At 44.2% G+C, this 66,554-nt stretch overlaps 2 protein-coding genes across 3 annotated transcripts in view; one reads left to right on the plus strand and one right to left on the minus strand.

The window, feature by feature from the left end:
• Positions 1-6,698: 6,698 nt before the first annotated feature.
• Positions 6,699-38,874, minus strand: Arel1 (apoptosis resistant E3 ubiquitin protein ligase 1). 2 transcript variants are annotated; one of them, XM_036205985.1, is made up of 19 exons: positions 38,770-38,874; positions 31,945-32,005; positions 30,565-30,761; positions 28,861-29,098; positions 22,979-23,148; positions 22,605-22,785; positions 22,163-22,410; positions 20,418-20,495; positions 19,096-19,237; positions 18,876-18,997; positions 17,553-17,628; positions 16,991-17,100; positions 15,911-16,090; positions 15,343-15,468; positions 13,478-13,607; positions 13,339-13,397; positions 9,814-9,903; positions 9,279-9,454; positions 6,699-9,172 (listed from the first exon to the last, which is right to left on the minus strand). In XM_036205985.1, exons 2-19 carry the CDS (start codon positions 31,958-31,960, stop codon positions 9,070-9,072), a joined length of 2,442 nt encoding a protein of 813 aa, XP_036061878.1. In that variant the 5' UTR covers positions 31,961-32,005; positions 38,770-38,874; the 3' UTR covers positions 6,699-9,069. The 2 variants fall into 2 exon arrangements, with proteins under 2 accessions (XP_036061878.1, XP_036061877.1); XM_036205984.1 differs by having other exon boundaries at positions 30,535-30,761.
• A 20,111-nt stretch (positions 38,875-58,985) lies between these two features.
• Positions 58,986-66,554, plus strand: part of Fcf1 (FCF1 rRNA-processing protein) — a 13,937-nt gene continuing 6,368 nt past the window's right edge. Inside the window, exons 1-4 of the mRNA XM_036206137.1 lie at positions 58,986-59,042; positions 59,339-59,406; positions 60,911-60,982; positions 62,232-62,380. Coding sequence (XP_036062030.1) covers positions 59,040-59,042; positions 59,339-59,406; positions 60,911-60,982; positions 62,232-62,380 — 292 coding nt within the window. The 5' untranslated portion in view covers positions 58,986-59,039. The remainder of the gene's footprint in view (positions 59,043-59,338; positions 59,407-60,910; positions 60,983-62,231; positions 62,381-66,554) is intronic.

Below are 66,554 nucleotides of genomic sequence, written 5' to 3' on the forward strand. Positions count from 1 at the left end.
CCTCCCATGCCTCACACTTCCACTGACTGCTGTGGGGGAACCAAGCCACCCTCAGGCCACAAAGGAGGGAGGAAGGAAGGTAGGATTCAAGAGAACCAGAATTTAGACACAACTGTGCTCAGCTCCAGGGGCTCCTTGGGCCATGTCCTTTCTGGGGGAGCTGCAAATGGGATGATTCCATTAACATGTTTATCTGCATCAGAGCCAAATCATGGGAGAGAGTCTAATTGGGCCAGCTTGGGCTATGTGCCTTCTGGCAAAATAGGGAGGTATCTGGCACCCACAAGCCCAAGTGTTCCTCTTCTTTTGCATGTTTTGTTTTAGGTGACACACATACACACACACCCCACTTCCAACACTTCCTTTTTCAAAGTTTCTTCTTCTAAAATACTTCCAGGTTTATCTTTGCTGAATGGAATAGGAGGACAAGAGCAATTAGCTCTGTCTAGGACAGGCCGGGGCTGGAGCCCAAGAGAAACCAGAAGTGGGAGAGCAGTGCTAGCACCCAGAGACGCTTTTTCCGGTTCCGGAACGTTTCTCACCACCATTACTTCATTTGCATTTCAAGCTTCCTCTGCGCTGTACATTGTAGTACATGTTAGAGTCACTCTTTTCTAGGTAAGTGAGAGACTAAGCCATCCATGTAATAGTGGTTCCTTATCCTCAATTAAAATTCAACACAGTCTAAGAAAGCTGTGGGTATTGGCTTACCACTGTAAGCAATTTTTTTAAAGAGGACAGGGGCCACAGTGTAACTCACTAGTGGAACATTTGCTGGGAATTTCAAGACTCTGGGTTTGATCCTTAACACCACAAAAGGTAATACAGCCATCTGGGGAGACAGCTCAGCAGGCAGAGTGCTTGCTGCTTGAGAATAAGGACTGAATGTGGATTCCTGCCTTCCACAGAAAGTTGAATCTACCAGTGTCTGTCTATAATTCCACTGCTGGAGAGAAGGGGACAGATCTTGACCTCACTGGTCAGCCCGTCTAGCCAAAATGCTGATCTCCAGGTCCAATGAGATACCTTGTCTCAAAAATCAGATGGAGAGCAGTGGAAGAAGAGAGCTGATGTGGACCTCTGACCTCCACATGCACACACGTGTGCACCACCCACACAAGTACTGATACAAATATAATGCCTACCCCATCCCTTTTGGGTTGAGAGTCTTACCATAGAGAGGCCTCCCAGAGCACTCTCTGGCACATCTTGTCTCTTAGTGGAAAGAGTCTGCTTGAACATAAAAAAACGGCTCTGGCACAGTTCTAAGACAACTGGGAAAGGCCTGTGGCCTGTCATTGCCCACATGGTTTGTTCTCGGTGAGACGGGGAGAGGATTGCCAGGGTGAGCTGGTATGTCGTGGAGGCGCCCACATTTCCAGCCAAATGATGGACTTGGCTTCTCCCCTTAGCTTTGAAGCCGCAGCCCACAGCTTGGCCAGCCCTTGGCCTTTTGCTTTTCTTCCTTTCTCACAAGGGCCTGGAGCTGGACACTGGTCTAAGGCTCTTCCACACACATTCAGGGATTGAAGGATGGAGGGATACCTGATGCCCTGGAAGGAGCAGTAGAACGGGCAAGTACTGCCATGAATGGGCAGTAGCTGTCTCAGGGATGCAGGGTGGCAGGATTGGCTAGGGACATGCCTACCAGGTTGGCTCCCTCTAGGGACGCAGGAATCAGAGGCCCACACAGTCTGCCGCCTTGCTTGGAGGGTGAACAACAAGCACTCTGGCCGCTCCCTTGCAGGGATCCTCTGGACTTGGCTCTCCGCCCCCAAGCCACCTCATATGAGCTTGTATGAGGTGAGGTGTTGGAACCAAGCTGACACCAAGATTCATCTAATAGGCATGTAACCTTGGTCAGATTACTCCCTTCATGCCTCGGTCTCCTGTAAAACGGAAATTACTAAACACAGCTCATAAACATTGTGAAGATGAACAGAGTTAATACAGGTCAAATGTTAAGAACAGGGTCTGTGTGGAATAAACACACATTAAATGTCACCTATTATTACACCAGTTCTGAAATGATTCCTTTAGGTTATCTTCTGTTACTTAGCAATGGATTGAGAATTGGGGCAAGTGGTGGAGAAACTTAGAGCTACTGCCTCGGGAAACCTTTAAGGATGCTATGATGGACAGCTCCTCTGGCTGCTTCCCTCCTGGACACCCAGCTGCAGGCTAGTCTCACTGCGGCGACTCCCTTGTGCTGTTTAAGCTTGTAAGCTAGCCAGGCAGAGGTGTTTAATGCCCCATTAGCACCTCACTGCTTGTTGTGGGCATTAACCACCTCAGCTGCCTCCCACTGGACTGGCTGAGATGCCTTTGAAAACTAGTTCCTGCCACGGCCCAGTCTTCCCCAGCTAGCCCCGATCCCTTCCCCCACGTCACTCCCTTTACCCAAAAGTGAAACAAGTTACTGGCTAGATTCTGGAGGCATAGGTGCATCAAAACAAAACAAAAACAAAACAACCCCCCCACACAAACTTCCAATTCCGCTCTACCATCTGAAAGAGAACTCAGGGCAGCTCCATTCACCCAGAACCTTCCTTCTCTTCTCCCTTACCCAACACCTGCGGACACGCCTTCACCCTCCTCACCCCTCATGGTTTAGTAGTATGCAATCGGGCAGGGAGGCCAGGGCTCGAATTTGAAGCAGATGTTTGGGATGAGTGAAGTCGGGGTGGGGCAATAGGAAGGATGTGGACCCTTCTAGAACTGCTTGCTCTGACCTACTGCCAAGGCTGAGGGAAAATGAGTGAGTGTTCCTGGTTAAATACCCAGCTATTCCCTGTGCCAGGCTTTCCTGGGCCTCAGTCCTCAGAGGCTCTGGCTCCGCCTCCAGAGTTCTCCATGTCCTTGTGCCAACCACTATCTTGGCCCCCTGTTCTCACTCCACCAAGCCCCTGAGCCCAGCCTCACCTCAAAAGTCAGGGCTGGAGTTCTGCTTCCTTTTTTCTCCCTAGAGCTAATCCACAGTGACATTTTTTAAACCAAAACTTAAGATGTGCTCTGACAAGAGAGATTTGTGCTTGTTCCTCGTGTGAGAAGACTTAACTGAGATGCCAAGACAATAGAATTTTCAAGGTTCTGGAGCAGGAATAGATGAGAACCACTGCAGAGTCTGCAGATAGATGGCTGCTACCCGACCCCTCCCACAATGTCCCCAGAGTGGCACACGAGCCTTCCTAGATTCATCCAATATGTCCGTCACCTTGAGCAAGACAGAGTACCCTCTACAGAACACAGTTTCAAATCCATTGCTAGAACTGAGGAAACACATTGGTACTATCATGAACAAGGCTTAGAAGAAATCCTTTTTAGGACAGGGAGCACAGGGGGCTGGTATTCTTAAGTCAGAGTTCAAACAAGCAGCCGTCTAGCTATTGAGGAAATCAACCATGAGCTCTGCCCAGCCCCCAGAGAGGAACAAGATTGATCACAGCACACAGCAGGGAATTGTCTCCTGGGTTTGACTAACACTAAGGGAAAATTGGAGTGAAGTTCAATGTTTCCACCCATGGTGGCCACAAACCAATGTCATGGCTCTTTGTAGTGTTGATTCACTTCTTCATGCTTTGGGGCTCATTGGAAATGGCTCTGTCTTTCCTCTGCCATCCCAATTATTCTAAGCGAGCACAAATCTGTTTGATTGCTATTAATGTTGAAAATACTCCCTTTCCCCATTCATGCAAGATTTTGATTTCATTCACTGAGCTGCAGGCAACTGGCCAGTTCCCTGCTGCCAAAGTCAATACCCAGGTCTTCTGACTGGGAGAGCAGGTTAAGAGAGAACTGGCCCTAAGATCATGGAGTTCCCTTTCCCAGCCCGGTGCAGGATCTGTGAGGCCACAGACTACTTATGGTACAGGGAGAACTTGCCCCTTGGGTCTGTTTGAGCCCATCTTTACCAGAGTACTTTCTTCTCTGAAAGTCAGTAGGGAGAGTCATTTGCCTTTGTTAAAGGAGCTAGACAGTTCACGTGTAGCTGTTACTGTATGAGGTAGCCTCCAAACATATAGAGCAGCAGCCCCCAGCCCTGTGGAAATAAAGCAGAATGTGAAACCTGGAGACATGTGGCCCCGAGTGTGTGTACCTGCGCCTCAGGGAAAGGACACAAATCTGGGAGGTTCTCACAGGCATGGGCCACATCCTACCCAGTGTCTCAAGCTCTCTGTAGTGTCCCATCTACAAAGAAATGTTGGCTGAGATACAGATCTGCACAGAACTAGAGGGGAAGGGGGACCACGAACCCGGCGATGGGAGACACCGGATTCGAAGTGGAGAGTCTTTAACAGAAGTTAAACGGCCACTTGAGATAACTCAGCCTAGGACTCTGGAGACCCAAAAATGATGGCACGTACTCTTTACACAATAACACAACATTTTGCCTTCAAAATAGCCTAAGAGCCATCAACCTTTTCCAGCTGGCTTGCAAATCCTGATGTCCCTGACTCTGCTAATGCGCAGAGGAATGTCTTGGCATCTTTCTCTGAGGGGGAGTTCTGGAGAGAGGGAACACTGGGCCTGTAAAGCAGAGAAAGCTTCAGACTCCACCTCAGACAAACCAACAATGCAGGTGAAGATGATGTCGCCAGCCTAAAGGTCAGGCACCTCTCACAAAGACCGACTGTGCTTACAGCTTCAGTAGATTCGTGGTGCTGCTGGTGTGTCAGGGAAGGGGGTGTCTCCCTTATTCTGGTACTCTTGAAATTGTATGCTTTTCAGTGAAGCGTGCTCCAGGAATGTGGCCTTTACCAACGGGTGCTGTTTCATATAAAGTATAGACAGGAGATTTATTCAAATGAGTCTTTCTCTGCAGACAGTCGCCAGAGATAAACAGAGTACTGTGTCTGACCTCACCGTAATCATCCCATTTGCACGTGACTAAGGATTTTCCACCAATGTGGAGATAAAAATAATTTTAGGACCCGCCCCACCCCTCGGTTACATCCTCAGGGGTGTCTCGTGTTCTTTAGGCAGGACTCATTTGCAATTTGGCAGCCTCTTCTCCCACATTACTAGCTCACAGTTCTACAAAAGTTTCTCCATGCAGTTTTTAAAGCCATGACTACCACTCGCTTGCACCTCTTAAAATCTCTCCACCCTGGAGTAGGGCCTTCTCTTCATCAACCCAGATCACAGTGACTAATAGGTAAACCAAGGTATAAAGTGTTCATCTGTCCCACCCAGTACCAAGTAAGTGTGAGGCAGGCAGGAAGCCCTGGTGGGCTGATGTCTGGGTTCTCTGTCTAAACTAATCTTCAGGAGACAAACCCAAAATGCCAAGTTTGGGTTCCGAAAGGAAACATACCCATGCTCAAACAGAGTTCTGGAGCCAAGCATAGTGGCACACACCTTTATTCCTAGCATTCAGGAGGGAGAGGCAGGAGAACCTGTGAATTCTAGGACAGCCTGTCTCAAATTTAAAAAAAAAAAAAAAAAAAAAGGTTACCGAGTCAGAAATACCAGCAAAGTCGACACGTTTGGGGATAACCAACTGCTGAGTCATTAATACCACACTTATATGCTACTTGATAATGTCCCACTGACTGTCACAGAGAGTTACAGTCACATCAGATCAGGCCACAAACAGGTCATAAATGCCAAGGAGCATCCAACGTAGCGATCTCAGAACGTATGATTAGTCAGGCTCGGCACCAGGAGTCTGGGCTAGATTCTTATGGGACCAAGATGGTCTCAAAGGAGTCTTTACACCAGCTGTGAAGACGTAATGAAGAGCACAAGGAGGATGGTGGCAGCTACATACGTAATTCTATGAAAATCAGAAGGCTGTCAGTGTTAACAGTGTTCTCCTCTGGAGGGTGGGTGACTTAGCCCTGTATACTTCCTCTTGTACTACTTTGTTTGGGGCTTTGTTGTTTGACACAGAACGGGTTTTTTGTTTTATGAGGCAAGGTCTCACTGGGTTCCTCAGGCTGTTCTCAAAACTCCTGGGCTCAAGTGATCCTCCTAGCCCAGCCACCCAAGTAGCTGGGACTACAGGCATGAACTACCACATCCACCTTGCTTTAACTGTTAAGATTATTTTTTAAATGTGTGTGCCTGTGCACCATGTTTGTGCAGATGCCTGCAGACATCCTGGGTCTCTGGATCCCCAGGAACTGGAGCTACAGGTGGTTATAAGCTGCCCAGCATAGGCGCCAGGAACCAAAGCCAGGGCCTCTGTAAGAGCAGCAAGCATCCCTAACCACTGAGCCATCTCTTTACCCAGCCCCGCCTCCCCTTTTCTTTTTTCAAGACAGGGTTTCTCTGTGTAGCTTTGGTGCCTGTCCTGGATCTCAATCTGTAGAGCAGGCTGACCTTGAACTTACAGAAATCTGCCTGGCTCTGCCTCTCGAGTGCAGGGATTAAAATCATGTGCCACCGTCGCCCGGCCTAGCCCCCTCTTTTAACTACTGACTTTCTGATACAGAAAACAAGAAATTAATGTTTAAAGGTTATAATAGACTTCCTTTGCTCGTATCAAAGTAGCGTTCTCCTCAGGCCCTGAGCATAAGCCCTTTCCCACTGGGTTGCCATCTATAGCCAGGGTTCCAAGTGCACACTCTCTGCACAGCAGACTGGCCCCCGCTTCCAGGGAGTTGCCGGTAACACAGAGAAGCGTCTTAACATTTTCCTCCCCATCTTCCATTTATGTTCTGCTCCCCACCCCCACTCAAACAGCCACTCAGTGCTCACTTCCTGTAGGTGTTTTATTTATTGTACAAAATATTTACATCTCCAACTGCAGACGTCCAGACCGGGCCTGACAATGCGCAGCAGAGTTCGGTCTCTGCCAGCTTTCTAGAACCACACCCACACTCCTCTTGGTTTTCATTTCATGACTCGTCTCCTTTAAGGACACTGAAAAGCCGAAAGCCAGGGGCTCAGCTAGCTTCCCGAGTGCCTATGTCCCAGAGCACTAACAGCAGAACTGGCTAAATAAGGACTAGGGATAGAAAATTGCCCAAGAAATAACACATCTTTTTTGATCTCTCCAACATTCTGTGTGTCTTCCCCACACCGGCTAGTGCCAAAGCAGTATTAGAAAGAAAAAAAAGAAAGAAAAAGAAACCGCAAAAGAAAGCACAACTGCTTCTGAATAGTCAGGGAGCACACACTGGAGTCGAGAACCACACAGCACTAAAGGGTTTGTTGTTGTTAGAGACGCTGGTGCCTAAAGGCCACCCTGGGATAGCTGCTCCAGCTGGGCTGCCAGTGCCTAGGAGACTGAAAAAGTGCTGTAACTAGAGCCTAAAATGATAGGTCTGGCCAAGAACATAAACTCAACCCCCTGGGATTCTCTAGAGGGGTGCTGGAGCCAGGATTACAGAATCCAGGACAGGAACAATTGCCCCAAACAGCCGAGCCAGCCCATGTACCCGAGTTGGAAGCCCCACCTACCCCCCCACCCCCCACCCCCGGAGGCCTGAGAGGCAGCAGGGGGATGGCTAAACTAGCTTGGACACGTTCCATGGGGAAAGTGTGGACAAGCAGCAGCACCTTGTCCTGGTCCCTGAGGAGAGCAGTGACCATGTGGCATGGAGGATCCTGGGGTGTAGAGGCCCTGATGCCAGGTCCTAAACCCCAAGAAGTGAGGTCAGCGCCCACGCCAACAAAGAACAAATAATGACTGCAAAGGAGGTCAGGTAGGAACGGATTCCAGCAGCTCAGGAGGGCTTGTTTCTCATGACCCCCGGAACACGAGGGCTCAGACATACTTCCGGGAGGCCAAGATGTAAGAACTGCCTTGCCTCAGGATTCTGTGTACCTGCTGGTTTTGGCAATAAAGATGGCTTGTAATATATTCTGACTGAGCACCCCCTCAGAAACGGGAGCTTGTAGCAAAGCCTTATTAAAGACAGAAACTGGGAAGTCCATGTGATCTTGAGCCTTATGTTGTTTTCATTCAAACACTAATGAAAAGAGATGTTATCATCTTCCAAGAGACTGACAAGTTCTCTTCGATCACACGTAACGGTGAACCCAATATAGCTTCCTCCCTCCTGATTCCCCTTCCTGAAACTGAAGAAACCAAGTACCTGGGATTGCTAGGTATTGACTGCTGCTGGATCGCTACCATGTCTACCCCGTGGCCTGACCCAGGATGTGATGACAGTTCTTCTGCCTCAGTGCTACCAGAGGCCACCACCAAAGAATTGGCAAGCTATGTTTACTGTCCCGGTCCTTTGCTCCCAAAATTCTTCCAGCGGAGTGTTAAAGACAGCTCTTAAGAGACCACATAAACTGGAGATCAGTGGCCATGCCACGCCATCCTTCAGTGCAAACAGCAAGCTCAGAGAAAAGCATCAGTAGTCTTCAAGCCGTCCACATGGCCGGGCACGGCCCTTCCCCGAGAGAAGCGCGGCCAGCACTGGAGGCCACAGCACAGCCGTCCTTTACATTCTTCTCTCCAGCTCAGGCTCAGGAGAAAGCTTAGCACAGTCTTTATGGAGTGATGATCATCTTCAAAAATGCCCCCAAGGAGTGTCTTCTCCAGTTGTCACCAGAGATGCGTAGTACTATCAGTCCCCATCAGCGCTATGGCCCGTGCCTGCCACTTTCTATCTGTGCTTCTGGTTACTGATGAGAAGAGGTGATGGGTTGTCCAGGAGAAGGGATCATGTACCAGTCTGGTCAAGTAGTGAGGTCAAGAAGGGTATTTCCAAAGAGCAGAGGGTGCTGGAACAAGGCATTGCTCCAGGGTCTCGGCATGCCAGCTTTCCAACAGAACTGAGTCCTCCACGTCATCTCCCAGCCACTGAGGCAGATCCAGCTACAGAGATCTTCAAAGGACCCAATGAAATGACAGCAGCATGGTCCTTTTCTCATGACTGAGTGGCGTTCCGATAGGTATCAACGTGCCCAAATGGTCTGTGGTAAATGTGGACACAGAGTGGGTGAGGTAAGAACAGTGCTTGTAGATGACAGAATACTCCAGACACGAGGGAGCATGCAGTCTGTCCTGGCTAATGGGTATGTGTGTTAAGGTCAGTGGTTATGCTTGGTAACATGTGTCCAGATGCTCTGGAGAGTATGAGCGCCAAGCAGGTGACAGAGGAGCGGTCAGAGCATGCCAAAGCCCTCACACCCCTCGCTGATGGCCAGCTGCAGCATCCTGTGCACCTCTTCATAGGAGTCATATGTAGGGAGGCACAGTTGGTTAAAACTGGAAAAACCAGGAGGAAGATGATTAATTCACATGACAAGAAACATGAGCGAGGGCTAGAAAGAGACTCTCCCACCAGGGATGCTTTGGGCAGCCAGACACCTACCATGTGTGTGCAGTAGGAAGAGTGCTGTGGGTCGGAGCAGCGATAATCTGAAATGAGGGACAGAGGGCAGCAAAGCCTCCAGGCGGAAGCTGAGAGGAGCCTGTTGTGAACTGAAGGAGTCGAGCCAGTTCCTCCTGGGTCAGACTGGAAACCACGGTCCAAAACCACCTCATGACCTGGCAGGAGATACAAGGGTATAGTCACACACAGTGTGCAGCCTTTGATCCTGAGGATTTGATCCTTACGGGAGGAACAGGATACTCTGGGTAGGCCATTGTCACAGGGTCAGATGAGCAATCACCGATTGACTGCCTGGCTCTGTTTGCTTGCATTTCCCATCGACTACCCCAGTGGCAGTCAATCTAACAGTCTAGGACCCCAGCTCCTTTCAGCCGGGTAACCAACCACCTGTTTTCCCCACACGGGTCTCCTTTGTGGGGAACATGTCAACTTCTTTGACTCCTCTAGTTTTTTCTTCTAAAACCTTTCCCCACAAGATGATACCAATCCAACTGTAGAAAGTTTAGCCCATTACCTTTTCTCTGAAATGCCAGGAGCCATCAACCACCACTGCATGGGCTTTGAAGTCAGCTACACTGATGTCTCCAGTCCCACACATCAGCAGCTAAAAAGACAGACAGAAGGACAAAGACACACTCTTCAGTTATCTATTGACATGGAAATGCAGAATAAAAGAAATGCCAGGAGAAAGACAGAAGGTGAGATCACAGTGCCAGAATAAACTGCAATAGGCCAATGATTCCTCAGCAGTGTGCTATTTAAAAAAATAAATAAGGCCTAGATATGGGGCCCAGGGGTATGCAGTCTAGGGTTGTCGGACAGGCTTAAAGGGGTTTAGCAGGTGGTGGGCAGTGTCTTCCCTGGGGTCCCTAGGGCCGCTCTGGCCTCTGGTACAGCTGCTAGGGGCTGCAGGCCCTAGATGTACTTGTATTGCAGACTCAATTAAAAAGAAAGGCAGACAGATAACGCTTGTGGCTGGGCCCCAGGTCTACTGCATCCATACCTCTAGAGCTGGATTATAAGCTTATGTAACTGAAAAGGCGTTTCTGGTGAGCATGCCTAGTTAAGAATTGCTATGGATTCTTTGTAATTAAAAGAAAAAATTAAAGAAATAAAAGAACTAAGTATATGCTCTAGCAAAGAAATGCCAAGGAAAAAAGGCAAGCCCTTTCTCTCCCTTTGATGAAAATCCCCAGCCCCATTTATGAGTGTTTTCTCTCAGGATCTATCTATTCTCCTTTGGTGGATTGAACTTTCACTACTTCCCTCTAGCTCTGCTTCCACTTGAACAGATAAATTAAAAGGTATGCAGAGAGAGAGAGGGAGAGGGAGAACATTAATGACATCAGAGCCCTAAACATCTTGTTGATGTCCTAATTTGGTTCAAGATCCAGCACGTTACTTAGCAGACTCTGAGTACCCTTCCAATAGCTATAAGGAATGAAATCTCTTAATAAAAAGACAGAAGACAGCCAACGAAGGCCTGGAAGCTTTGTTTGGAGACCATGCCAAGCTAATGAGTAACTAGGATCAGGCTAAGGAGCAACCGGAAGACTGCAGTTTTCCTTTCTATGCTGTTACCAGTGCTCATGAAAACAAAACACTCCAGTGCCCCAAATACCAGCACTGGGTAAGAGGTCTATTAGAAACTTGAGACTGAGAAGTCATTGTCTGGATTTTATATCTCAAAGCACAAAAAGTGATAAAAATAATGGAAGGCTTTGACTGTTCTCTGACAGTTCAGCTAACAAGAAAAAGAATTACACATCATCACCTGACACCCACACTAATTTTTTTCCTTACAATTTTAAAAGAATTTTATTTTTGTTGTTTAGTTTCTCAAGGCAGGGTTTCTCTGAAGCCCTGGCTGTCCAGGAACTCCCTCTGTAGACTAGGCTGTCCTGGAACGGATCCTCATGCCTCTCTGCCTCCTAAGTGCTGGGAAAAGATTTCTAACAGGAAACAGTTTGCAGAAAGGAACTCCTCATAAAAGCTATGGGAAGTTAAAAACTGTAACTTTACTGTATGTATCATCTGTGAGGAGCAACAGTAGGAAAAGACAAACTGACTTTGTTTTCTGCTGCTGTTGCTGCTTTTTAACATTCATTCATTCATTCATTCATTCATTTTTCCTGGAGCTGAGGACCGAACCCAGGGCCTTGCGTTTGCTAGGCAAGCACTCTACCACTGAGCTAAATCTCCAACCCCTCTTTATTTATTTTTATGTCATGTGCATTAGTGTTTTGCCTGCATGTAGGTCTGTGTGAGGGTGTTGGATCCCCTGGAACTAGAGTTACAGACAATTGTGAGCTACCATGTGGGTGTTGGGAATTGAACCCAGGTCCTCTGGAAAAATGGCCAGTGCTCTTAACTGCTGAGCCATCTCTCCAGCTCCCCGCTTCCCGCCACTTTGTTTTGTTCTTGACTCATAAGGACTTTAATTAAGCTAAATATAAAAATGGTATTTACAGGAGTTGGGGATTTAGCTCAGTGGTAGAGTGCTTGCCTAGCAAGAGCAAGGCCCTGGGTTCGATCCTCAGCTACACACACACACACACACACACACACACACACACACACACAATGGTATTTACTTTTTTAAAAATATTTATTTATTATGCATATAGTGTTCTGCCTGCATCCCTGCATGCCAGAAGAGGGCACCAGATTTCATTACAGATGGTTGTGACCATCATGTGGTTGCTGAGAATTGAACTCAGGACCTCTGGAAGAACAGCCAGTGCTCTTAACCTTTGAGCCATCTCTCCAGCCCCAGTATCTACTATCTTATAGATAACGTTTAATTCATACAAAATGTGAAATAGTAACACAGTTACTACAGATATGTAAGCACATACGCGCGCGCGCGCGCACACACACACACACACACACACACACACACACACACACAGAGTGGTTATGGTCAAAACTTTAAATGTAATCCCATCTTGTGGGATGTCTCTTTTACTAGCATATAGCCCATAAGAGACTGTCTTCACCTCTATTTCTCTGGTATCTCAGTACACAATTCATAGTTCACATATACCTGAACAAATACATTCTATAATCCCCTTAAATGTCATAAGACATTATGAAGACTGCACATGATGTTAATACTCCTTACTAGTCGATTAATATCAAGAATAGTTAATAGATAAATATTAACTACCATTCTTCATAAACACTTGACACTTTCTGACTTTTGACATTCTAATTTTTTTAAAGATTTATTTATTTATTAATTATGTATACAGAAGAGGGCGCCAGATCTCATTACAGATGGTTGTGAGCCACCATATGGTTGCTGGGAATTGAACTCAGGACCTCTGGAAGAGCAGTCAGTGCTCTTAACCTCTGAGCCATCTTTCCAGCCTGACATTCTAATTTTTAAAAGCTGAAGAACAGGTCAATGAACAGAAGATTAACAAAAGTGGACACAGGATGGAGAGATGGCTCCATAGTGAAGAGCACTGGCTGCTCTTCCAGAGGACCTGGTTCAATTCCCAGCATCCACATGGCACCTCACAACTGTCTGTAACTCAAGTTCCAAGGGATCCAACACCCTCTTCTGGCTTCTGCAGGAACCAGGCACACATGTGGTACACAGACATACATGCAGGCAAAAGACTCATACACATATAATAAAAAAATTTAAAAGGTGAATCCAACTTCTGCATAATAAAAAAGACTTTCTGGCTACATAGTGAGACACTGTCATACCCTTTAACCCCCCAAAAAGAAAGAAAGGACTTTCCTGTCACACCTCTAACAGAAGACACAGCCAGCAGGAGCCCAGGAGGCATGTTCTCAAGAACAGCAGTCGTGGGGCTGGTGAGATGGCTCGGAAGGTAAAGGCACTTGCTACCAATCAAGCCTGACTACTTATGTCCAATCCAGAGACTCACGTGGTGGAAGGAGAGAAGTCAGCCTACAAGTGGCTCTCTGATCTTCACAGGTGTGCCATGGCACCTGTGTACCCCTCACACAAGTAAATGAAAAATAACACAGGACAAAGTAGGTTCAAATCCTAAGCACTTACCTCAAGCTCATTCTCATCAAAAATAGCCAAGAGGTTCTCAGGAACCAACTCATTCAAGCCTGAAACAAAAGTATCCAAGTTAAAGCCATGCCTGCAACTACGATGCAGACATCTTCAGCAAAAGGAGACAGGGTCCCACCTTTTAGGAAATGCTCCACCTCATCTTTCACTTGACTGGCCAGCCGATACTGGGCGAGCAAGTTCAAGTAGAAGATTTTATTTGCATTGGTGACTGGGGTTTGAGCTCCACCTGTCATGAGTTCTACAACCTGAAACAGGAAGCAAAAGACAAGGAGAGGTTGTGGCGAGGAAACTGTAAGATGCTTCAGCCTGGAGTGTCCTACAAGCAGCAGAACGGGACTCCCTCAGTGCCGGCCTCAAGCTCCTGATCTGCATTTGGCTTTTTAACACACTTGCTTCTACCTTTTGTACTAACCTTCAGGACTTACACCACTTCTTCCACACTCTACTAGCTGATTTCTAAAGTGGGTGTTAAACGAGGTCTGCTCCCATGCAGTGGAGCAGTGGTGATTCCACAGGAAGATGTTATGTTTGTTTGTTAGCAATAGTTTAATCCATCTCCTACAACTAACCCACTGATGACCTTTTTTCAAAGAAGCTCTTTCATAGCTCTGAAATTCTGGGATGGAAACAGTTGTTCCCACACATTCTTCTATCTCCCAAGCACACAAATAGAAAGAACAATGGCTGCGGACGGGGAAATCCGGCTTCCAAAACTCCAGCCACAGTACTAACTTGCTACAGAACTTCAGTCCATGAACTATTTGTTCCTCCATTTGTCTTTCTGCAAAGAAAAGCTAACCAAGCTTCTTGAGTCACTGACAGAATTAGTAAGCACGCGCGTGCGCGCGCGCGCGCGCGCGCACACACACACACACACACACACACACACACACACACACACACACACACACACCCCAATAAACAACAATGGAGGGGCACTCGAGGAAGACCCAAGCAGTGAAAACAATGACCTGGAGATCCTGTGTATGGAAACCAGAGTTGTTTCCATAAGGGAATGAACGCCTCCATTTTAACTGCATTGATGTGAACAATAAATCTTCATAACATTTTTTAGGTCACAGCTAGAAATGCTTACTCACAAAAACCACACCAAATTATAGCAGTAATAGAGTATCTGTAATTACAGAAAAAAAAGTTCTACTGTCTTAATCTACTGAAAATCCCGCTGGTGAACAACCTGTTGCTGTCCCTAGGGCCAAGGACTGTGACCTAAGGTTCTGTTCACTTGCAGCTTTGTTATACCAGCTCAGGAAGCTAGGTACAGACCTCACTAGGACAAAGACAGAAAACTGGCATGTTCCAATCATTTTCAGTGTTTAGTTCTGGGTTGTTTTTGTTGTTGTTTGTTTGTTTGTTTGTTTTTGAGACAGGGTCTCTCTGTGTAGACCAAGCTGGCCTCAAACTCAGAGATCTGCCTGCCTGCATGTGTCTCCCAACTGCTGGATTGAAGGTGTGCACCCCCACACCTTTCAGTCATTGCTACTTTCCTTTTCATTGCATATTGTTAACTAGTTTTGCAGTGGTGGTATCATACCTAATGAAGGTTAGTAATATATTATTATTATTATGACCAGCTTCATTATTATCATTTGATAGCGCATAACTCCACAATGTAACAAGAGCACATTTGCCAAAAAAATATATCTGGCCAGTAATCTCAGCACTCAGGAGGCCAGCCTGAGCTACAAGGTGAGACCCTGTCTCAAAAAGCCAAATCAACCAAACAAAAACCCAACAAGAACAACATGAGGATTTTACAATGTGCAGACACTGTGTTAAATGAAGCATCAGCAACTACATCCCAACTGCTAAACACAGACACAGTCGTCCTCCCCAGCAGGCCTGTGCAGTGACACTTCTGTTGCTCTGCAGTCCTTCCTGCCCTGCACAGAGTCTACTGGTCCTGCTTTAGAGGGGCCAGAGGCGTGGGGACCCTTAACTCCGCGTGGTCTTTATCACCTTATCCAGTTGACCTGATTTGTTGTATTTTTCTTCTGCAAAGACCAGCTCCATCTCACTCATGTCATTGTTGAGGATAAAGCAAACTTTGGACTTGTAGAATTCTGGGTCGTCCGTTTCAAAGTACTGAGGAGAGAGGCAGACACAGAAGGAGCACATGAACTCTTTTACAACGAATGAAATTGTAACTGCTTGACATCACTTACATCTTCAGTCTTAAAAATAATCAGCTCAGGGGGCTGGAGAGAGGGCTCAGAGGTTAAGAGCACTGGCTGCTCTTCCAAAGGATCTGAGTTCGGTTCCAAGCACCCACATAGAGGCTCACAATCATTTGTTATTCCAGCTCCAGAGGATCCAACACCTTCTTCTGACTCTGTGGGCACCAGAGATGCATCTGGTGTATGTACATACATGCAGGCAAAACACACATACAGACAGAATAAAAATAAACAAATATTGTAAGAAAATAAGTAAAAGGGAAAAATACTTTAGAAAATCAGTTTATAAGGAAAGATTCCAGAGGCAATGGCCAGACTGTCTTAGTGGAAATGCACACCTAGGATGTTACCTTGTAATGCATACGGAGTCCAATGATTTGGGCCAGGAAAGACCGAGTGAAACGGGCACGGACCAACTGCTTGTAAGCTCCTCCTAGAGAGGACTCATACAAACACTTGCCCACCAGCCGCCCTGCAAACTCATACATCTTCAAGCGCAGGTGAGCTGGGCGATTAGGGTTAGGATGCACCTGTTAAAGAAAGAAATGGAAAGGCCTGGGACCATTTTTCATCCATCCTAGTTCTGGAAAGACCCACCCTCCCAATGCAATGTACTACAATGTGGACCTGGAATGTCCCAAAGGTGCCCAGAGTGCCATCAATAGGGCTCAGGTTACCGGAGTATGCCCTGGAAGAGAGCTGCCTGGGGCCTCCTCTCCTTTCACGCCCTAGCCCCGAGGTGAAGGATCTTGTCATTCTCTTCCACTATGATATGCTGCCTCACCACAGACCCAAAGCAACGAGGCAGACCAACCATGAACTGAAACTTCTAAAAATCTGCAGTGAGATGATATTTTCTCTTCATATGCTGATTGTCTCAGGCATTTATTACAACAATGGAAATCTGGCTCATACCCTACACCAAGGGAATAAAATTTCAGTTTAAGGATCACAGAGGAGACAACTGAGTAATTAATTTAAAGTGACTGGAGGATGGCTACTGAGGAACCTTAGTTTGTGGTCCCAGGATGATTTGCATACAGGGGACATGATGCCTGTCCCTAAATGAGAACTTGATTTAACCACAGTCAGGTGCTCTACTTCTGACACCTCTAGTCAAAGTATCTAATACAGAAACCAACTGCCTTAGGTATTTTTCTTTAGAAAATAGCTTCATAATTATAAATGAGTAAAGTAGCCATTACAATATAATGCTCTTAGCCAAATGCTCAACTATTCATTTTTTTCCTATTTACAGATGAAATAATGGAGCCAAATAAAAGGGAGGCAACTTGATTAGCTCATTAGTAACAACAAATTAAGAGCAAAACACGAGTTGTCAGGACTCCCAGGTTAGGCGTGAAGCTCTGTGTACGCGGTTTGGTCCCGTGCCCCCCCCCCACACACACACACGGGGAAAGCACACTCACTAGCGCTTGGTTGTTGTCGCTGAAGCGGGTGAAGAGCTGGCTGCTGGTGTCAAACAGGGCTTTGCAGATTAGCTCAAACCACTCCCGGCGAGGCCCTCCCCAATCCAACGCTGAAAAGCATAATGAAGATTAAAAGTGAAGCCGCTTCCACCACCTCCTGCTACTTCCCTTCCTTTAGTGACCACTTAACAAGCCCACACCCCTCCTGTCCCACCCCCTGCTCCTCACTGCAGCTCCCTGTGTGGTGGACACTTTCTGGAACCCTACTTCCTTCTGTAGAAAGCAAGGTATTCTGATCACTAAGCTAACAGGAACACAGAAGGTCAGAGATCCCAGGAAATGGACACTCTGGGAGCTGCAGTGGTTAGTCTGTCCTTTTGGTGTGAACTGTAAGAGCTCACCCACATGTCTGTTCTCCACGCTCCACCACGCCACGCAGCTAGGCTTCTTCCCTGCCTCACAGAAGCAGGGTCTTGGGGGAGTGGAGGGGCTGTTCGGGATTTAGCGAAGAGTATGGGAGTAGGAAGGGAATTAAAATGGTAAAATGAAATCTCAAAACCACCTTCTTCATCCTGGAAAACCACTTCAAAGTTCTTGCTCCAATCTGAGATGGAAAAGTTCCGAGTGGCCTTCAAAGACTACGAGAGAGGAAGGAAGCTGTCAGAACACTGGCTAGCATCCCTCAGCTGCTAAAGACCAACCCCCAAGAGCACCACCACTGCTCCCTAAGCCAGCCACTCCGTGCAGGTGATATATGACTCATAAGTAAGCTTTAGTAACACTATCTTTTTCTTTTCTTCCCCAGACAGGGTTTCTCTGTGCAGCTTTGCGCCTTTCCTGGAACTCACTCTGTAGCCCATGTTGGCCTCGAACTCACAGAGATCCGCCTGATTCTGCCACCTGAGTGCTGGGATTAAAGGCGTGTGCCACCACCGCCCTGGCTCTAGTGACATCATCTTATATGTAAATACACAAATCTCCAGGAGAAATTCAAAAACAAATATTAAAAAACAAAATCTAAATATAGAAACAATGATGATCCCAGCAAACAGGAGGTTGAAGCAGGAGGACTACAACTACAAGTTCAAGGCCAGCCTGGTCTACACTGTGTGAACTTCTCACCCGAGAAAACACACACACACACACACACACACACACACACACACACACACACACACAATTTAATTTGGAAATTGATAGTCAAATATTTTTCTGTTTCTTCTTTTTTTTATAAACTTCACTTTATTAATGAAAAACCCCTTACAGAAAAGTTTTCTTTAAAAAGATTCAAGTTAGTGCTAAGCTGTAAACAAAAGAGCTTGAGGAGTCTTGGTTTTCAGTAAAGTACACTAGATATATTCACTAGATATCTTTATCCACCACAAGGCAAGGCCCACACAGGGAGCCGTCCCCATGGAGTGTGGCTGAGAAAGGGGGTTTCCAGGCACACCCACCAGAGCCAAACACCACAGACACTTTCGGGACAGGCACCAAGCCTTCTCACTCTTAGGGAATGTCAGACCATGCCCATGTCTGTGTGGTGGAGACAAAGACTCATCAGGTGTTCCACGTCCAGCAGACCTGAGTGACGACAAGAATGACTTCCCTCTACCCCAGGGATGACTAACAGGCTTCTCTAACCACCACTTCCATCAGCACAGACCAGAAAACTTCTGTGTCATGAGTCTCCCCTCCGCTGCATGCTCTGAACACAGTGGCCCCAGCCCAAGATAATAAAGCAATACAATGAAAGAACAAGTAAGTCTCTAATATGTTTAAAGGGAGAAATTTATGTTTCATTAATAGGATGCACTGTGGAATACAGTCAAATACTGAATAGGTCCTCGGTTGGAGAACTTGCATATAAAGATGAAACGTTACATACCGATTCCAGCAAGGCGTGTCTGCTGACCTTCAGGGTGACTTTGGAATGAGGTCTCTTCACATGTACCTGCCGCAGCTCTCGTTGGAAAAAGTTCACCTTGTCTTGAAAGGTCTCAGAGCCTCCTGAGGAGCAGCAAAGTTCATTATGACTTATTAGAGACATGCGGAGGAGCACTGCTCTCCAGCTCTACGGCCTCGCGGTCCACTGCTTCCCACCTTACCAATGTTCTTGTGCAGGGAGCGGATGAAAGTAGCAGCTAGAATGTTCCTTTCCTTGCAGCTGAGCTCCACAGGAGGCTGAATACCGTCATCCACCACCAGCGTGAGGAGCTTGTGAACAGGGTCAGGGCCAAGATATGAAAACTAGCAAAGAAAATGTAGAAAGTGGTTAAGTTCATCTATAAATCTCTTAATTCCAACAAAGCCCTTCAATGCTTACTCTGCTACACAAACAACAAAAACAAGGCGCTGCTGGGTTTTGTAAATACATGCCAGGAGTCTATCTCGTTTATCTCATACATTTATTTAGTATGTGTGTATGTGTATGTGTACAGGTGCATGTGCCACAGCAGCACACAGGGTCAGAGGCCAGCCTACGGGCATCGGTCTCTTCTGCCACCACAGGGGTCTGGAGGATGAACTCTGGCCACTAAACTTGGCTTTCACGAGCCATCTCGCCAGCCCTCCTCGATGCTCTATAACGGACAGGTTTGTCTGTCTCTGTCATTTTCAGTGTGCACACATGCTGTGTAGGGGGTATGTTTTCAGGAGTTGGGTGGTTCTGCCTTGTTAAATACTCCAGGCTGCTTGGCCTTTGAGCGCCCAAGTGATTCTCCTGTCCCTGCCTCTCATCTTGCCACAGAGCACTGGGGTCATGTGCCACCACAGTCGGCTCTTTACACGGGTTCTGGAGATCAAGTCGTGTTTGGGTGACAAGGCCTTTCACCCACTGAACCACCTTACTGGTCCCTTTTCAAGTTCTCACTGAACTTATTTGAGTCATAGAAAAACTGCTTTTAAGTAAGGATCCTGGGCAACGCTGCAGATCTTCCAACATAAAGTTTGGAGCAACTACTATTCCAAAATGCCTGGAGAAAGTGATCTTCATAAACAATATACCCAAGCCTCTGGGGCAAAGCTTAGATTCAGGCCCAGAACAATTAAAAAACACAACTACAAAAATAAAGAAGAGGGATTTTTAATACATGAGAACATCCCTTCTCGCAGAACAGGCTTCTCTTCAGCAGCAGAGAGCACAGATGAGCAGAAGGACCACACCTTTGAAAGCCCGCTGAGGACGGAAGGCACTGGAGAGTACTCTGAATTGCTACTGGTACAAACTAGGCAGTACTCAGTTTCCACAGCACACTCCTTGAATATTCATGGCATTTAGTGAGGGATAACTTCTTCTTTGTTTGGAAATGAATAGAGAGAGAACTTTCAGAAACAATGAAAGCCCTCAAAAAAAGAAAGAAAAAGAAAAGTCTGACCACCCCAAAGTTGAGGCCTGCTCAGCATGAGGTAGCCCTAAAGTTCAACTTACCTTTGTCCCAGGGCACACTCGGAAGGTGTAGAGGCGCCAGGGGATGATTTTCAGGTAGAATTCCTTCACGGAGAATTGCTGGGGACCAACACAGAAAATGAAGTGGGTGACAAAGAAGAGAGCCCTGTTTGGGTGTTATAAGGCAAATACCAAGGTCGTGGCTATATTCTTCATAGAAACAAAAGGATAGTTTAGTCAGTACTAAATAAATACATCTCCAAGACAAACTAAAACCCAACAGTTCAATTCCACAGACTCGGGTCACCATCTCAACACTCAGGTCTGACTCATTTTGGGATGCTTGGAATTGGGTCCTCGCTTTCTGAGCATAAACTACTTCACCCTGGAACAAGCAGGACCCCTTTCTCTGCCTTGCCTGCTGCTGCTCAGTGACTCCCCAAGCCCACACACAGGAGCCATGCCCACGGCTCCCTCCGTTTGATGTTGGTTTGCTGTGGTTTGGTTTGAGAAGGGTTTGACTCCCTAGCCCAGGCCATATCTACTGGGACACACGAGGCAGCTCCGGCTGTCTTTGATGTCACAGTGACCTCGTTGTAGCTTCTTGAGTACTGAGATTATGGATGCGAGCCACTATGCCTGGCCCTTTCTTCCTATATGGATGGTACTAAGGACTACGCATGGATGGGGAGTCAAGAAGAAGGCTGGAGGGAAACATAGTGGGGATCTTACACAAAAGCTCATCTAAATACCTAATTATGAGGACAAGGAAGGTTCTTCTTATGCTATTCAGAAAAGGAGAAAAGGTTGGTTTGTTTTTTAAATCTGATTGTGTGTCATACATTTTTCCTTTTTTCAGTGCTTTGACTGCCTCTCCCATGCCATAGGCATGTTCTAGCACTGAACTACACCCCAGTCTCTACACTTTCCCCCATGACTTAAAGACCAATGCTCATTACAGAAAACTTCCAACCACACTAAAAGGAGGAAACAGTCGGCCGGTTTTAACAATGATTGGTTCAGTGCCGAGTCTCTGCAATTTTTCACCCCGCTCAGTTACCTCCCTGCCACCCCTCCACTACACATGAAAGCAAGATTTGTAAACAAAGGTGGCACAGAGAAGGACATTACAAAGCACAAGAGATTTGAACCCAGCTTTGATTATGAGATTAAAGGATGTAATAGGATGTTCCAACAGTCTCATTCTTGTGAGGACTGGACGAAGAAGAAAACACAGTCAAAAGAAAGCCTCAAACAAGGCGCCCTGAGCTCCAGGGCTTGGCAAGTTCACCCTTCTGTCTCTGCCAAGCTCTTTCTTACAGTCTTGAAGCCTGGTATTGACAACCATTTAATGTGGTTTCACATTATCACAGAATGAAAGATCAAATTGCTGCAATACAGCACAGGGGGCCAACAGTGATGCTGATCCCACTGAGGACTTCTTAATGATCAAAAAAAAAAAAAAAAAAAAAAAGTAGCCTTCTTTACCATCCTGAGAGCTCCACCTTAGACAATCTTGCCCAGAGCACTCAGAGGATAGAATGTTCAGGTACTCAACGGTGCTGAGACACACAGTCTGGCAGAGATCTGCCCTGGTACAAAGCAAACCCCTGCAGCAACCGAGAGAATACAACATTGGGAAGCCTCTCTTAGTGTCTCAGAAACTCTGCAAGGAGATGACTCTGGCCTACTGACACTCAGACTGCCACTTTCTGGTGTCTGTCACTGCATGTTAGTGGTATACAGACTTGGGTAGAGGATTTTAAGACAAGAAAAGGGTCACCAACCTTGGGTGACACATAGCAGTACACCTTCTTGGGTTTCTTCACCTTCTCGGGGGTGTGGCACTCTGAGGGCGAGTCTTCCTCGTCCTCCTCGAGAGCAGTGGAGGGCCGGGGCTGAGAGGAGCTCATGTGCACGGGAGGAAGATGCCACGGCGCGCTTGCGCAGCTGCTGGTGTTGTAGAGGTAAGCCTCAAAGTAGACGCTCACTCCTGAGGTGGACACATTTCGGTCAACAATGTTCCTCTCGCTCTCTGAAGTACAAAGAACAAAGTTTGAAACAGGAATCAAGAGGACAAACTAACCTACTGCTGGTCGGTCACTCAGTGTACCACAGGGCAGTAAGGCAAATATGGCTCCAATATCAAATGTCTGTGGGGTGGGTCAGAGAACAGACGTAAGGGGACGAAATGGCTGGGAAAGGACCAAGGCACAGCTTTCAACTCACCACTAAGGACTATAATGTCAAATTCGCCATTATTGATGGGTTGGTTCTGGTATGAGATGCAGGCATGGAAGCAACCCCGAGAATGCAGGGTGAGCCGCAGGAACACCTGGCATGTCTGCCGGTTGGATGTCACCGACTTCTCAAATGAGACTTCATTATTCTCTCCTTCTTGAGCGCCGAGCTACAGGAAGTAAAGAGTGACTTGACATGCTTCCCAAGGACTCTCCTATGGCTCCTTTAATCTATGCCTCATGCTTCCTACACGGACAGGTACTGTCAGCTAAAGACGGCTCAGAAGTCGGGGAGACAAGAGCTGGGGTGAGCATGACAGACCCTAGCTTTCTTGCACATGGAAAGGAGAAGAAGGCACTCACCTCATGAATGGACAAGCTGTAGTTGTGTTCATCTCTCAGGGAGGTGGAATTGTTGGTTGGGTTGTCATACTCATCTCGGGGCACTATTTGCAGAGTGTGTGGTTGACCACAGGTCAACACAAGAGTAGAAAAATGGCACACAATTTTGGTTTTGGAAGGAACCACCATTCCTGAAACAGACAATGAAAGACAATGAAACCAAGAAAGGAAACAGATTCACAGAAATGAACTGTGGGGACTTGTTTTCTGTAGTTGCTTTTGGGGATGTTTTTATTTTTCTTGTTACTTTTAACCACTTTCTACACCAAACAAAATGAGAAAAGAATCTGAAGAAGGCAGAACTAAAGACACAAATACAGTGCTACACTTTCCCAGAGAGCTTTTGAGGTGGGCCTCACAAGTGAGTGCTGAAGTCAGCTGTGGTGGCACACTCTTCAGCCCCCGCACGGGAGGCAGAGGCAGGCAGAGGGCTGAGTTCAAGGCCAGCTTGGCCTCCAGACGGAGTTCCAGGACAGCCAGGGCTAGTGAGATAGGTTAGCAGGTAAAGGTGCATGCTGTGCAAGCCTGGGGACCTAACTCTGACTCCCAGAACACACACAGAAGTGGAAGGAGAGAAAAAAATTGTTGGCAAAGTTGTTCAGAGGACAACAAAGTTGTCTTCTAATCTCTATGTTCAGACCTGTCATTTGAATGTGCCAACGCTCCTACACACAGCTATGAATAAAAAATAAGCACTGAACAATGGCAAAACTAAAACCAAAGGGCATGAAAGAGGTGCAAATCTACCAAACACATGTAAGAACTGTACACCGAGCACTACTAATGCTGCGAACAAAGAAAAACTGATTTTGAAAATACAGGATTTATTCTTTAAGAATTTCATACATGGACACAATATATTTTGTTTATATTCATCCACACCCTCCCTTAACCCATCCTACCCATCACATCACATGCCCTCCCAACTTCAGGTCTTCTTCTTTAACCCACTGAGTCCAATTAGTGTTATCCCTTGTGCATGGGTGTAAGGACATTCAAATACATAAAATATAGCATGCTTGTGAATTACAAGATTCAACACACAGGAAGTGCTAACTTGCCCAAGTTGAAATACAGATTTAACACAATCCTTACTAAATCCCTAGGAAAATACTCATAAATTAGATATTAGACCAAATTCTGGAATGGAAAGGAAAAGGAACTGGAATTAGCTAAAGCAATTTTGAAAAGAAGAATAAATGGAGAGGAGCCAGTGTAGGCGAAATAACAAGCAAGGATAGTAATCCGAGATCTGGTACCAACTGGGGGAGGGGAGGGGCAGACACATCGGCCAATGACTGTTACAGCACAGAGCCCCAAACAGACCACACATGTACCCAGCTGGTTTTTGACAAAGATGTCAAAGCTCTATCTATGAAGGAAAGACAACCCTCTTAACACATGGTCCGTGGGCAACCAGAGAGCTTCAAGAAAGAAAAAAAAAAAATTAAAAAACCTTGACAGGGGTTGGGGATTTAGCTCAGTGGTAGAGCGCTTGCCTATCAAGTCCAAGGCCCTGGGTTCGTCCTCAGCTCTGACAAACAAACAAACAAACAAACAAAAACAAAAAAACCTTGACATCAATCTTACATATAAAAATTAACTAAAAATGGAGCATGGCTTTAACATAAAATGTGAAATAATAAAACTTTTAGAAAAACCAATGGAGAAAAATCTTTAGGATCTGGAATTAGCCAGAGATCTTAGACATTAGAAGCATAGTCGTGAAAGGAAAGAAAAAAAGAAGTAAACTTGATGGCTATTTAAAATGTTTTCATATCATGGGATATCCTTTTAGGATGAAAAAAGCCAGATTTTAAATGTTTGACAAGGGACTAGTGCATAGAATTTATCTTAAAAGGCTCTTGCCGGGTGGCAGCGGTGGTGGTGGCAGGCATGCCTTTAATCTCAGCACTCGGGAGGCAGAGCCAGGCAGATCCCTGTGAGTTTGAGGCCAGCCTGGTCTACAGAGTGAGATCCAGGACACACACCAAAACTACACAGAGAAACCCTGTCTCAAAAAAACAAACCAACCAAAAAAAAAGGCTCTCAAAACACAACAGTGAAAACCCCAAAATTTCTAATTAACAAATACATAAACATCATAAAAAGATATTTCACCAAAGAGGATATACAGTTGTCAAAAGAACAAATGAAATAAGTGTATCACCACTAACCACTTGGGAAATGCAAATTAAATACACATTTATGAAAATGGCTAAAAAATAGTGACAATATTACAATGGTAAGGATGTGAAGAAATGAGATCCAAATGCCAGAGCCACTCTGGAAAAGAGTTCAACAATTTCTTTCTTCAAAAAGCTAAAGATGAGGGGCTGGAGAGATAGCTCAGCAATTGAGGGTACAGGCTGTTCTTCCAGAGGACCAGGGTTCCATTCCCAGCACCCACATGGCAGCTCAGGACGGCATGGGACTCCAGTTCACAGGATGTGGCATCCTCAAACCCTTAAACAGACATACATGCAGGCAAAACACCAATGCACGTAAGAATAAATCTTTAAACCAAAAACTCCCCTAAAGATGCAGCCCTTTAATCCTAACACTCAGGAGGCAGAGACAGGTGGATCTCTGTGAGTTCAAGGTCAGCTTGGTCTACAGAATGAGTTTCAGGACAGCCAGGGCTGCACTGAGAAACCCTGTCTTGAAAAATCAAAACGAAACCAAAACAAAACAAAAAACCCTAAAGATTTGATTATCAAATACCTTGGTTTACATTCAGGGCATTTCCTTGAGAAATGAAAACTTACATTATACAGAAAAGATGTACGTGAATGTTAACAGCAGCTGTGTTGATAACAGTTAAGCAGTTGGACCAACTAGATGAATCTCTGGAATTCAGCCAGCCTTGAGAAGTTGCTCGGTATGAGTCTAACACCCTCTCTAACACCCTTCAAATGACCTAGTGTGGAAATGTGCTTTGGCTTTGGGACTGTGATTTGAGACAGGGTCTGGCCAAGGAAGACCTAGAACTTCTGATTCCCTGCCTCTACCTCCTGAGTGCTCACATTACAGATCATTGCTGACATGGGTCACCATATCTGGTTTTTGTAAAAGAAATGGAAAATAGGCCGGGCGGCGGTGGGGAATGCCTTTAATCCCAGCACTCGGGAGGCAGAGCCAGGCAGATGGATATCTGTGAGTTCAAGGCCAGCCTGGTCTACAGAGTGAGTTCCAGGACAGGCACCGAAACTACACAGAGAAACCCTGTCTCGAAGAAGAAAAAAAAAAAACAAAGGAAAATAGATGACTGGTTTCCCAGGGTTTGGAAACAAGCCCGTGGAAGAAGATGAGTACATATAGTTACAGATGGTAATACAAGGGAGGGAGCTGTATAATGGCAGAAATGTTTTGTGCCCTTTAAAAAAAAAAAAAAAAAAACTTTAAAATTTTCACTTTTATTTTCTGTGTATGCATGCTTTGCCTGGTGCTCATGGAGGCAGAAGGGGTTGTTGGATGCCCTGGGAATTGTGAGCTGCCATGTGGTTACTGGGAATTAAAGCTGGATCCTCTGGAAGAGCAGCCAGTGCTCTTAACCACTGAGCCATCTCTCCAGCCCCATGTTCTGTACTAATTACAGTACTAACTGTATTAATGTCAGAAACATCACCAATATGCTACAATCTGAAAGATGTTACCACTGGAAAACTAGGTAGGAGTATACCCGATCTCTTATTTATCATGCATGTGAATACAGAATTCTCAGAAGTTTAATTTGGAACAGAGATGGTATGTAAGGTTATAAATCATTCTCCACTGGTGGGAAGAAGAATGTGCAATCCAGGTGGAAAGAGTCTGTGTGGGCGGCATGGAGGCAAAGGAGGCTGACCGGTGCAGAGACGGCTTGTTCCATCTTTCCTTGCTCTAGACAGAGAGAGCTGGGGATCAGTCAGGCAAGACTTGGGAATCTCCCTAAGACTTCAGTCATTAGGATGTGACCTCCAAAGCTGGCCAAGGGCCTATCTTTTTTTTTTTTTTTTTTTTTTTTCAGTTTCATGAGGATCCATTTATTAATTGTTGATTTTTTTTTAATGCCAAATACCGTTTTTTGAAGGAGGGAGGAGGTCTTAAATACAGGCTTACAGCACAATGGGAGAACCCCGGAGGGCAGAAGTTCGCTTCCGATGTTTTACCATCCTGCATCTAAGCTGTTAACACCCAATATGCAGGATACAGACAAGGAGCTTCCCTTAAGCATTCAGGAGGGTGGAATCTCTTGCAGGGAATTAGCATAAGGAGGATATCAAGGTCAAGGTCAGCAAGCAAAACAACAGTTACCCAAGACGGGGGCCAGGGCCCTACAGGTCCCCCCTTTTTACTAAAAAATGAGCTTCTGACTTAGGTTGCATGGGACCTTACCTGTCATGGAGACACCTGCCCAGGCCACACAGGCGCTCTGTCTTAGATTGGTGAGCACCCCCCAGGGCCTATCATTTTTATGGATACCAAACTAGCCAATACCTAATGACATCTCCAAAACAATGCCAGGATAGCGGAAAGCACAGAAGGACTTCAGCACACTAAACACCGGTGTTGCAGAACTAAGAGTCAAGAGTTAGAAATCGCTGGGCGGTGGTGGCGCACGCCTTTAATCCCAGCACTCGGGAGGCAGAGGCAGGGGATCTCTGTGAGTTTGAGGCCAGCCTGGGCTACAGAGTGAGTTCCAGGAAAGGTTCCAAAAGCTACACAGAGAAACTCTGTCTCAAAAAAACCAAAAAAAAAAAAAAAAAAAAAGAGTTAGAAATCAGTTTGGACCTCTCTGTCAGTGAGCATTTGTTATCTGGCATAAAGGCATGATTGTGGGCAGGTGCTCTTCAGTGTGAAGAAAAATACATATTGACAGTACCAGTGGATGTGGGCCAAAGTGCTTTTACTTGAAAAGTCTTTTTTAAAAAAAATCAAAAAATGTACCTCCTTTCTATTCTGGTATCCTTGGCCCTTAAGAGCCTGTCAGACTGATTGCTCAGCAGTTCTATTCCTAGCGAAATAAAAACACATGCCCACACAGACCCATACACAGATGCCAAAAAGACCGCAAAAGCATTACTATTTTCCTTATTTGAAAAGAAAACATTGCCTCCACGCCTGCTGACCTGAGTGTGACCCCCAGAACTCATATGGCAGAGGGAAAGAACCGACTTTACAAGTGGTCTCCGCCCTCCACATGCACACTGTGGCCTAGATACGCCCCAATAAATGGTGGGTGGGTGGGTGGGTGGGTAGATATAGATAGATGGATGGACGGACGGACAAGAACATGTATGAAAATGTTCACAGTAGTCTTACTTGTTAGTTAGTCTAGAAGCTGCATGGAAAGAAACAACGCAGATGTCCATAGCTAACAAAAAGACAAACAACACATGGCATATTCCTTGTCGGTAAAAGAAATGGAAAACTAAACATGATGGTGCATGGATAAACCTCAAAAGCATTACATTAGGTCAAACAAGTCAAAAAAGGCCTCGTATTTATGTGGGCTGACAGAACTGTCCAGAGAAGGCCACTCCATAGCAATAGACTAGCAGCGGGAGCTGGTGGTTTGGCAACAATGTTGCTAATGGGTCTGGGGTTTCTTGGTGCCATAATGAAAATGAATGCTGAGCAATCAATTTTACACCCCATTACATTTTAAATTGATGAATTTGTGGCCAGAGAACATAATCTAAACATTGTTATTTTTTAAAGGAACTGGGAGTCCTGTTCAGTGGCAGAGCCCATGCTTGACATGAGCCCTGGATCCCACCACACCCTACCAGAAAGGACAAAAAAGCACAAAGAAGGGATGGGGAGTAAAGGGAGAAACCAAGAATGAACCAAGAACCCACCAGGCTGAAAAATTTTGTAGTAAGGACTATAGGCCACATTTAATCCACCGAGCTTCACGGTGATCTCATAACGCCCAGCCTTGCGCACAGTGAAGGCCACCTTTACCACGTTGGAATTTGGCTCCTGGAGGACTTCCTGGGTCACTGGAATTTCCACTGCTAGTTCCATGTGAGAGATGTGAACTCGCAGTCCCACAGGCCGATGTGCGGGGAAAGGCTGTCCATTCTTATAGAACAACTGCACGGGAGGAGAGGGTGGGCACCCGTTAGTGAAACTGAGGCAAAGAACCACTTCCCACAAGATTAGAGTATGTGCAGGGGAAGCAGCTGGCCAAGGTCAGTCACACTGGGAAACCCCAGTGCCTGCCTGCTCCTTCCAGGTCCGCTCTTAGGAACACAGTGAGAGGCTATCATACACACAACAAGGAAACCCATTAAGTCATGGACAAGTTCTTTGCCTGTTTGGAGGACAGGGCAGCATACACCACCGAGTCAAGAACACGCCCATTTCAACCCGAGGTTTCTGAACGGTAACGGCTGCCTCCTCGGTGTGGCCAGCACTACTCTACAGCCAGCGCTAACCCAAGTGTGAGGCAGTTAGCCAACAGCACAGCATCGAGCACTGGCACCGAGGGGAAGGAAGCACGGGGAAAGGTTGAGGGATTCCGGCTCACTCGGCAAACTGAATCCTACCTAGTGGACAGGGTGCTGTACGGGTCGGGTCGTAAGGTTTCTTTAAGGTCCAGAGAGTAATGGCTCTGTGGACCACACACAACTATCCTAACTATGCAAATGAACAGCAGCTGAAGGACAAATGAGCATGTCTGTGTTCCAACTAACAGGCATTTACAATGCCAGGCGGTCAGGGTGGTGCACACCTTTAATTCCAGAATCTGGGAAGCAGAGGCAGGTGGATCACTGCGTGTTCAAAGCCAGCCTGGTCTACAGAGTGAGACCCTATCTCTAAAACCACAATAACAAAGGAGGAGGAGGAAAGAAAAAAGGAAAGGAGAAGGAAGAAGCGAGGAGGAGGAGGAACAGGAGGAGGAGGAGGAGGAAGAGGAGGAGCAGGAGGTGGCGTTTACAGAAACGGGCTTGCTTGGGCTTTCGGGCTAGATCTACTAATCCCTGATCTACAACACCTCCTTTCACACTTCCTTCTTCTCTTGTGTTTCTTCTCGCTCCCATTTGAGACAAGGTTACACAATATAGCTCTGGAACTATGTAGACCAGGCTGGCCCAGAACTCACAGAGATCTGCCCACCTCTGCTTCCTCAGTGCTGGGATTAAAGACGTTTGTTTTGGGCTTTTCATTTTTGAGCCAGAATCCCACACAGCTTCGGATGGCTTTGAAATCCCTATGTAGACAAGGATGACCTTGAACTCCTGATCCTCTTTCTCCCATGTTCTGGCACATAGTAGTGCAAATCCCACCCAGCCTCAGTACTGCTTTTCTTATTAGGCTTTACACTTCATTATAGCTATGTACCCAGGAAACCCAAAGGGTAGGAAAAGTCAAAGCTCTTCAGATGTTAGCAAGCCCCAAGTCCCTGGGAGGGACTGAAAGACTGGGGAAATGTTAGCATCAGCCTGCACCGCCAAGACAGCACCAGGCTCTGGAAAGCAAGTGACTCAGGAACCGCTATGGGTATGGAGACAGAAACATTCCCTTACATGCACTCGGAAGGCCATGCTGTGGCCCACCTCATAGGGGTCCTTCCAATCCCAGAACACTTTGCAGGACCGGGGATCCAGGTAATTTCCCCGCACGTAGTCATAAATGGTCCGGTCCCCACGGCGCTCACGGTCTTCATTCTGAAGAAAGCTGACTACACGTGCGGCAAGCTCAAGGAGGAACTTAATTGTGAAGAAGAAAGCAACCACAGACACTGTGATTCCACCTGTGTAAAAGAAAGAAAAACACATTACAGTTACACATGACAGCTTCCACAACACATGTGTAAAGAGAAACACATTACAGTTACATATGACAGCTTCCACAGCACCTGTGTAAAAGAAACACATTATAGTTACACATGACAGCTTCCACAACACATGTGTAAAGAGAAACACATTACAGTTACACATGACAGCTTCCACAGCACCTGTGTAAAAGAAACACATTACAGTTACACATGACAGCTTCCACAGCACATGTGTAAAGAGAAACACATTACAGTTACACATGACAGCTTCCACAGCACCTGTGTAAAAGAAACACATTACAGTTACACGACAGCTTCCACAGCACATGTGTAAAGAGAAACACATTACAGTTACACATGACAGCTTCCACAGCACATGTGGCCAGCCTCCAAAGCTTAAAGAAGTCGAGATGAGTCTGCAACATTGTAAGAACAAACACTATACCGGGGAAAGAGAGAAACTTCCAGATCAGGAGTAGGTAACTACAGTACTCAGGGCAAGTGGCACACACTGCCAGTTTTCTGTAAATAAAGTTATGCTGGGACATCGCCTTACCCTGTCCTAAACAAACTGTGGCTGCTTGTGCACCACCCAGACAGAGCTGAGTATTTGGAAAAATACTGTATGTTTTTCGAAACGGGAACATATTTGCTCTCCTGCGTTTTACAAAGTCTGCTGACCCTGTTCTATTCCATGACACCCATACAATGTCCCTCCACCTTCCTGCCTGTGCTGCCCCTCACAGAAGCAGTCAAATCAATGTGCCTTTTGGTACTCTCCATTTGGAAGCCTTTTGTTCTCTCATCCACTTGGCAAAAGCCTTCCACAAGCCCCATCCATCAGTTAGGGGTTCCTTCTCTTAGGCTTCCTCAAACTTCTTCCTCCTTGCCCACCACCCCCTTCTTAGTGTGAACTCCTTAAAGGCAGATTTTTGTCTTGATTTGGACTTTACAGTAAACAATGTCTGGCACAGACTGTAATTACTCAATAAATATTTCCCAAATGAATGAACTTCTCTGACAACTGTGTGAAGGTACATTCTGGCACAAGTGAAAATATTTCTAGCTCCATTTTCAAGGAAAAGGAAGAGATAAGGAGGCAAATAGGAATTAGACAACAATAGCCAAAAGACAAGAAAAAGAACTTTCTATCACATACCAATAACGTAAAACATCAGGTCTCTTCAATGCCAACAGACAGCCGAGGATCACAGCTGCAACTGCAAAAGAAAATGTGTTCAGTGTCTCCCCAGCTCTCTTGAAGCCACCTAGGGTAGGAGATAAGTAGAGCACAAGGCTTAAGCCAGCCAGCTCTAGTCCTTAGCACCCCTGTCCTCTCTGCCAACTTGACAGGGGCCCATGCCATGTGTCACACAAATATAGTGAGGTCATAGCACTCCCTGCATAGCTTAGAATCTACTGACCACTCTCGGAACGCCACAAGCAGCCTCTTGCTTTAGGCTAATGACAAAATGAAAGTAGACAGCTTTCATGTTCTCAGACTCTGGGTTCCCAAGACAGTCTCCTTCTTCTGTTCAAAGTGGCACTAATTAACGCAAGGAAAGAAGATAATGGAATGCCTTCCCTGAATGCTATTTACCCTCTAAAAGTAATTCAGCTAAGTAGAAACAGCTAGATAAATTGAAGATTTTTTTTTTTTTACAAGTAAACATGGTCACTGTGTTGAGATTATGTAACTAAAATGAACTCTGGGTCATCCCAATAATAAGCAGTGGGTACAGAGAAGTCATTCCCGACATTACCAGATCACACAAACTAACGGGCCCCGAGGAAGAAAGCTCAACAGAAGGCTGGGGAGAGGCACACGAGGAGAAGGGATGGCACCTTCATCCTAAGGGGACATTTTCACTGTCATTCAACTCGTTGTCCCCACCCCTGCCCCCTTTCTACAGCAGCACCCAGCTCTTACCACTTAGAGGCGAGACTTAGCTAAACATCTCTAGACTCAGAGCTTGGTGGCACCAAACAACTTAGAAAAGGGGACAGGAAAGCAAACGCCTGTGCACTTTCACAACTGACTGTGTTTCAAGTTTTCAAGAGTGAGAGAGGTGACTTAAGTACTTGGGAGGCTGAGACAGGAGGACTGCCAACAGTTCAAGACTCTGTCTCAAGACCAAAAGCAAAGGTGCCGAGGAGCTGCTAAGTTGGTGCAGTGCCTGCTACACATGCATGAGGACTTGAAGCCTGATGCCCCAGAACCCCTGGTAGACAGGTGTGGGAGAAGCAGACATGACAGGATTCCTTGAGCTCGTGGGCCAGCCAGTAGAGCAAAATCAACTCCAAGGATCAGTGAGAGATGCTGCTGCCTCAGAAAGAGAAAGGAAGAACAACTGAGAAAGACACCCAGTGTTAACTTCCGGCCTCCCCTGAATACATGTGCAAGGGCACCTGCACACATATGTATGGACACACTAAACATGTGTATAGACACACATGATGGAGACAGAAAAGGCCCCCTCCCAGTTCCTGTGTTAATAACATTAAATGAAACCTCCAGAGTGGGTAACTTAAGGAATGACCATCTCGACTTTCCCAGGAATTCCTGCAGATGAGTCTAAAGTGTCAGCACGTGTAGTCTCGGGTATTCCCAGAGACTCTCTATAGAGATGACGGGGCTCAAAGCCTGAGACTACAGTTACTGCGCCTCCTTCCAAACACTCGCTCCTCTCTGGGGACTCCATGTAGAAAAGCTGTCATCCAATGGTTTATAAACATCTCTCTGCACCTTCCAGGCTGTACTAGGTGGTTCCATGGCCTCAAACTGGGAGTTTAGCTGTCTGAGGTACTTCTAAAACTGGTGGCCACCCAATGTGAAGCTGGATGTGAAACTTCCAGGCCTCGAGGATGCTATGGCATCTGACAAAAGTGAAGCAAGTGTGGCTGATGACATTGTCATCTCAAGCCTCTTGATCCTTGGGAGAGACTTCCAGCTTAGACCAGAGCAGGGCAACTCCCACCCACCTCCAATGACAACACACACCCCCACCCCCACCCCCCCCCCACCCCGCCCCGGCAGCTGGCAGACAGGAAGCCAGAGCCTGAGGCAGGGTCAGAGCTGTAACTCCCTGCACCACCTCTGTGAGTGTCACATTTTTTTGCTGCTGTAACAAGTTAAGACTTAGTGTTTTCTGTGTCGTCTCCTTCATCAAGTGACTTTGGTATAACTCTCCATGGCAATGACAGGTTGACAACCAGAGAGCCTAACAAATAGTAAGATATAGAGGAACCTAGCAGGTGCCTTGATCATTGAGTTAAGACTCGCAAGTTCAAACTGTGACCTGGTCAAGCCATCTCCTCTTTCTACCAAGTGCCAGTTCTCTGTCAAGTGGGGAGAATACTCACATGTACATTTGTGTGATGTGAGAATTTAATGTTAAGCTGGAACTATGCCTGGAACAGTGAGTTTCCTTTCAGAGTCTTCCTAGTACTTATCTCCAGAGCTAGAATCACAACTGCTCTGCTTCGAGCTGACAGGAAATTCAGGGACCCTCTACTGACACCAATGCTCTTCAAGGAGAAATGTATTGACAATTTTAAAGGACATGGTTTCTCTCTGGACCATTCAAGAGAACTCTTCACACTATTCTGATGTGGAAGATTGAAAATCTTTATAAGTTAAAAACTCATTACAACAAGCCAGCCAACAAATACTGAGTGTCTAACATGTCAGATGCTGAAGATGACACCAACAATAACCACCTTTGCCTTTCTGAACCCTTGGTCATTATTTCCCCCATTCATTTACTTCTCAACCAAATTATTAGTACTGTCTTTTACATCACTTAGACCTTTTTCAGCAAGTCATTCTTCATCTCTACCACAGTCCGCTTGCAGCTTACAACCCAGTACAATGACCTTTTCCCCAAGGACTCCTCCTCCTCTTAGAACACATGAGTCAGGCACTAGCTGTCATTTCCTCACCCATTGGTCTGACCTTTATAAACCACCCCTGCTCTAACATCACAGCTCAAAACCTTCCCTAAAATACTCACCCTTCTCCAAGATTTCCCCAAGGTCACATTCTGAACGTGTAATCCTCTACATCTTCTCCTTTCTCCTTCCTCTTTAATGTTGTTACACAGCCTCCCTGGCTCTCAGGGATTCTCTCTGCCCCGTCTGTCCTGTTACACCCTACACTGCTCTCCTTAACCACATCTCACACACTCATTCATCATTTCCCCTCATTATCCATTCCATGTTGCCCAGATCAGATCCTTTATAACTCACACATACACATCCTGAAATGTCCTGTCTCCATGCCTTTCAAAGACATCTCCTGGTACAGCAAACCTGGTCAAAACCCCACGATTGAAGTCACAGACCCCAGCAGAGAAGCTACTGCATTGTTGACTAAATGGACACAGTGTGTCTGTTAAACTGCCTTCTAAAGAACTGGTTATACTCACAGGCTGCTGCTGTTGTCACCTGTGGTTATGAGAGCCTTCTACTTGGTGTGGGCAGGGGTAACTGTAGACTCACAGCTGGTCACACTGATAAGAAGAGTGATGTGAATGCTCAACAATAAATGGGACATTGGCGTCACCCTATTCAAGGCTCAAGGAGCACTGGAGAAGAGAAGGCCAAAGAATTTAAGAGCCAAGGATGGAGTGAAGTGGTGGGATGCTGTCTTCTAGACATGACGTGAATTTGCAGGAGCTGCGATTACCTGTACAAGACCTGCACAAGATGGAGCCTGTTAATATCCTATCATGGAGAAGGGATGAACTCATGAGGCCCCACCCTTTCCTGAGGGTTTACAGGTAGTCTTCAGTGACACAGCCATTGATAAAGTGCCTATGCCCCTGCAAATACAGTCATAATATATTATACACACATATTTAATTAATTTATGCCAATAACTTTCTTTTAAAGTCATGTCCACTCTCTATACATTCTCCCATTTTCAGTTTTCATCCATGGACTACTTCTGAATTTGTACTTAACTTTTTAAAATTTGTTTTATAGCATTTACATTCTTTTATTCCTGTTTCATTTTTCATTTCAAAAAAGTACCTAATATGAGACAAAAACTAACCTTTTTATTCTTTTGTTTTGTTTTGTTTTTGTTTTTCAAGACAGGGTTTCTCTGTGTAGCTCAGGCTGTCCTGGAGCTCACTTTGTAGACCAGGCTGGCCTCAAAGTCACAAAGATCTGACCGCCTCTGCCTCCTGAGTGCTGGGATTAAAACTGTGTGCCACCACACTCAGATACAATACAGTTTTAAAACCTCTTTTCATTACCAATATATTCATTTGAACCAATATATTTATTTAAGCCCTTTTAGATCCCAAATAACTAATTTAATTAGCTCAGTAAGTATACCAAATGTTCACAAGGAGGGCTGTTGGTTCTCTCTCAAGCATGCTACTTCTCTGTAACAGTCTGTATCTACAGCACTCTCCACTCTCTGCTGCTCCCACTCTCTGCAAATACACTGGACCCTTTCCACTCTAATCCGAGCACAGAGAAACATGGCAAGCATACTGCTCCACCAATTTACTTCCCTGCGTTAGCCGACATTCCTCTCTTTCAGTATCCTTGCCCTTATGTGGTGTCACAAACTATAACACTCTAAGCTCAGGAGCAACAGGAGTACTGATAAACTAGTAACTCATAGGTATGTACAACCTGCAGCTTGTGGGCCACATGCAGCCCAGGATAGCTCTGAATTTGGTCCAACACAAAACCTTTAATTTACTTAAGCATTATGAGATTTTTTTTTTCCTTATTGGTAACTCAACTGCACAGTTCTAGAGTATAACCTTTGTAAATGACCAGGTTGTGTCACAATATTGAAAGGTTGGACTTGTCCCAGTGAATGAGGGTTTCTCTTGTACTAAGTACTCAGGCTAGCCATTGGCCAATGGGCTTTACATATCTTATCCTAAGTACCCTAACTGTGATCACAAGATAAACACTATTATTCTCAATTCACAGGTAAAGCAAACAACAGAAAACCTGGGCTTAGAAAAGTACATTTGCAGCCAGGCGGTGGTGGTGCACGCCTTTATTCCCAGCACTAGGGAGGGAAAGGCAGGCGGATCTCTGTGAGTTCGAGGCCAGCCTGGGCTACAAAGCAATTTCGAGGACAGCCAAGGCTACACAGAGAAACCTTGTCTCGGAAAAACCAAAAAGAAAAAGAAAGGAAGAAAAGAAAAGTTGCTGAGATTCTTTCTCCCACAATGGTTTGAGTAACAGGCCCACGTCTAACTGAAGCCCCCAGCTTTGAACCCGTAATGCTGAATCATGAAAAAGAATGAAGTCACAGAAAGAGCCAAGTATTTGAGAAAAAAGATTTAAGAATACAAATAAACAAAAGGGGGGGGGGGAGTCACCCAATCTAACAGTAGGAATCTCACAGCAAAGCTAAAATGAGGACCACGAGCTCCTCCAGCTTTTGTCTTTTGAAGTACAACTACCGCACGGCAACTCGGAGTGGAACACAGTGCCAACTCCAACATGGACACATCACTCGCTGACTGCAGGGGCCTGGCAAGTTCCTTAACCCTAGAGCACTTGCGCTCCCAGGGAAGGGAGGAGACCCTGAAAATACCTATCTTCAGGAAATGCTGACAGACAGACAGACATATTCTAAAGTTTACAACATCCAAAACATTTTAGCCCCATCACTGACGATCAGTTGTAAAAAAAGTCATTTTTCTTTTCTTTTTTTTGGAGCTGAGGATGGAACCCCGGAAGCCTAGCAAGCGCTCTACCACTGAGCTAAATCCCCAACCCCAAAAAGGTCATTTTTCAAAAATGAAGAATTACTTTCTTTATATTAAAACCTGCTCTGCCAGTCAAACCTCACTGCCACCCATGCTTCCCCTGCATCTTTTGCTGAAGAGGCTGAGGGTCTGGTCACTGATCCATGTTTGACATCCCAGTAGCTAAGTCTCAGAACAATCGATTGCCTCAGCGTTGAGATCAGGCCGTGTCCTGTCCTATTAGTCCATGTTGTATAAAAGTGGTTTTCAGTCTGTGGCCTGCCTAAGAAACTCCCCAGTTTCACCAGCAGCAGTAAACCCCGTTTTGAGGATGGAGGATGACTGTACCTTGGTGGGTATGTAAACAACAATGTGTCTAGCACCACCCACAAGCATAGTCTGATACATAACTTATTCCTCAATGTAGAAAGATTGCCACCCTATAAATTTATTAAATTAATTAGATTATAGTACCACAATGTGTGCATCTGAGTCTTATTAGGAAACACAGGAGTTTATAAGGCACACCAGGAAAGACACTAAGGAAAGGGTGCAGCTCTCTCACCTGAACTTCATAAAGAGGAAGACGCCTAACTCTGCAACCTGTCATCTGACTCTGTGTGTGTGTGTGTGTGTGTGTGTGTGTGTGTGTGTGTGTGTACAGGGCTTACTCAAACTGCCCACCTGTCTAGCCATCGGCTCATCTCTTCGTCCATTCGTCTGGATCTGGCCCCCGCTTCACCTTTCTGGTCTGCACCTTGCTCCTGCAGCTTTCCTAGACCCTGAGGTTCAACTCAGCTCGGACCCTGCAGCCTGACTTCATGGTAGTAGCAGTTCAGTGGTGTCCAGCCTGTTCACATTTTGTCCCTCTAGAGACTCTTTCCATTCCTATCAGCTTCCCAGGTTCTTTCTCCCAGGCCTCTTGGAAACACTTGGAGTCTCTTCAGCCTCTTTAACCCTTCTATAACCTACAAGTGAATGAAAAAAAAAAGTGTGTGTATGTGTGTGTATCTATTGAGAGACAGAGTTTACTTCATGATGTATATAATGTGTGATCTGAGAGTAAACATTAGTAATTAAGACTGAAGTAAGAGAAGCTGTGTTTGTCTTGGCCAGCTATCAAGGAAAGCGGGTCTGCTTGGCAAATTGCTGCCAACCAACCACTGTACAATGTGAACTGACTGTTCTCCAATCAAATGACACTATAGAAAGGTGCTTGCCTATGTTGCTGACACAGTGCACTTAGTAATACTCACCTTGAAACGAGGGCCCATGTTCTGAGAACCAAGTCATTCACCAAAGCAGCTAACTTTTGGCTCCTTACACTTGGCTTCTAACTTGCACAAGAAAAAAAAAAAAAAAAAAAAAAGCAAACATCACCAGAAAGGACCTGTCCAGCAGATGCTCATTGAGGTTATGTGTGTCCCAGTAAGCAAAGAGTCAGGGTTTCTGCATCAAAGCAGTTGGTCCTGAGGTGCAGAAATACAACCCAAGAATGTATCATCCCTGGACTTCTCTAGTGCAAGATGAAACCAATCACAGAGGATGCATCCAGTCTGGTATACCAGGGTCCTCCTATAAAGAAAAAAGAGTCAGTGCAGTAAGTTTTTGTTTCTGAAACAGATTCCATAATCCCCCCTTCACCCTCCAAAACCAGCAACAGAGGAGCTACAACATTTAGTGAGCACAGGCAAAGTAACTGAGTGTTGGTAAATCCTGCCCAAGCTTTCCAATAGCAACTCCATAGTACTGAAGCTACTCCAACTCCACAAGGGCACCCTGGCTGCCCACGAGCATGTCACTCCCTGCAAGCTGCAGCACTTTAGATGTGGTCTTTCAGCGGGGTAAGTAGGGTACAGACTTAAAGAGACTCATCCCAGCCCCAGGCCTAGCTGCAGCTTCACAGGGCTGGGACACAGCGTGGGAAGCACGGAGAGAACCGAGCTGGAAGCACAGCAGAGGCACAGAAACCACTCACTCCTCAGCTGGCGAGAAGCAGCAGCAGAGCTTTAGAACCGGATCTATCTGCCTGTGCAGGCTACCTCCTCTGCACCCATGCCCACAGTTCCAAGATGTGGTAAAAGATGATATTATGGGGGCTGGAGAGATGGCTCAATGGTTAAGAGTACTGGCCACTGTGGCCACTCTTCCAAAGGACTCAGGTTCGATTCCCAGCACCCACATGGCAGTTCACAACTGTCTGTAACTCCAGTTCCAGGGGATGTGACCTCCTCACACAGACACACATGCAGGCAAAACCCCAATGTACATTTTCTAAAAATGACATTATCACTAAATTTTTTAAATCTAGCTAGTGTGGTAGTACATGCCTGTAATCCCAGCACTTGGGAGGCTAAGGAAGGAGGATCATGAGTTCAAGACCAAAAAGGGAGTGAGGAGCTGTAAAATCTGCTCCTGTAAGTAAGGGAAGGGAGAAATCTGTCAACTTTCATAGTAAATTACCAAGTAAAGTCAGTTCACAACTCTCAAAGACATTCAGGGACCAGATGTAGCAGAAGGGGGCTTATGGGTATACATATACAAAGAGCTGCTATAAAGCAGATGAAAACAGGCTACTAATCAGTAAATGGCAAGAAACAATCTCACCAATGGCACAAACACTATCAGCACTTCCTGACTCACAACACAGATACAGTTCTCTTTAAACACAGATACAGGACTATTCATCCTGATTTTACAATCCAGAACACAAAGGGCAAGGTATGTTCTCAGTTACTTACAAAAAGTAGCAGACAGTCTGGCCTTAGAGTCCACACTTTTAGTGACCATTTTCCTATCTTTCCACTGAGGGAAACCAAGGGAGAAAATACAAAGTGCTAAACAAACCAGAACAGAGGGACTAGAAGCCAGCAGATCAAATAAGTTGGCAGACTTCTATAATTAAAACTGAGTAAGTCTATGCATGTATTTTAACACATGGTGATGGACTTGCCAAGTACATGAGCCAAAACATGGGTCAACCAGCAATTGGAACCAGTTTAAAGGACCTATAAACAAGGGAATAGTTATGTAAACTATTAAAGATCCTCATGATAGAATGTTATAAGATAATTTTAAAATGAAACTTTTGAGAACCAGATTGGGAAATGCTCACAAATAAAGTATTAAATGAAAAAGCAAGCACAACACTGTTCATACATTACAAGCCCAATCTTAGAAACAGTATTATATAATGATACAATGATTTACAAAGGGTGGCTGGGGAGATTCCTCAGTGATTAAGAATGATTGCTGATCTTGCAGAGGACCTAACTTTGGTTCCCAGCACCCACACTGGGCAGCTCACAACCACAACTAACTCTAGATCCAAGGGATCTGACACCCTCTTCTGGTGTCCACAGGTACACACATACAGGTTGAGAACTGTTGAGACAGAATCTCATGTAGCTCAGAGTAACCCTAAATTCACTGTGTAGCCAAAGATGGCCTTGATCTGATTTTCTTGCCTTTACCTCCCAAGCTCTGAGATTTAGATGTGTGCCATTATGCATGGTTTATCAAATTCTTTTTTTAATATTTTATTTAAGTGCAGATGCCTGCAGAAGTCAGAAGAGGATGTCAGATCTTGGGGAGCTGGATTATAGGCAGCTATGAGCTGCCCAACATAGGTACTGGAGACTGAACTCAGATCCTCTGGAAAAGCAGTACAACACACTCTTAACCACTGAGACGGCTCTCCAGCCCTTTTTCTAGATTTTTAACTAAACAAAGACAAGTAAAAGCTTCTATTTCTGGAGAACATTTAATTTGGGAGACCTATTTTCTTTAACAGAGGGATAGAGAATAGGCAGATTATCTTTTTGGGTTTCTGGTTTTTGTTTGTTTTTTCTTTTGGAGATAGTCTCCTGTAGCCCAGCTTGGCCTCAAACTCACTATATAGTCAATGATTGGACTTTCCCTCCCATCCCTGCCTCCCAGTGCTGGGATTATAAGCAACACTACCTTGCTGGGTTTAAGTTACCTTTTTTTCAAATAATGAAATAGTATAAAAAGGTTACAATAAATCATAATGAAGTTTTATTTTTATTCATTATTTTAGTGGCTCTTCAATTTTGTGATCAGCTACTTGGCTATTAAATCAAGTAACTCTCTCCTAGTACTTATCTAACCTGTCCCTACTATGAACGAGCTTATTCCAATGCTTCAGCATCTCTACTTAGCCTCAAGACTCAACCGAAGCTGATGCCCTTTCTGGCCCAGCTCCCAGGCTTCACTATGGCCTCTACCCACGCCAGGCAGAATCAATCATTTCCTTCTTCATGTCATTTGTACACACTATTAGTCTGCATTATAATAATCTGTTTACATAACAGTAAAGTGGTAAGAAATGGTAGTTCCCGGGGATTCATAGTGTGTCTTAACCACCTTTGCCTTCCATTGTTAATAAGGTGTTCAGCCCTGGGCTCCCAGGGTCTGTACTTTATTACAACACTTCAACGTTTCAGAAGCATTGCCTCAACCATAGAGCAGGCAGCCCAATATTCCCCATGTTCTAACAGTGTTACAGCAGTCCTTATGCTGCCAGCCTTAGAGTCTGTGCTTTCAAGTGCAGGAGACTAAAGCAGGAGTCAATGCAATTTTCATTTGCAGACCTTTGTTTTTTAAGTACAAATGGGACAAAGACGGCTAAGTCATTCATTCACATACCAACCATACTCAGTTTCTGCACAGCAAGGCCGAGCCAAGTAGCTGCAGAAGAGATGTATGTATAGATTATCTGACCTTGGGGGGCAAAGTCAGACACCTGGCTTTCAGACAGGATCTCTCACGTAGCTGGCCTTGAACTCACAATCCTCTGCTCCCAGCTCCCAAGAGCTGTGCTTACAACCTTGTGCTACTACAACCAGCCCAAAGGTCTTATCTTAAAATTACTAGCTGTCTTTTGTAAATATGAATATGTCCCTATAATAAATCAAAGAAAGCATAAACATTCTTTTCTTCCCATCCTACTACCCACCCCTTCTAGGAAAAGAGCTGGAAAACTTACAGAACTGTGCAAAGTATTCTCATTTCTAGTCTTTCTCCCTCTTGAGGGTTGGTAATCAGGCTCTTAATATGTAGGACTGAAACTTATCATCCTCCTGTCTCCACTTCCCAACTATTCCTGGCTCTTAACTCTTATTTAAAAGTCTCATGTCTATATTCATAGGACAACTGGGAATTCTAGCCAATCATTTCCAAAGGGCCTAGCAAGAGGATTTGTTATACATGCACCTGAAGGATCAAGCACATTACTGTTCCTAAAATTATTTTCATACATACTAATGACTCAGTCTGTTTTCAAAATGCCACTGGAACATTTTTTAAACATTTATTTATTTTATGTGTTTGAGTGTATCTGCATGTATGTATATTCACCTCATGTGTGCTTGGTGAAGGTCAGAAGAGGACACTGGATTCCCTGGAACTGGAATTATGAATGGCTGTGAACCATCAGCTAAGTGCTGGGAACCAAACCCAGGTCCTCTTCAAGAGCAGCAAGTGCTCCTAACCATGGAGCCATCCTTCCAGCCCTCAAAACATATTCTATGAAGCCAAGAAAACACTCATGTGAAGGTCCACTTCAGGTAATTTAGAGATAGTGGCAGCATGCAAGAGTTCTATTATCACTAACTGGTTTCCACAAAACAAGGTAGAATGTTTTTAAAAATGTATTTCTCAGACATATTCTCCAACATTAAAGAAAAAAAAAATCAGCTGGCACAAGGTCCAAAGGGCAGAGTGGACTAAGAAGATTCCCAGAAATAAAGTATCCTACCCTATGCTTTGAACTGGTGCTTTGTAATTATGCCGCCTCAATTTTACTCTTGGATTTTTTTTCTCCCCATTCCAAACCCTCCCCAATCAAGTTTATATTCCTGAGATATTTATACAGTTGTATACTTCTGCTGTCTTGGCTCAGCCAAGTTATACGGTTTTCATTTATAGTCTTTCCTCATCAGTCAGCCTCTTCAGTCTTTTACGCATTCCTGTGGGTCTCCTGTGAACTCTCTCCAACTGGTCCCCGGCACTCTGGTAATGAGGTGCCTCCAACTGACTGCAGCCTTCCAGGAACAGCCCAGTCAATCAGAACAAGATGAGCTCACCCTCCTTGGTCCCATGACATAATACTTCGGAGTGGGCAAGCCCCCAAACACAGCAAGCTGGTGTGCTGCCATACTAGACTAAATCTCGATCTTTATCTCTCAGATCTGGGCACTGAGGCACGCAGAACACACCAAAACCAAGAGGATAAATGATATGTCTTGCAGTATTTCTCTTATTGGAGGAGAAAGTGAACAGAGAGGAAAAATTATTTTCAAGATATATATATATATATATATATATATATATATATATATATATATATATATATGAATGAACAGGCACACAAAAGTTTCATGAATTTCTAGAGCTAAATCACTGGTATGTTCAAACAGTTGTACATAGTTTATACTTAAGACCAAAAGGCTCCCTGATGCTATGCTGCCAGCTGCTGCCCCGCCAAAGTCCTTAAAGCTCTTGTGCAGGTCTGAAAAGCACACCTCTCCTGCACTCAGGTCACCACCTACTACCGCCCATCACACACATTTTAAACACCGATTGGCTGCCATTTTCCATGCCGAGAGAGCTATATTTTCCCTTTGATTAAAATTGTTTCCTAAAACTACAGAAGCACTTCAACCAACAACCTTGGTTCCTCTGCACGACTTACTCTTCAATACACATTTCTTGAGCACCCACCAGACTACCTGCTACAGAGGTCCCAGGGCACAAGAGAGATAAGACAGAATCCCCCACTTCTTCTCCCTTTCTTTCCTCTTTCCTTTTTGTGTTTTCAAAGTCAAGCTCAAGGCCTCAGACTTACTATACAAGGTCCTACCACAGAACAACCTCCCTGAAGGCTACACAAGGTCGTACCACGAAACAAATTCCCTGAATGCTATACAAGGTTCTAACAGAAAACTAACTCCCTGCCCTTGTGTTTTTTTTTGTTTTTGTTTTTGTTTTTTTTTTTTTGTTTGTTTGTTTTTTTTTGAGAGTGCCTTAACTATATAGTCAGACTAGCCTAATCCGTGCTATCTTAATTAAATTCTCTGCTAAGTGCATAAATGTATAGAATGCATTCTGGTCATTTTTCACCCTCTACTATCCTCTCGTTCCCTCCCATTCCAGCTGAATCCTTGCTTCTTCCCAGCAAGCCCTTCTTCTATTTCATGTCTTTTTGTTGCTGTTGACGTCTGTGACCCACTGAATTGAATTAAGGTTGCTTGCATGAGAATGTGTGTGTGTGGGGGGGGTGTGTGGAGGGGGGTGGGGGGGTTATCCACTGTAGTGTGGGCAAGTTCCCAGTGGCTGTACCAGTGAAGGAAATGACTCCTCCGTGGTCAGCAACCATGAACTACCAACGAAGATGGCCTTTGGTAACCTTGATGCACTTGATTCAACATGGAAGATGACAATACAGTGGTCCAAGTGCAGTGACTGAGGAATAACGAGGTGTGGAGGAAGGTGAGAGTAACCTTGCCTTCAGAGACAGAAGCTGTCTTCACAATAGAGGCAACAGAGTCGATGAACTAAGGAGGAGTGTGAGCAGCCAGCCCAGTGTCAGGAGTGCAGACTGCTCTTGCAGAGGACCTGGTCAAGCAGCTCACAGCCTGCTTAGAACTCCAATTCCAGAAATTCTAACTACCTCCTCTGGCCTCTCCGCATTTGCAAGGACACCCCCACACCCCCACACACATACCAGACACACAAATATACACATAATTAAAAAATAAAACGTTTTTTAAAAGAATGAGTAAATAAAGGGTGACGTGCATGATATCCTAGAGACAGATAAAAACACCAAGCCCACAGGAGTGATGACAAATTTCAGCATTATAAAAGCAAAGAATTTAGGAAGGCCACAGGGACAGGGTGTCTGTTTCTAAGTACAGCCTCACATGATGGCGAAGATCAGGAATCTTACCTCTGACTGGTCTTGGACTAGTCACTTTCCCTTTCTCAGGTGTGAAGTGGAAACACAGTGAGAAAAGAAGAACTCCAGAAGAACTCTAGAAGAGCAAGCCTTGGACTAGAGGGAAGAGACCGAGAAGGGACATCCCAGAGCGGGTGCTTCTTCTAAAGGCTGCCGGGCTGCCAAGTATGATGATGGTTTATGTCAGGCCACAGCAGCTCCAGGAAGTGAGGAGGATGACTACACTCTACCCAAGGGATTAACTGGCTTTCTAGAGAGATCCCATGTGGGAACAGTCATAGCAACCATCCAAAACACTGAATGCTCAGGACTCACTCAAGGGTGATGGCAACAGCAAGCAAGAGTCTACCTTTGATGAGAACTTACTGTGGGCCAGGTACTGTATGCAGCATTTCCTCTGCATGCCATCGTTCAACCCTCACATGGCCACATGTTAAGCATATGTTACATTAATATTATATACTCTATTAGATTAGGGAACAGAGGCACAGAGAGCTAAAATAATGTTGATAGCTGAAGGAGTCAGACAATTTGATTCTAAAGTCTGTAATATTAACCAGGAATTCTGATTATATAAAAGGACCCCCTACTCCCTGGCCAGGGAGAGGAGATGGATAGAATGAGAGCACAAATTAAGTATTTAATTTGAACTTTTGAAGAAATATTATTTTGTTTTAGACTGAGCAACAAGAAAACATTTTTTTTTAATTTTTTTATTTTTCAGAGCTGAGGACTGAACCCAGGGCCTTGCACTTGCTAGGCAAGCACTCTACCACTGAGCTAAATCCCCAACCAAGAAAACATTTTTAAGTTTTTGTTTTTTTAACTAGAGAAGAAAAAGGATAACAGATTTTAAGAGAAATAACTCTGGAGGTAAACAAGAATGAAAAGGACAGACTTCTGACAGAGAGAGACAGGATCAGAGGACCGACCCATGGTGGTGCTTCCTGTAACCCCAGTGTCAGGAAGCTGAGGTAGGAGGTTCTAAGTCCGAGGCCACCCTGAGCTGGATAGTAAGATCCTCTTTTCCCTAAGCCCCCAGGAAGTCAACTGAGTCTGGTAGCAGGGGACAGGGACAAAATGATCAAAAGTTCAAGGTTTCAAGGCCAGCCTGGATTTGTAAAGTCCTGTCTCAAAAAGTTTGAAAAGTGGGGTGGCTGGAGATATAGTTGAGTGGCTGAACACCCATCTCACATGCATGAGCTTCATCCCATGCAACAACAACAACAAAAATAAATAAATAAAATAACAAATGAAAAGGAGAAATGGTTAAAGAGACTAGTTAGCCTCTAGTCATGAAACAGAGGAGGGAGAGGCTAGGGCATTCTTTATGTTCTTAGAAGCAACAGGGTGAATGACCTGAGAGGTTTTACAAAGAAACAAGGGTAAAAAGCTAAAAGAAATGTTGGTTTTCCAACCTTGGGAGTCTAGAGAAATGGTGGGGATGAAGTTGGAAGGGTGAAGGGAAGGAGAGTTAACCAGTACAGAAGAGCATGCTAAACCTGTGCCCCGACAGGATATATAGCTAGACATCCCCAAAACAAATGGAAACAGATATGTGAGTGTATAGACACCCCCCACAGCACCCCAGAGACTTGGGAAATGAGGAAGACCACCATGAAAAGCAGACAACCACAGACTAAGTGAACTTTAAGAAAACTAATCTAACCAAGTGGGTGGGGCCTGAAAGTGGATAGCGGTGACATAAGGTGACACAGACTTCTAGTTCTAGCTACTGTGGAGGCTGAGCTGGAAGTGACTTAAGACTCGGAATCTGAGGCCAGTCTTGACTACAGAGACTCTATCTCAAAAAGGTGGAAGGATACTGCTGGAGACATGGCTCAGAGGTGAGCACTTGCTCTTGCAGAGAACCCGAGTTCAGTTCCCAGCAAGCCCACAGTGGCTCACAACCATCTGTAACACCAGTTCCACTAAGTTTTCGTGTTCTAACCTAACAACTTCAAATACACTTATACTCTATACTCCTTGTTTTCTGCTTGTTTAAAGACAGGGTCTCTCTACCTAGTCTTGGCTATCTTGGGAACTCACTATGTAAAACAGGCAAGCCTTGAACTCACAATGAGCCCCGTTGCCTCTGCCTCAGAGTGCTGGGTTTAAAGGTGTGCACCACCACACCCAACCTTGTTAAAAATGTTGACTATTAAGGTGGGGCTGGAGAGATAGCTCAGCATTAAGGGCACCGGCTGCTCTTCCAGAAAACCCAGGTTCATTTCCAAGTACCCATATGGCAGCTATGACTATCTGTAACTCCAGATCCAGTGCATCTGAAAGTCTTCTGATCTTCATGTGCACCAGGTACATATCTGATACACTTACATGCAGGCAAAACAGTCACACACATAATAATTTTAAATCTTAGCACTAAAAGAACCCAAACCATATTATAGGGCTGGAGAGATGGCTCAGAGGTTAAGAGCACTGACTGCTCTTCCAGAGGTCCTGAGTTCAATTCCCAGCACCCACATGGTGGCTCACAACCATCTGTAATGAGATCTGGCACCCTCTTCTGTGTACATAATAAATAAATAATTTTTTTTTAATTTTTAAAAAAACATCTAATACTATACAAATCTCAGAATCTCATCCAAACTTTAAGATTTATTTCTAAATCTTATGAGTGTTTTGCCTGCATATATGTCTGTGTACTATATGTGTGCCTGGTGCCTACGGAGGCCAAAAGAGAGCACCAGGTCCCCTGAAACTGGAGTTATAGACAGTTGTGAACTGCCATGTGGGTGCTGGGAATTGAACCCGGGTTCTCTGAAGAGCAGCCTTAACCTCTTAACCGCTGAGCTATATACCATGTTTTAGATTCAATCACGCTGTTGCTTACATCAGTAAGTAGTTCATTCTTCTTGGTTGCTGGATAGTGGTCCCTTCTAATGACAGAGTCCAGGTTGTTTATCCAGTCACCAGATGGGCATTTGGATTATTTCCAGTTTAGTCTATTATGGATAAAGCTGCAATGAATCTTCAAGCGTAAGTTTTTGTATGACACATCTTTTTATTTCCCTGAAGTAAGTACCTGGGAGTGGAACTGTTCGTTCATATGGGAAGCATATTTTCACCTAACACTGCCAAACTGCTTTCCAAGGCAGCTGTACTACTTTACATTCAGAGCAACAAAGAGAGGTCCAGCTGCTCCACCTCCACTGACACTTGGTTCTGCCCAGGGCTTTAACTTTAATCACTCTCATAGGGATTGTCATTGTCCCCTTCCCTTCCTCCCCGCATCCCCACCCCCGGCTCAATCTCTGGATTTAACTATGTATCCCTGACTGGCCTCTTAACTCACAGAGATCTGCTTGCCTCTGCCTCCTAAATGCTGGGATTAAAAGCTGTGCCACTACACCTGGATTAATTTGCATTTTTCCAAGGGCTAAGAATCCTGAGCATCTTTTCAGGTGTATATTAGTTACTGCATCGTTTCTTTGCTAAATGTCTGTTCAAATGTTATGTCTTCTTACCACTGAGCTTTAGTTCTGTGTAGACACTCCATGTAAATCCTTTATTGGATATTAGATATACACTTTGCCAAGTATTTTCTGTGGTTTGCTCTTTGCTTAATTTTTTTGTTTTGTTTTGTTTTTAGTTTGTATATAGATTTGTGTATGTGCTACGTATATGGTGCCTGTGAAAGCTGGAAGGTGTCAATTCTACGGACCTGGACTTGAGCTGTTGTGAGCTGTTCAACATGGGTCCTGGAAACTGAACTTGGGTCCTCTGGAAAAGTTAGCAAATGCTCTTAATTATGGAGCCATCTCTCTAGCTCTCCTTTTCATTTTCTTAATGGAAACCGAACTTTTTTTCTTTTCTTTTTCCTTGAGACAGGGTTTCTCTGTGTAACAGCCCAGGCTGGCCTTGAACTCACAGAGATCCGCCTGCCTCTGCCTCCAGTGCTAGGATTAAAGATGTGTGCCACCACACCTATCAAAAACTGAACTTTTTAAAAGAGTAAACATTTCCAACTCTGATGAAATCCAACTTATCAACTTTTTCTTTTATAGTTTGTTTCTTATTTTTAAATTGTGTGTGGGGTGTGTGTGTGTGTATGTGTGTGTGCATGCCCACTCGCATGTGCTCTCATTCTTGCTCCAGCCTACAACCAGAAGAGCCTGTTGGATCCCCTGGAGCTGGAGTTACAGACATGAACTGCCTGACTAGCTGGTGGGACTAGAACTCTGAAAAAAAAAGTAAGCACTCTTTTTTTATTATTATATTTGTGTTTTAATTTTACATATCGGCCATGGGTTCCCCTGTCCTCCCCTCTCCCGCCCCCAAAAGTAAGTACTCTTAACTACTAAGCCGTTTCTTTGGCTGTTTCCTGTGTTCTACATTTTTAAAGTCTTTGCCTAACTCAAGATCACAAAGACTTTTTCCTGTTTTCTTCTAAAGTTGATCTAAAAGTTTCATATGAAAAAAAATCTTTTGTCAAAAATTTTAACAAGATTTTATTAAGGCCCTGCGCTCCACTTATCTCATGATTATTGGGGCTCATCGTCTCTTTGTTTCGTTCCGTCTTCCCACACTACTAAGCACTACTCAAATTAGAGTCTGTTTCTGAATCGGGGAAAGGCTTGCCTTTGAACAGCTTTCCCCGCCCACCTAAGAAGTGGCATAGCTAAAGGAGCAGCTTTTAGCCCCTGCACTGTCTTCCGAGCAACCCCAAATCTCTGCAGCCCTGAACCTGCTTCTGGGGACGAGTTCTAGAACCCAGAACACACACCTAGGGACCAGGCCTGGAACAATCAACCACATGCCATCCTGGTGTGAAGAGAAGATTCTGGAAGGTCATTCTAAGTCACTCTCACCTGTAGGAAGCTAGAGAAAGCCATAGTCCTCGCTAGTTCCTTTAAAATTTTGTCTTATAAAGGTTAAGATGATCGGAACCAAAGCAATTCTACGTCCCTGGACTCTAGAGTCTCTTTGGGCCATTCCCTTTAAAACAAGACGGTTTCTCAGAGTCAAAAGGAAGCAAGTAGCAGATACAAAAGGACGGGTTGGATATATCCGGCTTCCGTCTGGACTGGTGGGCTAATCACCCTGAGCCCTGCTCAGACAGAGTAGGGAAACAGAGAACAAGCACTGACTGTCCTTGCTCTCTTTGTTCTGTGGGACATCTAAAGAAAAGCAAGAGAGAAGACTGCCCTATGTCCCTGCCATAGTCTGTCCCCCTCTAAGCCCAGAAAACAGTAGCTTCTAAAATTATTGGCCCATGGGGGCTCTGTGTGGATTTTTTTCTTGGAATTCATCACTTTATTCAAATAAATTATTTTGAGTTTGTTTTGAAAGGTAGCCCAGGCTGTTCTGCAACTCATGGTATGGCCCAGGCTGGATTCCAAATTCCAGTCCTCTAGCCCCTCCTCCCAAGTCTGGAGATTACAAACATGACCCCTAAGGAGAGGCTTGAAAACATAATTTTGCTTGTTTTGTGTGATGCATGTGTGTATGTTTATGTACGTGTGCCTGTGGAGGCTGGAGGTCAAATGCCAAGCATCTCCTTCATGGCTGTTTAACCTCCCCCCACCCCCACCAGGCAAGTTCTCTCACTGAACCTGGAACTCTGATTCTGCTAGAGGGCTGGCCATCAAGTCTCCCTACCTTCCACTTCCAGTCCCTGCCTCCTTGGAGCTGGAATCATAGACCTCTGCTGCCATATCCAACTTTTTACATGAGTGCTGAGGGTCTGGACTCAGGACCTAAAACTTTACCAACTGAGCATTCTACCCAGTCCATTTGATTTTTTGAGACAAGGTCTCATGTAGCTAAGACTGGCCCCTTTAGCTCCTGATTCCCCTTTGTCTACTACTCAAGGGATGGGATTACAGTAGTGGTTCTCAACCTTCCTAATGCTTCGACCCTTTAATACATTTCTTCATGTTGTGATGACCCCAACCATAAAGTTATTTCTGATATGCGAACCCTGTGAAAGGGTCATTTGACCCTCCACATCAGGTGTCGTGAACCACAGGTTGAGAAGATTATCTGGATTACAGACAACATGCCATCATGGCTGGAAATACTACCTTTTAATCTTAGCCTAACATCCTTCATCACTATGTCACTATTAAGGCAACTTCATTAGACACGGACACCTGTCGGAACAGGGCTACATTTCAAAGAGAGAAATGGAGTGCAATCATTAATATCGAGAAAGAACTGCCCAGGCAGTGCTTTCCCAAGTACAGAATGACACTACATGGTGCTGCTTTAGATGGAATTCCTATAAAAAGAGCTTCTCCCCTTTAAATCCTCCTTTGCCATATGGCAAGGGAGTTAGTGTTTGTGTCAGAAGTCAGGACATGGAAGAATCCATATTTCAGAAACTCGTATGTGGTGTGTGTTGTGTGTGTGTGTGTGGCAAAAATGCTAACAGTGATGGGGAAGTGAATGGAGTTCAGGAAACATTTACCCAAGAACATATGCTGAAAGACAGTAAAACCCCAAACTCCTATTTAACTTTAGAGATAGCTGACAAGGTGCTAAAACTTGATATGTGGGGCTGAAGAGAGGGCTCAGCAGTTACGCCAACTGCTGCTCCTGCAGAGGACCCAAGTTTGGTTCCCAGCACCTGTGCCGGTGGCTCACTGCCTCCTCTAACCTCAGTTCGAGGGGATCTGACGCCCTCTTCTGGCTTCTGTGGGCAATGGCATTCACATGTACATAGAGTTATTGACACACACACACACACACACACACACACACACACACAATTATTTATTATGTATTATTATGTATTTATATGTATGTACAGTGTTCTGCCTACATATATGCTTGCAGGTCAGAAGAGGGCATCAGTTTCTATTACAGATGGCTATGAGCCACCATGTGGTTGCTGGGAGTTGAACTCGGGCCCTCTGGAAGATCAGCCAGTGCTCTTAACCGCTGAGCCATCTTTTCAGCCCTATACATACATACAGACATACATACATACATACATATATATATATATATATATATATATACACACTTTGTATATATAATTAAAATAATAATAAATCCCTTTGTTTAAAGCTTCAAACATTTCCTAAACTGGTTTCTCTCACTCATTTTAACTTCTCCAACTGATGGTTGTTGTACTGACAAGTGGCTGAGTTCCAGGTGACCAGAAATGAATCATTTCAAAATGTAGCACGGAGAGCAACTGCCTATAACTGGAGGCTGGGTGAGTTTTAACCCACTTGCTCCTTCCATCTGTTAGGGATTTTATTTGTTGGGGTTTTATCTTTTCAAGATATGGTCTTACTCTGTAACACAGCTGCTTCTAACTCTCTACCCTCATTTTAGTCTTTCCTGAGATTATAGATATACACCACCACACCAAGTATCAGAATTTATTTCTCTTGGCTTCCTCTTTCAACATCCCATCCACTATGCTTGTTAGGACCATTTTCTGGAGTCATGTCCAGCTCAGAAAGATTAAGAACTACCCAAAATTTTAGAGCTGACAATATGTCTAAATAAACAACAAATTTGTTTTGGGTATTTTTATAAAGGAAAAAAAAAAGAAATTAGTTCAGTTTACTACTTCCTTTAACCGTGATGGTCTTCTGTCTATAAAATGAACTCTTCACTGTTGATCCACGGAATGAGGACAGATTGCCATGTTCCCATCCCATAGCAGCTTTTATGCTCAGGTAACCCTGAACTACTGAAGCTTGGCTATTGCAGGAATATCTCAAAAGTAATTCTCTGAATCTGACAAGCCGTCTCCCTCAATAAGTCTAGAAAGTTGTTATTTCATTAATTGTGCATGAAAGGGCAGGCAGACAGCCAGATACACAGCCCAGCAGGGCAGAACCGCAATTGTTACACACACATTAAAAGCTCAAATTTCTGCCTCTCTGATGATCCATTCATTACTTTCAAGTCCACTCTTTAACATTTACATATTACTATTATCCGTGTGTGTACACAGTGTGTGCCACACATTTGTGTAGAGGTCAGAGGACAATTTTCAGGAGTCGGTTCTCTCTTTCCACTATGGGTTCCAGGGGTCAAATTCAGGTTTTCAGGCCTGCATGACTTTCAGTACTTTCAACCTGCTGAGCCGGAGAGCTAGCCCACCATGTTGTTTTGTTTTGTTTTGTTTTGTGTTTCTTTAGCCTGGTGTGGTGGCACTCACTATAGAGAGGCGGAGGCAGGCAGAGCTCTGTGAGGTAAACACCAGACAGGTCTACATGAGTTCCAGGACATCCAGGATTACATAGTAAAACACTGTCTCAAAACACACAAAAAAGTATGTATATATTTTTATTTCATGTGTGTGAGTGTTTTGCCTGCCTGTATGTATTATGCCCTACCTGTATACCTCGTGCCCTTGGAGACTAGAGTAGGTACTGAATTTTCTGGAACTGCAGTTATGAGCTGCCGTGTGGGCACTGGGAACAGAACCTAGACCCTCTGTAAGAAGAGGTGCTCTTGACCACTGAGCCCTCTCTCCAGACCCCTCCAGCCTTATTTTTAAGGGAAAAAAAAAAATACAACTGAAAAGAGGAACAGTCTTTTTACTGGTTTTTGGGTTAGTTGGTTTTATTTTATTTGAGGGGGCAGGGTTTCATGTAGCCCAGGTTAGCCCTAAGCGCATTATGTAGCTAAGGATGCCCTTAAGTCTCCTAGTCCTCCTGTCTCCATCTTCCAAATTCAGGGATGATAGCCATTTGCCGTCGCTCTCAATATGAAAGAGAAGCTTAATAATTACACATTCAACCCAAAATTCCTGACAGTTTTGAAGATACAGATAGCAAGTTCCAGGCCAACAAGGGCTACATAATGAGATCCTGTTTTGTTTTGTTTTGTTTTGAATTACAGTTTAACTGCAATCTGGAATTCTGGGTTGGATTCTGCAGAGAAAAAGAAGGTGAGTTGAAATTTCTGTGATATTCACAAGTCTGTAGTTTAGGAGATAATATTCTACCAGTGTTAAATTCTTAGATGCAACAGATGTACCATGGTTATGTAAGAAGCTCACATTAGAGAAAGCTGGATGAGAAGCAGATATGAACACTCTGCATTTCTCTTCAACTTTTCTATGAATTTAAAATGATGACTCCATTTTTAACTTAAATATAGTTGGCTAATTTTATGTCCTCACTGTCCCTTACCAGTCTGATGCTGCTTTCCAAATCACTGCCCTATCTTAAGCAGTGTAAGGTTAAAACACCTTGGCTTGGGATTTAGCTCAGTGGTAGAGCACTTGCCTAGCAAGCGCAAGGCCCTGGGTTCGATCCTCAGCTCAAAACAAACAAACAAACAAACAAACAAACAAAACACCTTACTAATTAATATTTTTCTACTCCTTTCTACATACTATTTGCCCATCTGCATTGCCTTCTTTACCAAAATATGAAAAACTGCTTCACACTTGGGAGGTCTCAGTTGCTTTCTCTTCCACACAGCTTTACCATTCACACCAAAGGCTATGCTTGCATTTGAACTTCTCAAAGTGGACGAGGGTTAAAATAACATGGGCTAGAACTCTGGAGAAAACTAAGGGATCTGTATTAACTATTAAGAACTAGTTAATACTATTACCACATTACATAAAATGATGTTGCTTATTATTAAATTACAATTATCTGATCTCTGGCCAGAAAGTACAATGAACACAAAATGCAATTAACATCAGCATTTCAATAATAACAGGCAAACTGCTCTAAAACAAATGCACTAACTGTATACACACATATGAACACAGACACATACATGTACACAATGCAGAACTATATGTAAACCACCTCAAAAGTTTAGAAACATTATTATAAAAAAATGAAGGGTAAATATTCAATAACCTTTCAAAGAAAATGGCACCAAAGAACAATAACTTAAATTTAAACCTAAGATAATCAATGGCTAGAGACATTTAAAAGGGTAAAATGAGGGTTCTGGTTGTAGCTCAGTTGGTAGAGTTGCTTGCCCAGCATGAGGTTTGATCCTCAGCAATGCATGAACTGGGTATGGTGATGCACACCTGTAATCCCAGCACTGAGGAAGTTGAAGTAGGAAGATCAAGAAATTCTAGGTGTCGAGGCATGGTAGAGCACACCTTTAATCACAGCACATTGGAGGCAGGGGCAAGCAGGTCTCTTGAATTCCAGGCCAGCCAGGGCTATGTAGAGAGACCCTGTCTCAAAACAAATTCTAGGTTATCCTCAGCTGTATACCAAGTTCAAGGCCAGCTTGTGATATACCAGACTTTGTCTCAAAAAAAAAAAAAAAAAAAGTACTAGAACTAAGGTCATAAAATCTAAACTGTTATAGGATATATTGATTATAGTAAATAAGTATTACATAATACTCTAACCAGGACCCTTCTAGAAGGATGAACAGATGTAGTAATTTCTCCAAAATATTTGAATTTATATACCTCTAGTTGACCATATCCCACAATATTTAACTATTTAATTTAAAAGTCACTCTTCAAGAGAGCCTGAGTTTTTTAGAGTAACTAGCATATTGTCTGGGACAGAATGGACTCTCAGTAATTGCCTTGTAAATAAACATGTCATTCTCTAGGGCTCTTCCACTGGTCATAACTGCATTTAAAATGTATTTAGAATGAGTGAGTAGAATGAAATCCAAGCCCAATTAAGTATTCAAACTGTGGACTCAATCAATGGCTTCAGAGACTCTTTCGCTTCAGTAATGCAGAAAACACACAACGGCCCTCTGAACCACTGAGGAGGACTAAAATAATCCTGTTCCTCACAAGTGTAGAGTCAAAAGTGATTCCTTTCTGCTCCTACCCAACACAGTCAAAACCACGATACTTTCTATCCCTATCAAAGAGTGCTATATAATAGCTGAGTACTTTAACCACAGGCTTAGGAATCTCATCATGACAGAATTACAATGCAGCAGAAACACTTTGTAACTAGGTCCTCACCCCCACAGTGTTCCTATACTAATTTAGCTCCCTATCAAGTGTTAGCAATCAAGGGATCAGAAAGTTCTCAGAACAGAACCTGCAAACCACTTTAAATGAAATAAGGAAAAAAAAAAAAACCAAAAAACAGTTCATGGATTTCAAACTTAGAGGAAAGGATTTTTCTGTCAGTGCCTGCATTTAAATGCAAATTACAATTTAACCAGCTGCAATTTTCTCTTCAAGTGCTCTCAATCATGCACACACAGGCGCTCGCACACACAGGCACACACACACTTCTAATCAATCTCTAAAGGTCTTTAAAAAACTGACCATATTTATTTAAAAGGCTAAATGCCTAATCACTACATGTTTCAAATTTTTTAAAAAAAATTTAGCTGTTTCTAACTCTACCCATGAGTGATAGCTAGGCAGAAACAAACTGTTCTGAAAACATTAGGAATTTCATGGGGGTAAAGCAGGAGGTACAAACAATCTCTAAAGATGTGTTAATAATAAAATTATTTCAACACCAAAAACTTGCAACCCACAGATATGTGAACTACAAAAAGATCTGAACTTGATATGTTCCTTTAAAAAAAAAAAAAACAGAAGGAAGGACACCAGTTCTATATCCAAATCAACACAAAATGACCCGTTACACAGACCTGAAAATTTAGTAAGTTTTCTGAGTTTTACCAATATGCTCACTTCAAAATAGTAAAAATATATTAACATGCAAATGGAGTATCATTTCAAGTTGGAAAAATACAACATGAAATAACTGAAAATACTTAAGTTGCTTTTTCTTTTTCTGTTGCTCTTGTTTTGTTTTGCTTTTGAGACAGGGTTTCTCTGTGTAGCCCTGGCTGTACTGGAACTCACTCTGTAGATCAGGCTGGCCTTGAACTCCTAGAGATCCTCCGGCCTCTGCCTCCCGAGTGCTGGGATTAAAGGCCTGCACCACCCAGCTAAAAGAGTTACCTTAATTGGTAAACTTTCTAGGGACTTACTGATTCTGAGTATGAAAACACAAACCCTGATGACATCCCTGTAATACAGGAACTATGATGATTATCTCAGCTTTACAGATGAAGAAACAGAGGCACCAACTGATGGCCCAAAGTAATATATTGCAAGTAAGCAACATGAAAGAGGGTTTAAACTGCAGCCAAACTCTGAAGAGCAATAACCAATGCACTGTTTGCAGTGTTAACGTGAACATTTTTTCAAGCCAGTAACATTTTTCAAGTCAGCATCATGCACTAATAAAAACACAAGCTTTAGAACCAAACAGAACTCTGACCTTCAAGACCATAGCTTCACCATCAATAAAACAAAGGTATTTCAGGTACTGTGAACGTCCAAGTGCCAAGTAAATGAAGTTTACATAGTTTAAAAGTCTCACAAGCTGCAAGTCAAAGTGTGTGTACATGCATACACACATCCATTTTCAGGAAAACTGTCACTGGCTTTCCACAGACGTTCGAGGGGTAAAAGAAATCTCTCTAAATGGTTAAGAGTAAATAGAATACATAGCAGGTTCTAAAGCAAAAACCAGAAAACAAAAACAAACACCCCAGAAAGTGATCTTTCTCGTTCTCACAATTCCTCCCTGTCCCGTTAAGGACGGCACACCCGGCTTCATAACAAGCAAGTATCAATGGTTCCCCCACCATACTCGAAGCGTAGTAAGGAGATGCACATACAAGCTTGTGCACCCGTTTTCCTGTAATCATCTACAGAAGGCCGCCGCGACTGGGGTAGTTGGCTCAGTGAATAAGTGCTTGCAGACCAAGCAAGAACTGAGTTTGGATGCCCAGGACCTGGGTAGAAAGCAAGCCAGGCTCAGTGACAAGTGTCTGTCACCCCGGTGCTGGGAGGCAGAAACGGAAGTATCTCTGGGGCTTTCTGGCCAGGCAATCTAGCGACAAAGCAGGGAGGAAGGGGTGTTTCAGGTTCCGTAAGACAGTCTTAAAAAAAAAAAAAAAAAAAAAAGCGGAAAGCAAGATAAAGGCAACTAGCTTCTTCTGACTTCTGCTCTGAATACAGAATACACCTGCACGCTCGTGCTTGCTTACACACACACACACACACACACACACGAGATGGGGAGTGTGGGGTCCTCAAGCGCTGTTACATCCCTCTCTTTCCGAAGAATCGTCCACCCAGTCTCATGAAGTACTATGCCGGCGAAGGAAAACCAAGCAATAACCAGAGGCTCCAGGCTGAACTGCAGAGCCCTGGTGAGCCGGAGGACAAAGTGTATCTGCAAACTTCGGGGCAGCCCAGGATTCCGACCCCGCTGTCCTCGTCCCCTCTCTCCTTCTGGAACTCTGGGTGCCTGCGGGTCGGCTAGGCTCTGCCTCTGGCTGGGGTGTGAAGGGAAACGTTACCCGAACTGGGGCTGCAGCGTGGCCAAGTCTTAGCTTTGCAGTCCGGGGAGGCAGGGGCCGCATCCAGCACCAGACCTGCCCTCCACCCGCCCCCCAGAAGTCCCCAGTCTCGATCTCAACCGGCGCAAAGAGCCGGTTCGGAGGTTTTCCGTTTCCCAAAGTGGCTTCCGCCTCCGGGTTGGGCTTTGCCGGAAGCAGCGTATTGATGACGTAAAACTGTCGCGCTGTGAGTGATTCGGGAAGAAACAGGAGTGCGGCGTGAACATGGTGAGGAGAGTGGGAGAAGGGACTTTGTCAGAGCTCTTTGCGGGCGTATGAAGGGGACTCAGCGCTTGGCCAAATATAGCCTTGGAGCTTCGTGTGTGTGTGTGTGTGTGTGTGTGTGTGTGTGTGTGTGTGTGTGTGTGTTCTGGTCTTAGCTCGAAGGAACCTAAGTTTTAGGAAGTAGGGAGAGGGGCTGGGTGGTGTTTGCGGAAAAGGGAATCGGCAAGAAAAATAGAAGGGAACTCTGAAGGATGCACTCTGTTTCCAACTCTTTTTAACTCGAAAATTTCCATTTCAAGGGGAAGCAGAAGAAAACAAGGAAATATGCGACTATGAAGCGAATGCTTAGTCTCAGAGATGAGAGACTGTGAGTGGACAGAATCAACTGGGTTTTTAAAACTGACCAGAGATACAGGAATCACGATGCGCTAAGTAGTAAAATTTGTTATTTTTGTTTTGCTTATTATGTCTTAGATCTGTATTGCATGAATTATAGTCACTCATTCTGGAGGGTGGAGAGGATGTGTCATTGTTGAAAAGCCAGTAAGGTCACACCATGCTTGTCTTCAGTTTCCAATTCCTGACACCCAAGTTTGAAAGAAAGGATGGGAAAACTCCAAGATAGTTCCATTTTATAAATTATAAGGATTCAAAATGTTAGAAGAAGAAACTAGAGTGATATTTCCCATTATAAAGAAGAACCAACCAGTTTGCCTGCATCAGTAAAGACTGTGGTGAACTGTTTAAAAACTGGCCTTTGTTGTGTTGAGGAGTCTCAGAACAAGAGAATGGTCATTAAAGCCTTCAGAATTATTCTCAGCTTCTGATGTGGATTTTTATTGTATATCTTTAAGGAATGATGCCCCACTGATAATTTCTTTTGTGGTTAAGGGTTCGATTTCATATGTGTGTAATGTCCTAGACCTTTATAAAGAATGTGGGGCAACTTTTCCCCTATATTGGTGATCTGAGTCTTTTTTGTTTTGGTTTGGTTTTATGTTGCTTATTGAGACAGGGTGTCACTATGTAGCCTTGGCTGGCCTGCAACTGGCTACATAGACCAAACCTCAAACTCATAGAAGCCTGTCTGCCTCTGCCTTCATGGTGCTGGGAAGGCTACCATGTCCAGCTTGGGATATTCAGAAGTACTCAGAAGATTAATATCAACTTCTTCACAGGCTCTTTGTTTTGTTTTGGTTTTGGTTTTTGAGACAGGGTTTCTCAGTGTAGCTTTGCGCCTTTCCTAGAACTCACTTGGTAGCCCAGGCTGGCCTCGAACTCACAGAGATCCACCTGGCTCTGCCTCCTGAGTGCTGGGATTAAAGGTGTGCACCACCACTGCCCAGCTCTTCACAGGCTCTTAAAAGTGGATTTTTATTAGCATATGTTAATTACACATAATAAATTTCATAATGATGTTTTCAAACAGGTATAGAATGTCTTTTGATCGTAGTAAACCCCCATTACTCTCTTGGAATTAGATTTTAATCATTGATGAGAGAAATATTGACTAAGAAAAAAGTTAACAGTATGACTAGAATTTAATCATTAACAATTTTTTGAGTTTATTGGTCTGATTAATTTTTATATTTTCAGGCTACTTCCTACTGTAGTAACTTACTGTTGAAGTATGTGTTAATATTAACATCACAAAGTCACAAAACTGGATTGCTTTGTACCTTGAAAAAAATAAAAGGAAGAAAAGATATTAGAATGGAACTTGAGGTGATAGGGATTGAACCTAGAGCTTCATATATACTGGTCTAGTGCTCTACAACTGAGTGACATCTCCAACAAGTCGAAATTTTCAGCTTCCAATTGAAATTTTAACTATATCATTTTTCCTCTTCTCTGAATTTACTTTTTTGCAGTAAAGAAAAGGATAGATTAAAGCCTAAAAAGAAAGAAAAGAAAGATCCCAGTGCATTGAAGGAAAGAGAAGTGTGAGTATTAAAAAGGTTTAATAGTTTCCATTAAAACTAAGAGATCCTAAACCATTGGCCCTGTTAAGAACCCAAGCTTTCCATGACTTACATACTATTAAGTTTGTTATTTACTAATAAGTTCGGCACATGCACAGATGAAAGTGGTGTTAATGAGCATATACTGATGTTGATGCTTTGAAGGTTTTCAATCCCATGGAGCAGTAAATTTTCCCCTAAGGCACTGGGAATGAAATATTTTCTTTTCAGATTTCTTTGTTTGTTTGGTTGGGTTTTTTTGTTTGTTTGTTTGTTTTTCTGAGACAGAATTTCTCTATGTAGCTTTGGAGCCTGTCCTGGAACTCGCTCTGTAGACCAGACTGGCCTCAAACTCAAGTGCTGAGATTAAAGGCATGTGCCACCACCACCCGGCTTCAAGTAAAAAAATCTTTCAAAATAAATAATTGCCACACCAAAATTTCATAAAAGAGAGACTATAGTACCCAATATTGGTAAGTTTAGTATATTGTGGATGAAGGTCATTCCTTTAAAATAAGTGTATTTAACTTCACCACATTTTTCTTATTTTGCTCTGGGTTCACAGAGGCTGTACTGTCACAGGTAGATACTGGTTCACATACTAATGTTCGAACATCATGGATTTTTAGATGAGTAACGGACTCTGCTGTAATATATAATCCTAATGATAGATTATCGTGGATATTTCATACAACCATTTTAGGATTTTCAGAATGGCAAACTTGCTGTGGCATTGATTCTAATCCTGATAATTACATTCTGCCTCTTTGTGCCCTGTGACTATCCTCCTCCTGATCAAGGAAGAACTAGGTTTGGGGTAGTTGTGTTTTTAAAGTTGTGTCACAGCTTTATAGTGGACCGGAGATTAACTTTCTTTTTCAAGATTTCTTCTTTTTTTTAAGTATGTGCATGTGTGTGGGCATGTGCACATGAGTTTGGGAGTCTGTGAAAGCTAGAGGCAGAGGATCTCCTGAAGCTGGAATCACGGGCAGTTATGAACACCCAATGTCGATGCTAGGAACCAAAGCCAGGTCCTCTGCAAGAGCAGTAGAACCTCCTTTTAACTGCTGAGCCGCTTTGGCCCCTTTCCTGACTTCTGTGTGCAGTGAAGGAGGGGAAGGACAGTTGCCTGTGATGAACTCCCCAGCAGATGCTTCATTTCTGGTTTCATTAACATCAAACTTACTGATACAGACTTTAGGTTGTGATCTTATTTTCTTTCTCCTTCCAGCCCTCAGCATCCTTCCTGCTTATTCTTCCAGTATAATACACAGCTGGGTCCACCTTACCACATCCTTGTTGATACCAACTTCATCAACTTTTCCATTAAAGCCAAACTGGACTTAGTGCAGTCAATGATGGACTGTCTGTACGCCAAGTGTGAGTATCATACTTTTATGTTCCTGTGCCATATGTACAGAATGATCGTCTCTATCCAAATACATGAAAAAAAGGAAGTGAGGGTCTCATTAAATGAATTACTGGCCTTTTTATTTTCAATAAACCCAGCAATGGCAGTTTTCAGTAAATTGAGATCTAATGCATATTTGACTAGTAATAATCAAATTATCACAATTCAGAAAACAGTGCTTTGACTGTTATTAGAGATATCAATTTTGAATCTAGATTTTAAAATTCTGAACAAATGAAAATCTATTTTTGGTACATACGTTTATATTAAGCAGGATACATTGGCCATTCCACTCCACTAGAAAGCGAAATAAAACATTTTTCCATTCATAGTCACAGAACCAGAAGTCAGATAATGGGCAGTTCTCACATTTATCAGCTAGAATTCATTTGTACTCCAAAAGGTCTGAGGTGGTTTATGCCTCGGTGTACAGTTTACCCGTCACAGAGCCCCCTTGTTTATCTGGGTAGCCCTTCCTACTTGTAACCCTGAGCAGGGAAAGGAAAACTTAAAGCATGTCCAGGAGCACAGCTCCCTCATACTTAGGTCTGTTACTTTTTGGGTCAGGGAGGGAGCTCAGTGGTTCAGTGGAGCACTTCCTAGCATTTGGGAAGCTCCGAGTCCACAGCACTGCAAAATAACATTTAAAAGAAAGCCTGGTGGTGGCGCCCACCTTTTATCCCAGCACTCGGGAGGCAGAGGCAGGAGGATTTCTGTGAGTTCGAGGCCAGCCTGGGCTACAGAGTGAGTTCCAGGACAGCCAGAGCTGTTACACAGAGAAACCCTGTCTTAAAAAACAAAAAATAAATGAACAACAACAAAAAACCAAGATCTGTTGTATTTTGTGATTGATAGGTTTCTATTCATAGGGCTTCTTTGCTCTGTTAAAGGGACATACTGGTACTTTGCCATATAGAATAAATTGCTGGAATCAAAGGGAAATTTTGACCTCCTTTTCAAAAAATACTGCAGGCATACATTACTGTGATTTGTCTTATTAAGCATCACAAATGTCCTACTTTTTTTTTTTTTCTTTTTTCTTTTTTGGTTTTTCAAGACAGTTCTGTGTAGTTTTGGTGCCTGTCCTGGATCTCACTCTGTAGACTGGGCTTGCCTTGAACTCACAGAGATCTTCCTGGCTCTGTCTCCCAAGTGCTGGGATTAAAGGCGTGCACCACCACACCCGGCACTACATTCCTTTTTACAAACAGGAAGCTGCCAGTGCTGCTGTAAGCAAGTCTGTTGTTTTGGTGGTGGTAGTGGTAGTTTTAGATTTATTTATTTTGTTATTATGTGTGTGTGAATGTTTTGCCTACATGTGTGTGCCTCGTGTCTTAGTTGGGTCCCCCTACAACTAGAGTTACAGATGTTTGTGAGCCACCATGTGGGTGCTGGGAATTGAACCTGGGTCCTCTGCAGGAGCAACAAGTGACCTTACCTACTGAGCCAACTCTTCAGCTCTACCTTTTTCAACATCTTGTGTTAATTTCATGTCTTGATTGTATTTTTGTAATTCTCACAATAGTATTTGGAGGAATTTTGGAGGGGGTGTGTGTGTGATTTTTTGAAATAAGGTCTCCAGGGGGCTGGAGAGATAGCTCAGTGGTTAAGAGAATGTACTGCTCTTCCTAAGGATCTGAGTTCCCACCACCTACATCAGGCGTCTTACAACTGCCTATTCCCCAGCTCCAGGGCTATCTCACCTCAGACATCTGTGGGCACTTGCATTCATTCATGTGACATGTGCATATAGACACACACATACACATTATTAAAATAATAAAAATAATTAAAAAAAAAAAAAAAAGGTCTCCATATGGTTGTCCTGGAATTCACTATGTAGACCAGGCTGATCTCGGAACTACTCACAAAAACACCTGCCTCGGCCTCCCAAGCACTGGGATTAAAGGTATGCGCCACCATTCCAGACTCAAGTTTTTTCATTTTGTCCTTTATGTTGATCAGTATTTGTTTTTTTGTGGGGAGGGGGTGGTTTGAGACAAGGTTTCTTTGTGTAGCCCTGGCTGTCCTAGAACTCACTCTGTAGACCAGGCTGGCCTCAAACTCAAGAGATCTGCCTGCCTCTGCCTCCCAAGTGTTGGGATTAAAGAGGTGCACCACCATGCCCAGCAATCGGTGGTTTTGATGTTTACTGTTATGATTGTTTTGGGTCACTACAAACTATGTCAATGTAAGACAACAAACATAATTTGATATATAACTTTCTTTATATGTATAGATGTTTTGTGTGCATGTATTTCTGTATACTAGGCATGTGCCTGATACCCTCAGAGGCCAGAAGATGGCATTGCATCCCCTGGAACTGGAGTTATACAAAGTTATGAGCCTCTGTGTGGGTGCTGGGAATCAAACCAGGGGCATCTGAAAGAGCAGCCAACCAGTGCTCTTAACCTCTGAGCTAACTCTCCAGGTCCTATGTATAACTTCTTACTATTCCAATATTCCAGTAACCAGCTGTCTACCCATATTTCTCCCTTTCCTTAGGCCTCCCTATTCCCTGAGACATAAGAAAACTGCCATCAGGCAAGTTAGCCTATAGTGGCCTCCAGATGTCCAAGTATCAGACACTTTTCTCTGGAAGTCAGGAGACATAAAGTAAGCTGAAGACCTATAAATGATTATGGTTAGGAATATGTGATAAGCTGAGAAGAATGCCAGGAGTGATGTTCTACTCCTATACTCCCAGTATTCAGGAAACAGGAAAAGCAGGTTCAAGGTCAAAGAAAATTTTTTTTTAATTTGGAAGAAAATTGAAAGTATCACACCAGTGAACATATGAATGATTAATAAAGCAAAATATCATTATTGCTGCTAGGGATAAGTTTTAGTGATCTGGACAGAAAATAAAATCAAAGCTGCTAAATATTCCCTTAAACCGGACTCTAATAGAGAGTAAGCTCCTAACTCCAGTTCTGTGAATGTGAAGAGAGGTGAGAAAACTACAGAAAAATAAAAATAAATTGACCCAGGTGGGATGGTGGTGGCGCACACCTTTAATCCCAGCACTCGGGAGACAGAGGCAGGAAGATCTCTGTGAGTTCAAGGCCAGCCTGGTCTACAGAGTGAGATCCAGGACAGTGAGGGCGACACAAAGAAAACCTGTCTTGAAAAAACAAAACAAAAAGACTGAAGCTTGAAGAGTTTAGTTACAGGCTAAAGGAAAGACTGTCTCTGTGTGGAGCAGACGAAGCAGCCAGGGCCAACATGGAACTGTAGTGAGTTACCCAGGAGCTCACGCTAAGAAAACTGATGAGTAAGGACAGTACACAGCAGGGCTCTCAGTGTCCACAGAACATCCCTACACTGGGAGAAGATACTGAGACGCTCACACCTAGAGCAGAGTCAATGACTGGCTTCAGAGGGTGTCCTGACTCCTAGTGGTTAATGTGACTGGTGACTTTAACTAAAGCTAGTCCTTATTTACATTTTATAAAATCCAGACCAGGAATATAGCTCAGTAGTCAGGTGTTGGCCTAGCACGTGTGATGCCCTAAGACCAATACCCAGTACCACACACACCAAAAAAAAAAACAAAAGCAAAGAAACCTCAGGCCAGAAGGGGTAGCTGGAGTGGGACCCGGAAGTATAGCTAATGGAACATCTGCATGGTGTGTGTGATCCAGCTCTGCCCCACCACAGACAAAAAAAATCCTAGGACTCCTTAGAACTATACTAAATCCTGTCTCCGTGTGCTTTAGAAATAAATAAATAGGCAATAGGTGTGATGGCACACATTTTCAATATGGTTGGTAGACTTTAAATCTAATATGAGATGGGCTGTTCAGCAAAAATGGTTTTGCTGGGGGTGACAGGTTGTGCTGGAGAGTTGGCTCAGCATTTAAGAGCACTTGCAAGGGGACCTAGGTTCAATTCTCAACACCCACATGATAACTTACCACCATCTGTAACTCCAATTCCTGAGGGTCTGATGCCCTCATCTGACCTCCAAAGGCACTACACATGCACATGATTGCTCATATATACAGGCAAAATATTCATACACATTAAATATACTTTTTTTTAAAAGATATTTAAAAAATAAGTCTATTGGGGCCAGCAAGATGGCTCATCAGGTAAAGGCACTTTCCACCAAGCCTCCTGAGTTTGAGCCCAGGAGCCCAC

Source organism: Onychomys torridus, chromosome 14 (assembly GCF_903995425.1).
Source record: "Onychomys torridus chromosome 14, mOncTor1.1, whole genome shotgun sequence".
Classification (NCBI taxonomy): Eukaryota; Metazoa; Chordata; class Mammalia; order Rodentia; family Cricetidae; genus Onychomys; species Onychomys torridus.

Coding starts and splice junctions, on each gene's coding strand:
- Arel1 (XM_036205984.1), bottom strand. Junction 18,998..19,095: donor CTCCCTGCACAAGAACATTG/GTAAGGTGGGAA, acceptor GCTGCTCCTCAG/GAGGCTCTGAGACCTTTCAA. Junction 15,469..15,910: donor GACTCCGTATGCATTACAAG/GTAACATCCTAG, acceptor CTCTCTCCTCAG/TACTTTGAAACGGACGACCC.